The sequence below is a fragment of the Anopheles cruzii genome, chromosome 3 (genome assembly GCF_943734635.1).
Source record: "Anopheles cruzii chromosome 3, idAnoCruzAS_RS32_06, whole genome shotgun sequence".
Classification (NCBI taxonomy): Eukaryota; Metazoa; Arthropoda; class Insecta; order Diptera; family Culicidae; genus Anopheles; species Anopheles cruzii.
The window spans coordinates 32,309,219-32,378,674 of record NC_069145.1 but is presented as its reverse complement, the minus strand read 5'-3'; the positions used below and the strand labels follow the sequence as shown (position 1 = coordinate 32,378,674).

At 49.5% G+C, this 69,456-nt stretch overlaps 7 protein-coding genes across 11 annotated transcripts in view; 3 read left to right on the top strand and 4 right to left on the bottom strand.

The window, feature by feature from the left end:
* The first annotated feature begins 25,262 nt into the window (after positions 1-25,262).
* On the top strand, positions 25,263-31,209 carry LOC128270238 (uncharacterized). Its single transcript, XM_053007640.1, has 3 exons — positions 25,263-25,271; positions 28,583-29,324; positions 30,131-31,209. The coding sequence occupies exons 1-3, from the start codon at positions 25,263-25,265 to the stop codon at positions 31,207-31,209; spliced, it is 1,830 nt and encodes a 609-aa protein (XP_052863600.1).
* Positions 31,210-40,580: 9,371 nt separating this feature from the next.
* Positions 40,581-45,601, bottom strand: LOC128271969 (battenin). The gene is made up of 6 exons (XM_053009667.1): positions 45,064-45,601; positions 42,075-42,241; positions 41,829-41,987; positions 41,357-41,711; positions 40,686-41,282; positions 40,581-40,620 (listed from the first exon to the last, which is right to left on the bottom strand). The coding sequence occupies exons 1-5, from the start codon at positions 45,280-45,282 to the stop codon at positions 40,854-40,856; spliced, it is 1,329 nt and encodes a 442-aa protein (XP_052865627.1). The 5' UTR covers positions 45,283-45,601; the 3' UTR covers positions 40,581-40,620; positions 40,686-40,853.
* Positions 45,602-49,327: 3,726 nt separating this feature from the next.
* LOC128271307 (proteasome subunit alpha type-6-like) lies at positions 49,328-50,367 on the top strand. Its single transcript, XM_053008769.1, has 2 exons — positions 49,328-49,519; positions 49,601-50,367. The coding sequence occupies exons 1-2, from the start codon at positions 49,444-49,446 to the stop codon at positions 50,263-50,265; spliced, it is 741 nt and encodes a 246-aa protein (XP_052864729.1). The 5' UTR covers positions 49,328-49,443; the 3' UTR covers positions 50,266-50,367.
* A 1-nt stretch (position 50,368) lies between these two features.
* On the bottom strand, positions 50,369-50,887 carry LOC128271308 (probable small nuclear ribonucleoprotein Sm D2). The gene is made up of 2 exons (XM_053008770.1): positions 50,825-50,887; positions 50,369-50,766 (listed from the first exon to the last, which is right to left on the bottom strand). Coding segments are annotated over exons 1-2 (360 nt in total). The 5' UTR covers positions 50,827-50,887; the 3' UTR covers positions 50,369-50,408.
* Positions 50,888-52,025: 1,138 nt separating this feature from the next.
* LOC128274437 (membrane-associated guanylate kinase, WW and PDZ domain-containing protein 1-like) lies at positions 52,026-57,975 on the bottom strand. Of its 2 annotated transcripts, XM_053012642.1 has the most exons (6): positions 57,478-57,975; positions 57,354-57,409; positions 55,449-55,567; positions 54,167-54,318; positions 52,808-52,947; positions 52,026-52,730 (listed from the first exon to the last, which is right to left on the bottom strand). In XM_053012642.1, exons 1-6 carry the CDS (start codon positions 57,816-57,818, stop codon positions 52,333-52,335), a joined length of 1,206 nt encoding a protein of 401 aa, XP_052868602.1. In that variant the 5' UTR covers positions 57,819-57,975; the 3' UTR covers positions 52,026-52,332. The 2 variants fall into 2 exon arrangements, with proteins under 2 accessions (XP_052868602.1, XP_052868603.1); XM_053012643.1 differs by lacking the exons at positions 52,026-52,730; positions 52,808-52,947; positions 54,167-54,318; positions 55,449-55,567 and adding exons at positions 56,241-56,755; positions 56,916-56,971; positions 57,032-57,108 and having other exon boundaries at positions 57,478-57,970.
* Positions 57,976-59,368: 1,393 nt separating this feature from the next.
* Positions 59,369-64,925, bottom strand: LOC128275437 (uncharacterized). 4 transcript variants are annotated; one of them, XM_053013931.1, is made up of 9 exons: positions 64,661-64,925; positions 63,985-64,136; positions 63,671-63,907; positions 63,302-63,563; positions 62,770-63,208; positions 62,289-62,518; positions 61,045-61,295; positions 60,054-60,204; positions 59,369-59,736 (listed from the first exon to the last, which is right to left on the bottom strand). In XM_053013931.1, the coding sequence occupies exons 1-9, from the start codon at positions 64,760-64,762 to the stop codon at positions 59,719-59,721; spliced, it is 1,842 nt and encodes a 613-aa protein (XP_052869891.1). In that variant the 5' UTR covers positions 64,763-64,925; the 3' UTR covers positions 59,369-59,718. The 4 variants fall into 4 exon arrangements, with proteins under 4 accessions (XP_052869891.1, XP_052869890.1, XP_052869892.1 ...); XM_053013930.1 differs by having other exon boundaries at positions 59,369-60,204; XM_053013932.1 differs by lacking the exons at positions 59,369-59,736; positions 60,054-60,204; positions 61,045-61,295 and adding an exon at positions 61,588-61,965 and having other exon boundaries at positions 64,661-64,922.
* A 2,268-nt stretch (positions 64,926-67,193) lies between these two features.
* LOC128270237 (uncharacterized) overlaps positions 67,194-69,456 on the top strand; it is a 16,263-nt gene continuing 14,000 nt past the window's right edge. Inside the window, exon 1 of the mRNA XM_053007639.1 lies at positions 67,194-67,253. Coding sequence (XP_052863599.1) covers positions 67,194-67,253 — 60 coding nt within the window. The remainder of the gene's footprint in view (positions 67,254-69,456) is intronic.

Genomic DNA, 69,456 nt, shown 5'->3' with positions numbered 1-69,456 from the left:
TCGGCATTCGGTTATTGCTATATTATCGATTGGGCCGCGTGTAGCTCGGGCCCCGGTTCCGAGTGCTCCTGCTCCGGCACCGGTTCAGGGAGGCTCCGTGGGAAAACACTGAAGGTGGAGGAGAAGGAAAACGATTCGATTTATGATGGGGACCAACAGCAGGGCAGACGAGGCCCTCCCTCGGCCCTCGGTTCTACCCCGTTCAATTATGGACCTTTTGCCGGAGGTCATTCCAGAGACGGTGGCGCCAGTCCGCCCAGGCGGGTTGGCGGGGGTTGCCCGCTGCCGTTATAAATTGCCTTCAGCGAGTTGCCTTGCAAGGAAGCCCAAGTAGCCTTCGTGATCTATAGTTATTTGCCGGCGCACATCATGCCCGCTGCACTTGGCGCACCTCACCTTCATGACCGGCTTTCCGGCTGTTCCGGCTCGAAGCGTTCGCTCGCGGATGGCGTCCTTGCGTTGCGTGTGAAACACGGAAAGTGGGCTGCATATTCACCCGTTTGCCACCGCGGGTTGCCGTTTGGCGCGCATCAATCAACGTCTATCGAGGCCTCGGGCGGACACTAAATTTCGCATAAAACCCCAAAAACGGCACACGTGCCGTCCGCCCGGCCGCCCGTAAGTTAAGAATCAGGGAAAGGTGTGCGTGATGCGGCCGCGATTCAATCCTGGCCGGGGCGAAAGCGTTCCCTAAACGTATCCTTCAATTTGGGGCCCGTGCTCGGTAGCCTCGTAAATATGGCTCGTAAATGTATCGCAGGTACACCTTTTTTTATTTTGCCCCATTCTACGGCTCGGAAAATTATGATATTCCACTCCCCCGGCGCCGCCCAACGTCCCCTGGTCCGCCCTGTCCCTGGTCTAAGCGCCGTTTTTGCGCTAGGCGAGAGGATAAGCTCATAAATTCATAAAGTTGTGCACTTGAGCCATGAGCGCCGGTCCCTTTTTTATGATTGCCAAACACCACCACCACCGCCCTCTCGGTCCTGACGACCGTCATGCAAATAACAAACCCGTTCCCGCCCCAATTCCTCTCTCTCTCTCTCTCTTTCTCGCTCGCTCCCGTGCAAACACATGGAACAGATTTAACGGTCGCTTGCGGAGCCAAATTCGAGCTCCCGGGGCTCGGGACGGGACCACGCGTATCCCTTTTGGCCCGAAGATGGATGGCGCCCCACGGCGCCCATTGGGTTTGAGTATTATAAAATGATAAATATTACCCACAAAAACCGGGCCCGGCACCCCCGCCGCGCACGGTCTGCCGGACGGGCCAACTTCCTGCGCGTCTGCGTTTGGCGCCATCTGGCGGCGGCGGTGCGCTGGCGGTGAAGCAAATTAAAAATAAATTAATTTCAATCATCGCGAATGGCGAATATTGCGACTGTGCCCGGTGGCCCCTGACAGGGCCCCCGGTGGCCCACCACCACCACCACCACCCCGGGTGTCTGCGGAGGAAGATTGACGACCGGAAATTGTGGTGAATCATCGCGCCCGGAGTGTTGCGAACGCGTGTCAAGCTTACATGCCAACCGATTGCCACGCTTAGCCTCCGGCGCCGGTGCAAGTGGCGACAAGCCTTGGGACAGCGCTGAACGTGTAAGCAATTAGGGACAATTGAAGAAAAAGGATTAGAATTGTTTTCACACCGTTCGTGCGGAATGTGAATCCGGCGTCCCGTCGACTCGCTAAAGGAACGCGCTAAAGTGGCTGAATAAGATGCCCCGGGGCCCCGGGAACTGATCCGGGTGGGCGAGAGGGGCAAATTAGGTTTCCACGCCAGAAGCGCCCTACTGGCAGCTGCGCAAAAGCGCACGGGAACAGCACGGGAATCATCAATCACTCCCGGGGTGCCGGGTCCGGTCCTTGGCCGGTTTGGATAGTTTGCTCCACCGACATTCTCCGTGAAGCTTCCTCGGGGGAACCGGTGTTTCATTCGGTGTTCTTTTAAATTAAACCTTCCGAAGGTTTTTCATGCATTCGGCCGTATCTGTTCCGGCGCCGTAAGGCTGTGTTGCCGCTGTACACTGCACGGCACGGTTTGTGATGGAATCATGGGCCATTTGTGTGCTATGCTCCTGAATTGACGACAAAACGACAATTTAACAACGGAACAATATTTTACATGATTAGCTTAAGCATGCTGCCATCAGCGTGAGACTAACCAATTTGTTCATATTTTGTTTCTTATTCTGGTTTTTTATACTATAAAAATCTTATTTTTTAAACAAACCAAGCATTTCGGAGGAGATTGGTATTTTAAGATATTTCATGCCAAACTCTATAATCATTGACTCAGTTGTTTAGTTTTTAAAATACTATTTATTTACTTATAATTGGTCGATTCTCCTTTCACCATTTCAATTATTTCAAAACAAAAGACACCAGGCGCCTCCATTCGACTTCAAAGTTTTATTTACAGGATGAGCCTTTATTTTGAATAATAAAATATTTCAGCCACTAACCACTGGCAATTGTACTCAGGTTGTACATCAATGTCCCAAGGCTTTTCTCTTTTGAATCTAACTCAAGAATTGATATTGATTTATCGGTACATCAATACAATTAGTATCACAATAACCAGGCGCCTCCATCGTAAACTTAAGTAGCGCTATGCAACATAAAATACACTTGAAGAAATTAAAGAAATGTAAATCCTATCGTGTTTAAAACTGCCCCACAAAGCAATACTGTGCCAGCATTTTCCTGACATCGTTTCGCTTCGTTTGCCAGCGAAAGAGAATGCTTAAATCGTTCCACGTTCTAATGATGGCAGCCATGCCGTTAGTCAACACTCTGGCCAGTGGCGCCACAACGGAAAAACAGCCATCGGACGGATGAGTGTGCCGAAATGTGTGAAACGGAAGAGCTGTTGTAGCAGCCGTAAGCAGACCGACGATAATTGCAACCCATAATCCTCTAATAGGATTTGGCTGGATTTGGTCGGGCGCACCGGCACACACTCTTGGCTGAACTTTGCCGAATCAATATTGACCGCGCGTAAATGGAGGATCCGCAAACACCAGTTTGCCGAGTTTCGCCGAATTTTGTCGCCACCACTCCGACACCGAATTGCATAATGGTACGGCATGGCAGCCGACGAACGATTTTCGGCGGAGATCGGAGATCAATAATCCCAACGGCATCGCAATAAAACAAATCCGTAAGCATTGCGGAGCCCTGTCCTTGGCAAAGTTCTCTGTTTTGTTTTGTTTTGTTGATTTCAAATTTTATGTTTCGACAAATACGCTACCACAGGCCACCAGCAGAATGTCAAACGTGCGACGCGATGGTCGGTTGCGACCGCATTCCATCAAAAGCGACCAGAGCTCCAACGACGAACGTTTGCCAAGTTTGCGCCGAGGGGCCGAGCAACTCTCCGGGATGACGCACGGACCGACACTTAAGCAGTGCCTGAAAACTTGTCGACATTTGCTGAAGATTAATTATTTTTACTCTCCGCCACGACGGGCAAAGTGAGTTCTCCGTGTTCGCGCCGTGCCGCGCCGTAGAAAGTATTTTTAATGCGCCCTGCATTTGGCGCATGGCGTACGGTGGGGCACACAAAAAATGATCATCCCTCGACGTCACCGGGCAGCGGGAAAAAAGAAATGTACAAAATAAACGTGGACGCGAAGATCGTGATGTGCTTAACGCCACATTCCTTTCTCTGCCGGGCGAAGGGCGTTCATTAGGAAAACCTCATCCTCCCTGTCGCTCGCTCTCTCTCTCATGTTTTTCTTTGGCCGACTCAAGAGTGCTTAACTTTGTCGCCCCCTTTTTTTAGGTGGATGGAAAATGAAAGCTCGAAGCACTTTCCACCCACACGCGTCATCGAATTAAAAGTTTGCAAAATGAATCAAGACATTTTCCATTCCATAAGTTATTGAATCGTGTTATGGCCCGTGGGTGGAAACCGGGAGTGGGTGTTTACCGTTTGTGGTACGTTCAAACCCCGACAACATCTTTAACCAGCTAGGCTGGCTGGCTACAAGACAAGACACAAGGGATTGTTTTTAAAATCCTTTCGCTGCTGATGGTGAAATTCTCACGAGAGGTGTGCTCTTTTCAGTGCATAACGCCATGTTAAGGTGCTGAAAGCTTATGCTAGACACTACCGGCGGATGTCGGGGCGAGATTCGTGTTGTAGGCGGACGTGAAGCGTACCTAATGGGGGCCGATTTCTTCTTTTAGTTTCCCTACTACATCCCCACGGTGTTTATCTTCACTCCATTGCACGGAACGGATCTGTGGCGGTATGCTAATTAAATAAGCAAATACCGTGATTAATATCGAGCGCTTCTTCTGAATGCGTGTGTGCGAAATTAGCGTGAATTATTGGCGCTGCGAAGACAGCAGATTGCGCGAACGTAGCGTTAATTAAATTATATCCTTCGCACTCCCAGCTCGGTGCGAAAGGGCAATGATTCATGGAAACGAAACGCGGATTGTTGATTATTCATAACGTGTGGGCTGTGAATCGGAAGCCTCTTAGTCAACCTTTTTTTAATAATAATATTAATAAAGTTTACAAATATTAATCATTCAATTTATACGACGAAGTAAATTAATATTTTTGAACACTGAAATACAGAGGTCTTTTGGTAGGTTGCAGTTTTATGACCCGTTTTCCGCTTCAAGAGCGCAATATTATTTCATAGGTTTTTCGGCGTGTCTTTCGAACGGTCCTTCCGATGCTCTTGGGTCATTCAGGACGGTCGGTAGTTTAAATTTTGTCAATCACAGTCTCTGTAAATCCCAAACACTGGTTCATTACACTTATTAGGTACGATTTGGCGCATGTCCCACGGTGGGCCAGGATGCTCATTTTCTCTCAACCAACAGCCCATCCGTCGTCGTTGACTGCATTCTTCTGCCGTTTCTAAGTATTCGGATCCGCAGATCCGATCCCAAAATCACATCGAGTTCTCCGAAGGAAAGATGTTTCTACGCACCACATGAAGCGGAGGAAATAATTGACGAAAAAGAGGAGAAAAACACCACAATATGAATAATCCCTCCCGGGGTTTGTGACCTCGGCGTCTCTGTGTAGCGCCATGTCTGCCACACCAATGCGTCTGCCAATGGGAATTCATCACGGCATTTTTTTTGGCCTGATGTTTGGAGGCATTTTTCTCTCTCACTCTCCTTGAAAAGGCCGATGGATAGATGGATCCCTACCATTCTGATCGTCGCTCCGGCTTCCGGTGGTCCAACAAAACTTGTCGAACGAATCTCACTCTCTCTCTCTCGAGGTACCATCGGACCGCAGGCCGCGGACCGACAGAAAGGTAAACTTCCTTCACAACCCAGGCGACCGTCCTTTTGGGGCGTACCAGCCACAGCAGACCGAGCCGGTTCGAAATACGCTTTGCTTCCGTTCCGTGTCGGCCAGGAGAATGTGATTTCTGCTTTGATGTTACGCGCGTTCAACACGACGACTACATCGACCGGCAACCAAAAAGCGCCGTCATCGTTAGAGGCGGTTTTCGAAGCTCCAGACCACGTGACGTTACGGTGGCCAACTTCCGGAGATACTTCAGTTCAGTGTGCCGGTAGAACTCATACATGTTTGATGCGTCCATCGAACGGCGAGTGGAGGAGCCTGAAAGAAAACAAATCCAGAACTTTAATTTTCCTTCTCCCCGTCGTACGGAAGTGGTCCATTTTTTTTGGCGTCCCAGCCATCCAATATGCGCAGAGACCTCACACGTTGACGTTGAGAAACGCTCTGCTGTCACTCAGCGCCCGTGCAGTGTGTCCAATTTCGATTGCTTTCCTTCGGGGCTCGTCCCGAACCATGGGTGTGGTGCGATTTTTGCACAAACATCGGCCGACCCAAATCTCGCACCATTAATCATACGCTGCCCTGTCACGATGCATATCAGTCTCTTTTCCGGTGAGCGTTTCACTATCTCGCCCTATCAGCGATAACAGACTGAGCCAATCAAAACAACAAGCGCGTCACAAAGTACGGCGGCGGCTAGCACATGGAGCCGATCAGCAATAACAAGCGCGGTCTAGGTGCGAACGTAAACAACAGTGACAGCGCCCCCCGGAAAGTTTGACAAGCGCGCGTGCGTTTGGCGGAAAATAAACGGTCCGTGCGCTGTTAGTGCCAGGTCACGGACCTGGTGCCGAAAGCATGAGCTGCTTTTGTTTATCTCCCACAACTAGGTCCGGAACTTTGACACTCCATCGCACGGATGGATGGCGCTGATTTTGTGTCTACGTTGGCGGCCATAATAATGGCCTATATTAAACCAGACTCGTGAGACCTTTGATGTTAGGGAGGGTTGTTTCTGTTTGCCTGTGCCGGATTCCGCCGGGATTAGCGTCAAGGTTGGCTCTCTGATCGTGTCGATAACACACTTCACGCTCGTCAGCTGCCACGGAGACATCACGCTTTCTAAGACGGAATATGATTAAACACTCTGGGCCCTATTATGAAACTCGAACGGAAACTCAAACGTTCACTGGAGCGTCATTTTGCTATCGGCGCACCCGTTCGAGTTCCCGTTTGGAAAGCTTTCAACTGGAAAGCTTTCTCTCGATCAATCGAGTTCTCACCGCATTATGGTTTTCAAACGGATACTCGAATTCGACAAACCGGCTTCCGTCAACTTGTTGCAACGAAAAGAGCCGTTCTGTTAGGATGTCTTTGATTTTATCAATTAGTTTGTATTGCTTATGCTGCGCTGTGCAAAGATAGTGTTTTTTTTTTCAAAGATAGTTTATATTTTGGTGATGAAAAATACAGTGGGTCGGATTTACATCGCAATATTTTGCGACGAATCTTTGTATTGTCAGTTCCTTCACTGTCACTGCCGCTATCGGAAACGTAGTACGAAGAAATCATATTAAAATTCCAGGAATATATAATTAGCAAGAATCGCACGCATATCTGAATTGCTATCTGTTTACCATTTCAATGTTTACAAAAATGCACCACAATGACAGTTCGTACTCAAAGAGCTTGACAAGCTTTCACATTTAAGCGTTTTTAGCACATTTTAGCAAATTAGGCACTCGGAGCTTCCCTAATTGAAAACCGCGATCCCGGCACTTGAGTTCGTCATTCGAGTTCGAGAAGTCGAGTCGATTCGAGTGTTCGAGTTTCATAATAGGGAGGTATATCTACAAATTAAAAACGATGATGCTTCCACCACCGGAAGAAAACCGAAACCGGCGTCCATCTTGCTATTTATCCGGAGCGAACTTATGAACTTAATTAGCACACACTCTGTTTGTTTTTACCGTTCGCTATCGCTCGATCACCGCGCGGGATTCGGTGCATATTTACTTCTCTAAACGTCTTCATTTTGTCGCACCTAATTCGGACCGACCGGGGACTTGTTTGTCATTTGTGGACGATGCCTTCATTTGGCTGGTTCCGCGTATCTCCGGTTCCGGTCACGGCGGTCCATTTTTCATCGGTCCACGGTGGGCGAGACCGCTGGCAGCGGACCAGTCTTTGGGGGCAGTTAATTAAATTTAGAAAGAACTTAAATTGGATTATCTTTTAATTATTATCCTTTGTGTTTGTTCGTCCGACTGAGACAGTGGCACAGTGTGTGTGAGTTTTTTTTTCGTAAGATCTCCGCGGCACACTACTGGCACGTACTGACCCGCGCCGGCTCGGCTCGCAATCCTTGCCGCCCATGCGTCTTGCGCCGTCCCATGGGATGAAAATTATAAGAAAAAGAATAATTGGAATAAATTGCCAAGCCAAGCGCAGAGCTGGCTGCCCGTGCCACAAGAAGTGCCAACGATGATGGAGCACATCATCACGAACGTGCTCGTCGGGCGACAGTGCTGGCGAATCTTTCATCTGCGGACTGCGGATGCCACAGCCGTGACTCGGTTCGGACGGCAGGTTTTTAGAGATTCAATTAATTTGCCATGGTCGTCACGTTCGGTTATTAAAAAAAAGAGGAAACGTCAAAAACACTGAACTGAAGCGCACACAAAATACAGCCCTTCGTCTCGGAGTTTATCGCAATGCGTGACTATTTGGGATAAAAGCCGAGCTCGCCTTGTCGGCGGACGTCGGCTGTCAGCGAATGGGGCAAACATTTACACTGATAATATGATTAATTCAATAACGGGGTTCTTATCGATCCTGTGCCGTGTGCTGGTTTGCCAAAAAGTGGCAATGCCCTGTCAAGCGGCTACCAACCAGACTGTGGTATCGAACCGGCTAATGAATGACTTTAATCAATTACATACTTTAAGTGTAACTTCATATTTACTTTTAAAACTCTCATAAGTTGTTGGTTTTCCCCCTAAAGGCCATTGCGCCTTATTTTTACGTCTTTTATCACAAATTATGGTACACCCGATGGAGGCGCCCGGAAACCGAACTCACCTGGCACACGGGCTACCTGGCGCCTCCATTTGGTGCGCTCCGCAGTGAAGCAGTAAAGTTGCGGAATTTATCTAACGGCAAGTTAATTGTGATGCTCGATCATGCAGATTTGGGCGTAAAATGTAAATAAACTGATCGTATTGTGCGAAATTTGTGTGCTTTGGTCGCGCGCTCGAACCCGAACCGCAATCCGCTCGGCGAGAAACTCTTGCAACGCACGCGGAACGCGAAGCAACAAAAACTGTTGCTGGCGTATCCTTGTTAACGGCGAGCGAAAAGGGTTCGAAAGAGAGTAGGGCAACAAGGGTTTTGCAAAATTGGCTTTTCATCCCCGCGGACCGCCGAAAACCAGGCCCGTGCCGTGCGATAGTTGCGCCAGCGTTTCATAGTGTGTCTTTTTCTCGCTGTTGGTGTTGTGCGCTGGAAATGTTGCCACAAACCGCCACCATCGCCACCACATACGGCCGTAAGGATAAAGCCCGGCGAATTAGGGCCGCCGGGCTTTACGCATAAAGCTCCCATCAGACACTAAACCGAAACACGCGTTTTCACCGTTCCGCAACGTGTCGCGGTTGAGTTGAGGCCCGACCGACAGCAAAAAATTTAATCTAAATTCATTTAACACCACGAAGCGTTATCAAATATGATGGAGAGATAATTTATGGCCACTCTCGACGAAGGACTCCGCTCTGTCGATGTCGACGTTTCGCGGCGGCTTTGGGTTCTGCTTCGGGCGCTCGTTACCGGAGTTTTAGAGGCATGCCCGAAATAACAGGAAAAAAAAAGCGAGAGACATAATTTATGAAGGAATGGTGTTGGGAAAACTTTGTCCTGGTGCAATCCTTCGCCACGACCGTTTAACGGGCGAGCGCAAGGCCTGATCGCCGCGGCGCTTGTTTAATAAACGCGAAATTCATTGCGTTCGGCCCGCAACTTTTAGTACGCAACAATGAGGTGCACGTTCGTTACGATTGCCACGCGTCAAGGTGCGTCCTTTTTTTCGGTCGTATTTGTCTGTCCCCTTCCGCTCGGAAGCCCGAGTGTTGACAGTTTACGAGAAAACGGGAGTCAAAGTTATTGTTTCGACCCAGAAGTACCATTTAATAGCCTTCCTAAAGGGCAAATGAAAAGATTATGATGATTTACTGTGTGTTTGCCCGGGCGCACAGGAACAAGAGAGTCAAAGTTGGAGACAACGGACCTCGTGGCTCGTGGAAATAAAAAGAGGGGCAGAAAATAAAACAACAACCCGCCAACGCGCGCGTCCGTGTGTCGCGTAAAGACCTCCGCGAGCGGGAACGCCCGACGTGACGACTGCACGGGCAATATAACCACCAAGCCCGGGCCGTCGGCAGCATCTTGATGCATATCGAGAGCCGCCGTTCCAAGGACATACCGTACGCCTACGCCTTCGCGTGTCGTCTCCTTGCGAGTGGGCGGATAAATGGGAGTTAATGAAATTACTCATAACACTCCCGGCACGTCCCGGCCCCGCTGTGTCACAGAAAATGCCACAGGGTGCTTCGTTCCTGTCGTAAGAAAGTTGGCCACCGCCACACCCTGCCACCGGCTGGCTGTAAAATTGATTGCATAATGGGAAAGAAAGTTGTAACATTTTACGATTATTTTTATATTACTCCCCTAAGCTGCTCAAGCCGGCTTAGCGGCGGCGATCGGCAACGGACATGCAACAGCCCTCGCGCCGTGACACACGTGTGGGCGCGCTCGTTCCCGTTCCGGCGGTCCCGACACAATATATGTACTTGTTTTATGGCGTTGTAACAAACCGATTTTACGCGTAGGCGGAATGGGCCGTCCGAGAGTGCCGATTCGACCACACTCCAGCGTAACGGCACTGGGCGTTCTGACACTGCACTCTGAAGTGATTTTAATGGGTCCGTCCCGGTAAGGTCCGCCCGAAACGTCGATCTTGATCCGCTTTTGCGCTTTTCTTGATGACACCCGTAAGAAAGCGGAGAACGGGGGTTTGATAGGGTTTTTATCCCGGGAAGAGGGCCCGATGGAAGATTTCACTTTAATTCTCCGATCCGGCGACTCCGGAGATTGACGAGGGTACCGAATGTGCTACCAACGTGAGTACCGGAGTTTTACCGGAAGCGAACCGTTTGCGCTTCGCAAACACACATGTCTCCCATTCTGCCGGTGTCGACGCCGAGGTCCGGACCCGGCGACACGTGGTCCAAGTCAAACAATACACTGCAAGACTACCTTCGGGATTGGCCACCAATCTGATGCCGGTCGTAAGACGATCCTTGGACGCTCTGTTGCGCCCGTGCGGTTTAGCACCAGTCGGTAGACGTCGGCTGTCTGTGCCGACCTGATCCGACCGAGACCGGGTTCGGATGAAATTTGGGAAAAGCAAATTAGCATATGTATGAATAAAATTCACTCATCCGATTCAAAGGGACGGGACGTGCGCCTCGACGTACGTAGTGTAAAAGAAACCACTCACACCGTAGGTCTCGTAGGTCACGTCTTGGCGCCTCGGCTTCTTCTAGACACGTGTGTGTGTGTGCAGATGCACACTCATCGCAAACACTTCAAGTAGCACAACGCCCGCCACACATTGCTCGTGAATGCTGTGTGTTGCGGGATTGCATAACTCGTAGGCGCAAAAGTTGTTGCCTTCGTGGCGGCGTTCCATGCGTGCGGTGGCCGCGTGGCCAAACCTCTTTCCCGTGTCATGAAGTAAGTGATTTCTTGCCTCATCCGTCATGAAGACGCTGCAGAGAGCTCCGCTATGGTACCGCTCATCGCGCTGGTTTATGAGCGCAATGGAAGACGAATTTATTGCAGCCCGAATGCTTAGAAAGCACCAGACGATGATGGCACCGAGCCGTTGCCACACAACGCACCGCACCCGTATGCTGTCACCCCTTTCGGTGGCAAAACAAATGGGCGGGAGCCATCACACGGCACTGCTGCTGGCTGGCTAGCAAGCGAGCTTCCTGCCGGGCCGTGCCGTGCCGCCAACGGTGGAGGTTGTGAAGGATGAAAAATGGTTTTTGATGAAATGACTTACTATCGCGTTACATGCTCCGCGGTTCGCTCTACGTGTGCCGGCAGCCCACGCAGCGGCAGCCACCGTTCGCCACTTTCAAACGATAAATCGTCTCAAGTGGTTGTTCCACGGAAAATCACGCGAACCGGGAACCAGAATCGATGTTTTTCTTTTTGGCTCCTTTGCTTTTTTTTCTGTGTCCCAGCCAACGAGGATGCAAAGGAATTTTCCTGCGGCGCACACCGGGCGGGAAGCATCATCCGGTGTCTGGTGCCAGCGAGTCCTTTTCGAGACCGAACGGTGCCGGTAACGAACGGAAGAATGGTGAAATGATTGAATGGTTTCCTAGCAACGGGCGGCGCACCTCGAGGGCAGCTGACGATGGAGAATGTTAACCGTTTCATAAACTATTCACCCGGCTCTCTGTTGGTTTTCCTTTGCTCGGTTCGGTGCTTTTTATTTAAACCACACTCTCCGTTCCCCCGCGCCCCCCGTGCAACACCGAACCCCTTGGGAGGGCCCGCGGTGGGGTTCTTTCGCTGAGTTTTCCAACATGAAATAGGCTGCGCTGCGCCACACTATGCACGGTGCACTCCAGTTTCTTCACCTCACTAGCTCGGCTTTTCTCACCAGCCGCTGAGCTATGGAAAGTGACTCGATGCTAACCTATTTCCCTCGTGGCGTACCCGCTGAGTCAACTGAAGCAGAATTCAAAAGAAAAACAAAACTCCTTTTCACTCGCTTTCGCACTCCGCGTACCAGTCATTAATCTTTCCACGCGTCCGCATACGAGGACGACGTACGCCCCTCGTCTCGGCGAACGGAGCATAAATTGGAGCGCGAGAAAAATCGGCTTTGTAAAAAGTTCCACCCCTTTACGAAAACTCAGTTCATTGACGCTCGACAATGAAAGGAACACGGAGAAAAATCAGCTTCGTCACTCGACTTACGCTTCACACGTGTTTCCATCGACTTGGTGCACATTTTATCGATGCCATTCCTTCGTCTTGTTTACGGGCGTCACCTACATCTTGGTGTGATGGGTAATTATTCAACCACTTTCCGGTGGACTTGGTGCGTTCATCGCACACACTTTGCGCTGGATAAGAAGTACGTAGGTGGGATTATTTTCCTCTCATTAACTGTGCCGAAGAATCGGTGGTAACGCTGATATTATAACTCCGGATACACTGACTGTCTGGTAGAACTGCAAGGATGTCCGTTGTGTGCTTCATTTTAAACACGATTTCGCCTTTACTCAAAAGTTGGAGTTCAATTAGCTACTGATACCTTGTTTACTAATTAACCTTTCTTAACGAGGATGGTGTGAAAACTTTTCGACAAATAAAGCCCCAAGATTAGCAACTAATATAATATTAGTTGCTAATCAAATAAACCAAATAATATTAAAAAGCGTATCGCGTATAATAAATCATAGCTTTGTTTCTCAATTAAGACCAACTGTTAATCTATTACTATTGCTATTACTATTATTATTACTATCAATATTTAGTACACAGAGTTTTACCCTTTTACTTTCCTCTCTTGTCAAAAATCTAGTCAAAAATGAATAATAAGCAGCATACATCTAAACTGTGGTTGATCGTTGTTGTTGAAACAATCAGCTCCTCGAGTAAATAAAATGGTATTCGTTCAGTTTTCGAAGTAAATAGAAACAATGTTCTTGATCATATTCATACTTTTATCATAGTTGAAAGCACTTGAGTACCATCCCAACCGCAATCTCGCTTCGCCGAAGGCGCCACTTACCATAGGAAAGGCCTTACCAACCTCTACTTTGGCAGGAAATATGATCCTAATTATGTTTACAATTTTCCAATCGCTCGTTCGGGTCGGAAGCAACCCAATAACATATTCGTGCCTCGTACCATGGCGCACATCGGTACGGGGCGCCCAGTGATGGCTTCGATCGATGATCTTCCGTGCCATCAGTTAACAGGCCGATACAGGTACGACACACGACAGGACGTGAAATCAAGTTACCCAGCAATCCGATTAACCGTGGCGACCGCATGCGTATTTGCCTTCCGTTTAGTGCGGCTATGCCAAAACGGACATCCTCCGCCGGCGCGCAGAATGTAAGCCAACCATAACTCATTTACATCGTTAGGTTCCGGTCCGACGGAACGAGACGGAATTTCATTTCTTTCTTTCGGTCGCCCTTCTCGAGGCAACCGCCGGTGTGCCGGTAAAGCGTCGCCCAATTTCACCGTTAATTAAAGTGAATTAAAACGCTCATTACAATTTTATTCAATTACCACACGCCAAGTCAGCGCTCTGGGTGCTGCAGGACCTGGCCGTCGCCGTCGCCCCCGGACTACTAAATATTAGTCAAGTCTTCAGCCGCAGGAGCCGAGCAGTGGCGACGGGCATCGGACTAATGCGCGCCACAAGACGCCAGCCGAGCGTGGCCGGCGACGGTGGCGCAGTGATTAAAATTAATTATACTAAACCACCAACCAGCCGTGCGTTTCGTGCAGAAAAGCGTGCACCACCGCGAGCCACCGTAGCGTTTGTTAAGTGGCTGGAGCGCGAAAAAGTCACAGGTACCAGCGAGCACCGCCAGCAGACTGACTAATGCCGTTCCGTGCAGGACTCCGAGACTAGCCGTTCTGGGCGCCCGACACGTGCGGCCTCACCAGAGCAAAATGGCCGCCCGCCACACGCAATCAGTTGATCGATTTTTCAGCGCAGCGTTTAATCGATGACTGGTTTGCCGTAGTGCTGTAAGCACATCAATCATAAAGTCAATGCACTGCAGCTGTTCTGTCACGCAGCACTTTAATCACGCATCGTTCAGTGTTTCAAACAAATGGCAATCATTTTTTTTTGAAAAATACCTTCTGGCCACGTCACCACGAAACTGTTTCTGTTATGTTTTGCGCTGGCTGTTGTCCATTCTGCCAACTTCTGATGGCAGAGAACGAAATCACCGTCAGCCTGTGGTTTTCCCATCGGCAAAGAAGGTTGATAAAGCATTCACGTAGTTTCGAACACATTTGCGTATGTGCTAGAAACTACTCGATTGGCGGATCATTAAGGTAATGTTTTGAAGTAAAAACCAAACGGCAAACTTTACGAATTAAACGTGCCATCCAACTGTGCTAAGGGATAGTTTACTCCGCCGCCTTCGATACAGAACCGTCCGTTGGCGCAAGTTATTTGAGGATCTAATGCGCGGCACGGACGGCAGTCCCCGACAGGCCGATTCGTAGCAAATTAGATCCACGGTAAACCAGACCCCCGAAACCAGATCCGTGGAACACTTTAGCGACCGTAGCTGATGGCTTGTCTCACTTTCCGACCACAGGCGCCCAATTCAGATTACGATTTGGTTTCACTGCCAAAGCCCCAGCGCCATGGACTGCAGCCGAGTGCCCCGAAGCACTGCGCTTCATTAGCTTCAAGTTGAGATTGTTCTAGAACCGATTCATCACCCCATCCTCCGGACCGGGACGTGAGGATCCTGTTGCTGACGGGGTAGCAAAGCGACAAACGCAGTGGCAGTGCCACCTCGGCCAGTGCGACCTCGGGAGGCCTACTTGGCACGAAACTCAATTAACGGCCGAAAAACTTTCAACCGGCCTTCCATCTGCCGCAAAGTTTTCGCCATGAAAGAGGTAAATTATGCCCGGACCGAATCGTCCCGTTGTCCGCCGTCCGTGTCGCCTCCACCACTGGAGGGAAAGTTTCCATTTGTTTCGAGAACCGGCGGTGTCCCAGTGGTCGGGCTATCGAACGGGTCGCTATGTGCTGCGGTAATCATTCCGCCTCGGCCTCGGGTGGATATTTATTTTGACGGGCAATCGTTTTGCTATCCCGGCGTTGGGCGAAATAAAACCATAATTTTCGAGGTCACAATGGTACGATTACGATTGCTGGGTGACTGTTTTCCCCGTTGCGATAACAAATAATCGGTGGTACCGCTGGTAAACCGTGAGTTGCTCACAGTGCCTTGGGCTGGCACTTCGGGAATCAATCATCTTGCGCGACGCCTGCGGAGGGCAGTTGTGATCTCATTAAAAGTTACTTTTCTATCATTAGCGAACCCGGCCACACCGCCGGGTGGGGAGTGGAAAGCAATTTTCTTTGGTGCCACTGGCGGGTAGATAAATGGCCAACTGTCGGTGGTTCCACGGCCACGTTCGCCATTAGTCCGTCCGCCACCGGCTCCCTCAGGCACGTCCGTGGGCGTCGCGTTTGTCGACTCACTTATGGGCTTTTGACTGAAGTTCGAGTAGTTGTTCAAGCAGTTGTTCAAGCAGTTGTTCGAGCACCGTCTTGGGACGGAGCAGGATGGTAATTGTTTTGTAATGCTCCTACCGGTTGTAATACGTCGAAGACAATGAAGATTTCATTCTAGAGATTAACCAAAACACTATTGACAGTATTTGACAGCATTCATTCAAGATTTGGAATAAATGGCTGTCAGTCGACGAACGATTTTCTTCGGTCCTTAGATGAATTGAGAATGGAGCAAAATTAAAGCAAAATAATGTTAAATGCGTGACGGTATGTCCGTATCTCAACATGGTTCTGTTGAACTCTGGTGAAAGCTTCAAAATCCATTAAAGCTCTACTGTGCCGGTCTTCAGTTTGTAGCTGAAAGGAATAATTGAGAAAATCACATTGGTTTCACCTCGTTCCGGTGTGGCGGTGTTGCTCTCCTGTGGAGGGACACTTGGATCGTTCGACACGGGGCTTTGGTGAACTATTTTCGCAACTCAAGCAGACCAAAGCCCGGTACCTTCTGGAAGATCACCGTGGCCAGCACAGATTATAGAAGTAGCCAGCCGTACACGGTGCGTAGTGGCCAATACCGGATCCAACCGTTCCCTCGGCTGCTTTATGTCAAAGACTTGTGCGCATCAAGATTACTCCAAGAGAAGCGCATTTCCCGGACAAGCAACGGTTCGTTGTTGCAAAGTCAATCCGTTTAAAGGCCGTACCAACGGAACGGATGGTCCATGTTTTCTTGGACCGTCAGCCCACTTCCTGCCGCCCAGCAACACCGCTCAGTCAACAAACTCACGTCATTAAATCAAAACCGTCATCTCATCGCACGCGGCGGTCCGTATCTCCAAGTCACGCTCGATGAAGCACGAACTCCGTGAATGGAATGGGGTGTCCATCGCTGGGACGGCCCTTCACTCCGTTCGATCTCCCTGCCGGCCTTCGCTTGCCTTCGGGGGCTTGAGTCAACAAATTTCATACGGACAACTTTTGCCCCACCGCCACTTTTCTGTCCGCCCTTGCCCGAGCCCCCCTGGCCCCACGGACCGTGGACAATCTGCTACGTCCTGCAGCGCTACTGATGGCACATAATTTCGATCCGCCCGGAACTATCCGTCATCTTAGTGCAGTGCCGACTCCTTCGGCTTCGCTTGCGCCATCCCAGCTCAGGAGCTCAGGATGGGAGCAAAACGGTTTAGCTTTCCTTCTCCTGCTCCTCCGCTTTTTTCCGCTGCGGTATGCAAAACGGGACGGACCTTCGGACAGCGCCAGTGGACACCCGGGGCGCAACAGAGTGTAGTCCACCTGCGTGGCAAGCGAAAGAAATCCCCACCACTTGGGCGTAACTTTCTGCCCAGCCCTACCTCGCGCCCTGCGAGGCGAGTCCTTGGCCTCGGCCTCGGGAAGGAAAAGTGTTTCCATATCAAAGCAGCGGAACGTGATTTGAAATTTTTATTAGTCTCCACTCGACTTGCAGCGGCACGTCGCGGGACTGAGCGCCCGGAGGCCGAACGCGGGGCCGCGGGGCGAGACCTTCGGCGGGACGGTAATAACCAAAGGAATAAAAGGCTATAAAGTACATCCTTTCCCAGTACAGCACCCACCCCAGGTCGGTCCGTCGCTGGAACGGATTGAAATCGTGAGGCACCATCGGTGGGGCGGTTATCCTTGGCCTGCCCGAGATAGTGCGGAGCGCGCCACGTCCGAGTCCACCGTCAAAAGTTCCGTAACTGCCCCGCCGTTCGAAGCCTCGATTGTGGCCCGAAAATTCTGGGGGTTCCTGTTGGGAGTGGAGGCGACTGACGCAAAATTATCCCACCCACCGATCAGCGGTCGATCCCTTTCGCAAACGGTTCAATCTGTCCGACGACGCTCATCACGTTCATTAGCTGTCGAATTTACGTAGCAAAAGTTTACGGTCCCCGGACCACCCGGGGATTGGATCGATTTCCCAGGATCCCCAGCCGAGAGAGCCAGCCGAGTGAAAATGTGAAAAGTTTTCCTTTTTGGCCACCGGCACCGGGTAATGGCGTCCATTTTGGATGCCCAATATTTTGCCACCATCATCGAACCGAACCGTTCCCATTTTGACGTGAGTGTACCCGCTCGCGCATGTGTGTGTTCGCGAAGTGTCAAAAAGCCAAAGTTCCACCCTCAACAGCGCCCGGGTTGGAGTTGATGGTTGTTGATTTTAGGCCAATGACTTTCCCGAGCCGTCCCAAGTCACTCCGAACTAACATCAACACACTGAGCCATCGTTGTCGTTCGGAAATTTAAAATTAGTTTGTTAATTAACATTCACAAGCGTCGTCCGGGGGCTCAGAGCCGTACCACTACGGGGCCAGGAAGGTCAACAGAGGCAACAGCAACCGACTGTTGACCGAATGATGTTTTAATCGAGTGCGGTGGAAGGAAATTGAAAAATGGAAAATCGAGCGATCGATCGAACGGGCCCGAGGATTACAGCCAATGATTGACAGCCCTCAGGGCGCTCGGGCGCTCCAGTCATTTCGGTACTTCCGGCCAGGCCTGATTGTAAATCGAATTGCGAGTTGACCCAGTTTCGCTCCGAATAGGTAGTCCTTCGGTCGAGTCCTGCGAATGTACGGCCCGAACCGGCCGATGCATTCTCAGGCCCACATCCTGGTGGTAATCATCCGAACAACATTATTCCGGACGCTTCGCTTCGGAACATAATCAAATGTTAATCTCTTTTCTCTCACTCTCTCACTCACCCACTCACTCACTCTTTGTTTCACTCTCTCTTTATCCCTCTCTTTCCTTTCATTTGGTGGCATCCCTCGTCATCGGTGCTGTCGTCATCGGCTGCGGTGGCCTCAAATCGACCTCAAATCCGGCAGATGGTCCCAAGTCCTCGCAAACAAGCTTAGCGGAGCACGACACCAATCCGAAGGTAAGTCTGCGGTCGGCGGCAACCGTAAGAAAATAATTCCCTTCCGGATGCGCTCACACAATACGCGCTCCCGGAGTGCAATCGAATCTGACGTCAGCGGTTCCGGTGGCCCACTTCTGGAGGGCTCTGTTTTATCACACACACACAAACGAGTCCTTTCGCTTCCGGCGCCAAATCCGATTACATCACCATCAGCCGCCCTTCCCCAGCAGCGCCCACACGGTGTCATCGCGATCATTACCGTCATCATCACGCTCGACCGGAAATGGTCGCCTTTCTGGCAAATCGACCTTTGACCGTTTGTGTGTGTGTGTGTGTTTTTTTTTTCGCTCCCGCAAACCGTGCTCGTGCTAAAAATAATGATTCGGTCCGGGTTAAACCCACGAACTTCAAGTAAAGGCGATCGGCACTGTGGACCTGCAGTCCACACGCTGTGGAAGCAGCGGACGAAAGCAATATTTCCCCGTACCGAACGAGCCTTGGCCAGTGACTGCTTCGGTGGCTGCTTCGGTGAACGGCCCAGATCGTAACCACCAACTGAACCCGGAGCCCGGAACCGTTCTAAGGGGCACGGATTTACCCACACGGCCTCTGCTAAGCCCCCGAAAACGCCGAAACCAACGACGCTAAGCCGCCGGAACAATGCATCAAACATTAAAGTCGACGCAGCCCGCACCGAGAACTGGCTCGTGATCCCTGAAGTCAGCGTTGCCAGCCTCGTGCCGCGGGGGTTTCGCGGGTTTCGAGTAATTATTAATAGTTTTGATACATTTATTGAGCGCAGTTCGGACCGTTACTCGCTCATATGGAGTTTTCCCACCGTGCTTTCCACACAACCGGTTTCCGGTTTTAGTGGTGCCGTGTTTTAGGCTTCAAAACATGTTTTAAACACGTTTTCGGCCGACTTTAACTTGTAGTCATACTACTGTGCCCAGAAAAGATTGGGAATTCGCTTACAACTCGAGAATTCTTTGATGTATTCAAAATAAAATTTATGTCATCACCATTAAAGCAATCTCTACTCTATCCAATATACCTTTGTCCAACTATCAAAAAGGTCCAAAAAGTCCTTCTTTGAAATAGCCTTCGACACCTGGTGCACATTGTAGCGAAATGCTCACGAAATCACGAAGAAGTTAAACCAAGAATTGAACCTCTCCACAAATCCGGTCTTTTTTTACGCATAGCATTACACAAACCACGCCTAACACCCGCATCGTAATTTTTTTTGACAGATTGTCCAGTTGGATAGAATTTAGAATGCACCAAACCACGATAATCAAAGAAAACTGTTTCCGGTTTGTTTTAGGCCGCAGTAGTTAACAATTCTGTTTTCAATTGGACTGACTTTGGTCGGCCCAAAGCATGGATCAATGGTAAACAGGTTCTAAACATCAATTTTATAAATATAAAATTAAAGTTGGTCAACTTACGTTATTAAAACGATCTTGAGCTCCGAGAAAAGAACATTGCCTAGCATCTTGCTTCATTCAAAGTTCGTTTATTGTTCAGTAGTTCATTGTTCATGTTGTTCAGTAGTGCATTATTTCATTGTTATTCCTTCACATTCCTTCTGAGATAAAAAGAATGCATTTACTTGTGTTATGGAAAAACGGATATACGGATGTACGTACTAGCCACCGGCACCAGCGCACCTGGTGGACTTACCAGAAACTGTGGCTAGAGCGATAGATCGCAACGCATCTAGTAGTCCCAGAGTAGATGTAAAAACGAATAGAGAAGAAAAGAATCGGGTAGGAAGAACTTATTATTTCTCAGCTCCACCCGTCACGATACAATAGAATAAAAGAAGTTCTACAAAAAAGGTTTTTTAGTTTGTCGCTGACTCAAGAGTGAATAAATTTAACAACTTGCCTTCAGCGCCCGTTACACAGCTCCCAAACATTGGAGACCCAGAATTGTAAAATGCACCGACCACAATGAACGGCGGGTAAAGTAAACTCATTTTATGGACGCGCCGTCCGGAGTTCGTGAAGGATAAAGTGTACTATGCGGTTTTTTCTTCTTTTATCCCGTTAGATCTTCTCTTTCCCACAAACGACCAGTTCATCATGATAGATTATGAAAAATGGGAAAACCCGACCGTGCCCCGTTCGGGTCACCACGGCAATTCACGGCACGGGAATGAGATTGAGCCCTGCCCTGCACGTTCCCCACCCGGATACTTTGACGCACTAGGCCGCAGGATCGAAAGACGAATCGATAAGGATATTTGATGCCGACGAAAGCAACCGACCAACCGACCGAGCGACCAGTTGATTGAATTTTTCTCCAAAACCAACACTCTCCATGCTCCGCCAGTGGGCGATGCTTCGAGAATGTTGCCAGCCCCGTCACCCCGAGACCTTGCTGAGCCTGCGCCTGGATCTGGGCCCAGCCTTTTGGGAAACGAAAGCCCTCCGAAAATTGGAAAATACCATAAAAGTCTGGTAATCAATGACTACAACAGAGCATTGATTCCAAGATCTCCACCCGGGGAAGGTGGGCGGCGCCGGGGAAGGGGGATCGGGAAACGCGGCCGCCTTGGCCGAGTACTGATTGGGTGGCGCACGGTTCTTATCCGTTTTGCTGGGAAGCGATCCAATTTGTCCGATTAGGGCTTTCATTAGGTGGATTGTGTAGAAACTTCGGCGTCACTTCGTCCCCCTGGACCGCCCGGACCGTCCGGACCGTGGTCTGGGAAATTAGGCGACGATAAGTTGGGTACCGGTTGCCGTACCGGAAGCGTCGCTTCGCACCACGCAACAGGCGCGCTTTAAGAAGCTTGTAATTTCCGGCGCGGACTCGGCAGACGGTAAAAGTGCCAACTTGAGACAGTGGACTTGAGCGTAAAGCCTTCGAATTTACAACTTTGGAATTTACATATCATTTCAGTATCTTAATCTTTCTTCAACCGGAAGCTGGTCTCCCCGCTAACTGTATTACGGGAGCTCCAAGAGCTCCAAGGCATTCAAATCGCTTAATTATCGTCTTGGACTGTCATCCGTGAGGTCGTGTGACTGACGCAATCTAACCACAAACCAGCGCCTAATTATGCGACAAGCGCCCACCCGCCCGACGACCCCCGTCGCCCCGTAGGAAGTTGCCAAAGTTCAAACGTCTTCGTCCACCGTCCATTAAGTCCACTGTTCCGTGCCATGGGGCGGAAGATAGCGCAAAACTATCGACCGCCGGCAAACGACCGCTGAAAGACAGGCTCATTAACGTGCTGTCGGAACCTCTAAGGGCAGGCAAACTGTTTCAGGATTTTCCCCGTCGGTCGCGGGGTAAACTGACAGCCCAATCCTGACCCCGCCCTAGATCGTTGCAACTAACCTCCGCTTGTCGGTTTGGGAAAATGGGCATTAGCGTCATATCTGGCGCTACGAATCGATAGCTGGCCTGGGTGTCTGGAAACGGGACTGGAAATAATAAAGCGTGTGGAGCTTGAAACGAAAACAGTGTCGACACCATTGTGAGCCACACCGCCTTACAGAACGAATGGTCCACAGGACAGGACTTTTATTAGTGATTGTTTTATATCAACATACGTGTCAGGAACCACTAACAGCGATTTATGCAACTTACGATTATTTACCAAGAGAGACATATCAGTTGTCATTCTTGACAGAGAGTTCCCGTTGGGCAGGACCGTTTTCGTCACTCGCCGCCAACTGCAACAACGTAGCCGGATGGAGACGGGTTGAGGTACCGAACCGGCCAATGTTCTGCGACATTAAACATGGACCGCGTGGTCGGCCGACATGGCATTTCGCAGCGTGCGACTCAATTTACCGATAATCTGATTACGGCCGGAGTCAATAAAATTACCATAATCCACCGTTCGACCGGATCATGTCAAGGGTACCGGCCGGCCAGCCGGATTCCGGCGGTAGCCAATCGCCCCGAACGAACATAATTATTCCCCGGAGAGTCCATCGGAGACCACTCCGTGCGCTGGACGCTGGAAACATTGCAACACACGGCGACCATCGACATCCCGGGTTGATGGGTAAGATGCAAATGTCTGACTGACGGCCGCAGAAGGAGCCGGAAAACGTCGAGAGCCTAATTGAATTTCCATTGTGCGACGGCTGAAACCGTAATTGATTTATATTGGCCCTTTGGCCCAATCGGGGCGGAGCCAAGCCACCGGAGAAGGAAGACGGATCAACGGCACATGCCGAAATGGCGGCCGCCCGGTGCGATGTTTGCGATGTTTTTGCGGGGTTCTCCACCCCACCGCCCCCCGGGTCGGTGATAAATTTTTCCACGAAATGAGCCCGAAAATCGACTCGATTCCGACCGAAAACGAATGCAACAAATAGCTGGGCCCGGTTGGGCTCGGATGAAGTTGTTTGCCTGGGCAAAAGTTCGGCAAGCCCTACAGGCTACTTCAGCCGAGGAGCAGGCACGAAGAAGAATGAAGCCATTAACACTCCGGTGCTTGGGACTCCCCTAGGCCCGGGGCTGGGGCTTGAATCAAAGAGCGAACATTGCAAAAGGACAACAGGTTTCCGGTAGCCCCGAGCGACAAACGTCCCGGGTAATGGACGCAATTTTTCGACCACCAGCCTCAACCCCGGAGCAGCCTCCGGAAGTGGCTCCTTCGCCGAGTCTCGACCCGCCCCCCCCACCATTGGCTGCCACGTCTGCGATTGATGAATCGAGCTAAATTCGTCGAAGTACGGTTTCGGTTCAAACAGAAAAAAACAAATGGCGAAAGCCACCTTTCCCGAGGCGCACTCAAGGCAGCCTGGCGGCTCAATCAGTCAACCCGAGTGCACAAGTCGTAAAACGCAAACCCTGGAGAAATGGGAAATGTGTGTTCGGAAGGTGTACCCCGATGCCAATGCCCCGTGGACGGTCCAACAGATTGCAGGAAAATGATTTTAGCCGGAACTGGTGATTGCTTCATTTGGCCATAAAATTAGGACGAGTGTGTCCTGCAGCATTACGCAAAGGCCCCGGCACATGGCCCCGCACTTTGTTTTGATCCAAATGTAAAAGGTTTTACGGTTTCGCTTTCGCGTCTTTTTATAACCTTTTAGCCATTGTGTATTATTTGACGCAAGCGATCAGAAGCAGCTCTGAAACACGGAACACGGTGGCCAGCGTCACTGCGTTGCTAAAGCGGAACTGAAAGTACAGCAATTAAATATACAACTCCCGCAGCAGCATCGCTCAGGCGGAACATACGCCGGTTCCGGATGGAGGCGCCTGGTGCCTGGTTCCACCGAACCGAGCCACCTAGTTAATGTGCACAGGCAAACAAATTTATCGTCCCATTTGAGGTTCACTCTGGCGCTGTACACTAATTAGTAATTTCCTCACGCGAGTCCCGCGAAAATGTCTCCGTCGGCGAAAAGTTCCGGCCCGACAGGAGATCGGCCTGATCGGACTGATTCATTAAATATGCGTGTTCGAATGGGTTTTGGTCCCGCCAGCGGTGGGAAATGTTTCGACGCATTCCAACGTTGGTGCTGAACCCACGGACCTGCCCGATGGTCGCTTCACTAGGCCCGCTTTGACGACCCTCCATCAAAACGGTCGGTGTAAATTAATTCACTCCCATTTCCGCGATCCGATTGAGAGCTTTCCTCGCGCCCACAAACGGTCACAATTGATTAATTACTCGCCCGTACGTTGCCGAAGGGCTTCGAATCGTGTCGAATGGAAGTAACATATTCAAAGTGCCGCATATCGAACCGGGTCACACAGCGGTGTCACAGCGGTGCCCTTTTTTCAGGCTCCGCGCGTGGGCTGCCGTGCCTTAGGAGGAGGGTCGGCTTCTCCGGCGGAACGGCACCAGCGTGGGATGGAATTGTGAATTTATGACCTTTTCTGTCAGCGTTGTCCCGCACTCCGATTTCCGGGCGCCACTCGGTTGGCTTCCAATCCTCGATTCCAGGCAATCGAACGTTCGATTGGTGGCACCGTCGGTTATCTATTTTCAAAGTTCGCTCCCAGCGTGCGGCGGCGACATGCGACTGGAAAAACAACCATCTGCCGTAACAACCATCGGTCGTAGTGAGCGAAACCCGATCCTGGTTCCTGCGGAAGGAATGAATGGCGAAACATGGCCCGCCATTCATTCGACTGTGATATCACAATTGGCACACGCTAGGCACGGTAAGGAAAATGTTTCTTTAAATTTGCTCCGAGCGCCACGTGTTTTGTGAGCAACCATGCGCCTCCATTTCTCCGTTTTATTCTTGGCAAGACTATTCAACGGAATAACCCTGGAAAATTGAGGATATACAAAGAGGTATCGAAACGCAAGGTTCTCGTTTTTGACACTTTTTTTCCACTGCGTTCATGAAGGGTTACGATAATGGTTTGGTCATTGTCCTGAACAATAAATAAATGGCCACGTTGGTCTTTCACCGATTTGTCGCGTCAAACAGTTCCCGTCATTTTTGGTCCGGTCAGTCCAACAAGAAGACAGGTGACAGAAAGCGGGTAAAGATTTTCACCCAACAAATGAACCACTTTCGACACTTCAAACAATGCCCTTCGGCACGGCCCCATACAGACCGTGGCCACCAAAAAAGCAAACCTTTCCCGGGGCCAGGCGAAGTTGACTGTTAATGCCTCCATCAACCGAGTGCCACCACATTTAAATCCTCTTAGCGGAAGCCGAATCCGTCCGACCGACGCGAATCCGGAAAGCGACCGTCTTCAGGCCATCGACTCGAACGCGCACAATGCTGACGGTGCGTAAAGTTCGCCGAAAACTTTTTCATAAAACAGCCACCTTCGTTCCCAGCCGCAGCCAGCGTGGTTCCGGTTTGCAGCCAAACATTCTTCCAGCGACGTCAGCTCAGCCCAGTGCCAGAAGATGGTACTTTATGCGATGGTACAAGAGAGGTCCGTGGGCCAGAATTTATGCGCCCCAAAAACGTTCCGATTCCGTGCTCCGGGCAACCTTCGTTCGGCGAAAATATGAAAATGATGCAAAATAATGCCTTCGCTTTTAAGGCGGATGCAAAACATCGATGAAAAGTATGCGCACCGCGCGGTGCGGTGCGTCACCGCAGCATCATCCCGAGATCCTAGCGATAGGGAAAATTGGAAGCAGATCGCTCGTACCCGATAGCGGTGAATAAAACCCGATGGACGTAAACCACAAAACGAAACACCAAAGGCCCGGCAGGAGCTTCGAAGCCTCCACCAGCCCCCACCGGTGTCGCTTCCCAAGGGGCCTCTCGCGGAGCTTTATGATAATGGTGATCATTGCAAATGAAATCGGAACCCCACTTCATCTGCCTCCGGTGGCTCGCAGCATCGAATTATGTACCGCGGCGTGGGAGGTTGTGGCATTGGTTGTCGATGTGAAACAAGCGAAAGAAAGAAATAAAAGTCCGCCTGTCCCGTTGGTGGCTGTGTTCTCCGTGTTCCCCGCTCCACTCACTGCTGTTGGTGGTCGGCGAAAATTCAAAGTGGAAGAGAAGTGAAAGAATTTACTGATTGTTCCCGGGTAATGACGTTGTGATTTTTATTCGTATCATGAAATGCTGGCGGGTTGCGTCGAACGGTCGAGTAAATCAGCAGTTTCGCTTCGCTGTTGCTGCTGGTGGATTGAGTTTTGTTGCCTAATGTATCGTAACGTGTGCCGGCAGATTTGAGGGTCACCTAACACGCTTCGAGTAGCTTCCGGAAAAGTTTTGTGTCTCACAATAACGAATCACCTTCTTTGATTGTGGAAGTAAAATTGTTTATTGCTTTCGGTAAATCGTTGCAAACTGAAAAGTTCGTAATATTTGTTCGCAACGCCAAAAGGCACCCCATGTTATGACTGCTGGGAAGCGATCTTTACCCAATAACTGGTATCGGTCGACAATGGCACGATGTTGTCCATGTGCAGGCTGAACAGGGCCTAACACATCCGTCCAGAAATAACAATCACTAGATAACAAATGCAAATGTAAGCAACGAAGCGCGCGGAAATATACAACGCATCGATCGTTGAGATGCAGGATACGTGGACCAATAAATGTGTTCTTAAGGTTATGAATTCTGAAACCAACCAGCCATAAAGTGTCAGGATCGAAACCGGTATGGGTTCACAATGATAAACGAAAAGGGCACAATGCGTCCCTCATACTGACCAGAAATGTATCGTAAATGGTTCGATCGAGAGAAAGGCGAATATGGAGAATGAAAACAACGTACACAAAACGACTCATGCAAGAATTGCGTTACTCACTCAGGAGAGGTTCTCAAAATGAGGATCCTTCCTAATTTCTGAACACTAAAGAACTTTCCTGCACTGCTACAGCAGGATTTGAATTAGTTGGTTTGATCAAGTCGCGGAATCGACTATGAGTAAGAAATTGAAACTAAACTTAAGTTATTCTATTCTATGGTCCTTCAGCCCGGCTGGAACAGCGTAGCTTAACTTTCGGAGCCTCTGCGCAAGCTATCTTTTACTAAAAGCATCTGTGTTTTTCACTTTCCATATTTAGAACGTTGATTGGTATATCCATAAGATGGTTAGAAATAAATAATAGATGAATATTATTTGCTGATGCATATGATTCCAACATATGAAAACCATCATCATCATCATCATTTTGGGCGCTACAACCGCTGCGCGGTCATGGCCTGCACCAGAGACAATGTTAATCTCTGGTGCTCTCTCTAACATTTCATTTTTACGGGCGGGATTGTTAGCCCCGCGCCAACCCCCCTATCACGCCGGTATCGGGAAACGAATCCATGGCCGGTTGAGTTACAACCGGTCCCGGGATTCGAAACCCAGGCCAGCTGCGTGACAGCGAAGAGCACTACCGACTGCTCTATCAGCGGGGGTAACATATGAAAACCATTCTCTCTCAAATCTAGAGAGTGATCTGATCGTCTCTGGAACGTACGGGTAGATCTAATAGTCGACCATTTTTACATACCAACGCCTAAACCTGCTTTTCATTTCCCATAAACTGCACGAAAGTCCTTTCTCTATCGATAATTTATTGTTTTGAATAGATTATTAACAAACGAAGCCACTTCTGGTCTTGTCTTGACAAGTTATGAATCATTATAGTCAATTATTCATCATTGGAATTTATTGACACATGTGTTTAAACGCTGCAACTAGAACTGGAATAATAATGTTAGTTAGTTATGCAGCAATTATGTTTTCCCAAATGAGCCCAAAATAACACGAACACATTGCAAATATTTTGGTTCGCTGTTTTTCATAAACGTCTGACGTATGTATTACCAAAACTAAGCAAAATCCGGTACCAATCATTGTGCTATCTTTCATCACTCCATCACTAGGTCAATACATTATTTCGGTTCAGCTTACCAAACAAAACTCCAATTTGCCGAAGGCCGCCCGAAGCGCGCCACAATTGCCCAAACACTGCGAATGCAATCAGACGGGATATTCGCCCCGTCTGTCAACAGATATCAGCTATGTCATGATTTCAATACAACGGCACCGTGGCACCAATTTGTGTGGTGTTTCACCTCATACCACACACACACATACACACACACACAGACCCGGTGGCCAGCTATCGGAATCCTGCGTGGCCCGGCGAACCTCGGACGCTCCGGGGCAAGCCTCAAATTAAATTAATTAAAACTAACTTAGCAGCGTCAGCGGGCGCAACCCGCGGCCACAAATTAATAGCGCCATCAGGCCACGTTTTTCACCACCGCACACCGGAAGTTCCGCCGAAAATGGCCCGGTCAGAGTGCCGCAAAATTTCCTAATCATGATGCCCGCCGAATCCGAAACCAAAATCCGGACCGTTGCGAGGCGTATTGACCAAGCAAATGCGCCGTGATTGATTGGGCTCGGCGTTGGTTCCGATCTTTTTACTTTATTTTAAAGTTCAAAATTATTTTCCAACCCTGTCCCACCAGTGCATAATTAATTGTGGAACTCCTGCGACCGTCGCCTGCCGACGGGGCCGATCAGCAACTCGAACTTTGCCTTAGCCCCTCTCGCTCTCACTCTCTCTTTCTCGGTGATTGTTCTAATCCAGCGACTTTATTTGGTTGTTTCTTCCAGGCCCCGCAGCAACCGAAGCATCGCCACCGACGGGAAAATGGCGCCGTCGGGGACGAGGGGGCGGAGGAAAATTTCATCGCCCTCGCGCCAGATGAGGCCGATATTTATAACTTTCCAAACATGATGAGCATGACCATGGCGAACGGCCCCGGCGCCGGCGACGACGGTGGCGGCGGCGCTAGAGGCGATCGCAATGTAAATGAAGCGAATCCATTTAATGAATTTCGCCATCCGCCGGCCGGGCGACCGCCAGCCGCGGACGTGGACGACCAGCTGGCGCGGCCAACGGGCGAGAAGGAGTTGCCGGAACTGACGCTCGATGACGACGACGCCGACCACGGAGGAAACGATGGGTTCGGCGAGGCGGATACTGGCGCCAGGGCTGGTGGTGGTGGTGATGGTGGTGCGCTCCGGCGAAGCTTCGTCGACGCCGCAGACGCCACCGACGACGAGGACGGCGGCAATGGGGGCGAGGTCGAGGAAGAATCCGAAGATGATAACGCCATCGACGGGAGTCGCTTTTTGCGGCCGATACCGAGCGACCGAGGTGGCGACGGCAAGGAAGAGCCGGGCGCGTCGGTGTCGCGGACCGAGTCGGATGCGGCGCTGCTGAGCAAAAGCATCGACTTCCTGAACTCCATCGACGGGGCGTACTTGCTGGCGAACGCGGTCGGGTCGGAAAATCGAGCGAAACCCGGCGACGGTCGCTCCACCGGACACCGGACGCGGAGCCAGGAGGATGGTAAGCCGGTGGGGTGTCGGTTATGAAATTACTGTTATTATTGATATTGTGAGGGGCTAGATGAAGCATGGCTCTGCGGGCGCGGTTTACTTCCTTCTCTGCCAAACATTAAATTGAAGTTTCCATTGAAACATTGGAAGGATGCTACCGGGAACTGTGGACAACTATGGTTGCATAACGTGAGCCGTCGCGATTCGCCCCAATCGAGCAGCTTCGAGCAGTTTGGAGAAATGGTTGACTCAAGCTGGCCACCAGCTTCCGGTGCTGTAATTATGATAAATTCGTGCAATTTTAATGTTGACATCTACCATTACACGGGGTGTTATAAAATGTGTTGCACACTCTCGGCCGCTGCTCGAAAGCTAAAATAAGTGCTCACATCCACAGGCAGGCAAGGCTAAATTTTATGGTGGATTACATTAATGGAATAGGCATAGGAATCCTGAATTTTAAAATAAGTGTAATCAACAGTTCCAATTGTGCGTTTCCGTTTTCTGGTTGACTAGATTGAGTCTGGGTTAATAGCGCCTATAAAACCTATCAACGTAGACTTCTAATAATTAACGATTCAGTTCACTCCCAATCCAATCACCATTGTGACATTCAGGAAGCATTGCGCTTTCTGCTCGAAACTGCTCGAAAAGGAAGAAAATCTTGCGAGTGGAGACTGACAGTGACAGACTTCTTAGTACTATTAGAAATACTCGAAGACGCCGTTCTGTGGCAAATTCTAGAGAAAGTTCTAGACCCTGTTTGAACCCCGTAATTCACTTCACCTATTGCTCTGGCGTGTTTCTCGTTCGCAGACAATAAGATTTCCACACACAAACCGACGCCGACACCCGACACCGGCGAGAATGACGTGTTCGAGCAGATGGAAAAGAAGGCCAAGTCGTACCGGCTGAAGCTGTACAAGAAGCACAAGAACTTCAAGCACACGCACCATCACCGGGGCGGACTGTACCACCAGCCGTACCACACGTTCCACCACGATTACTACCGGCGCAAGATGCTGGAGCGGGAGCGGGAGCGCTGGAAGAAGATGCAGGACCTGAAGCCGGACTACCAGGGCCAGATCAACTACTACGAGAACTCGAACAAGCTCGAGACGAACGAGGACATTATGGCGCACCTGAACGGCCGCAGCAGCAGCAGCAGCAGCCAGGAGAAGTGGCCCAACTTCGACAAGGTCATGAGCTCGCTGAAGACGGAAGCCAAACCGGACAACGTGCCGCCGTACATCAAGAAGTACAACCGCCGCAACAAGCAGCTGATCGACCTGCTCGAGGGCACCATCGCGCCACTGTCCGACTACAGTGCGCACAAGCACCGAGAGCGCAAGTACCATCGCAGGAAAAATCCGCACTGGATGGAGGAGGACCTGTTCGAGGAGCAGCGGCCGAGCCAGCCGAAGACCCAGGGCATGCAGCGCGACTACATCCAGGAAGCGATCCAGTCGTCCACGATCCACTCGAACGCGCTGCCCGGCGAGGGCATCCACATCATCTACGACAAGAAGCACGCACTGGACGGGCACGATGACCTCGACGACGGCCTCGGAGCGTCCCACGTGATGTACGGGCGGCCTACGATGTCCAGCGGCCACGGTGGAGACGGCGGACATCCCAACTACAAGCTGTCGTCGCGGGCCGGCCAGTTCGTCTACCACCGGGTCGCGTCACCGCAGTCACCGATGGGCGGCGGCGGGTACGGGCGCCTCAAGCGCCAGCGTCTCCCGTTCGTGGCCATCACCGACCGGCGTCTCAGCGCACCGCCCAAACGGCGCCCCAGCGGCCCCAACGGGCAACCGAGCATCAGCAACAGCAACAACGGCGGCAACCACATCAGCAGCAACAACCTACTGAATCACCAGCCGATGCCTTAAGAGTCGAGATTCACCACCCTCCCCCATGTCCTTTCGCTCTGCCCTCCCTGTCCCCACCCAAAACCTTCTCTTGCGCCGGCGAATTATGCGCCACCAACTCCGGCTTTTTTATTGCTTCTTCACAGGATCGCACTCCACAACGCAACGGTTTCGATACTGTCCGAAACGAAGACGGCTTCTCCGGCCGAAGAAGGTCCTCTGGCCGAAGGTCTTTGTTTTCATTCGGCGCCCAGACCAGATAACCCCCCGCGATAAATCACCCTTGATTTATCGCCAGTTGTGGGCGGAATTTAGCAACATTTGTGGCTCCCGAGACGGGGCTCGGGTCGTCAATGTTTTCGATTTTTTTCCCCGCCCCCCCGAAAGACGCCCGTATCGATCCTAGGGCACCGAGTGGGGCTCACTATCGAAATCAGCCACGGATCGCGGAGCAAATGGAACGTTTGGGGGTTCCGCAGTTCCAACATAAACAGAACCGGAGATTGGCACGAACACGGCACCCCAGAACGAAGCACACCCACGGTGGTGGTGTACGGAGAAGACGGCGACGATGACGACGACGACAATATATATTTACTGAATAAAGAAAACAGAACGGCAAGATGATGGACGACAGATTATGCGGCAGAGTGGCCGCTGTCGGTGATGCCCGTTTGATGATGGTTGATGTTGAGGATGGCGAGAAAAAGTAAAAGTATCATTCGCATAGGCCCACAGTCGGGCCACACAAACTCTACAACTCTGGCGAGCGCACCTTCAGGTGCGGAACACCGGAACACTTAGCGATGGAGACAAATAAGAACACCCACACACACACACACGCGCACACATAAACACCCGGTTTGACATCGATTTATAGAGCTGCTCCGCCACCTGGTCCGGAGCCTGTTTGGAGTCCCGATCCCGAGAACCGACCGAGCGGCCGAAGCACACTCTACCGACATATCAATCAGAAGAGTCCAAGTTCATCCATTCTCGCCCTGATCCGGGCCACCCTGTGACCTGTGTCCGCCGCCGTGCTCGGTTCGTGGATCACTCAACGCAGGCTCCAACGATGGGCGGCTGCTGAACACCGGAACACCGCAGGAGGCGCTCAGCTCAGAGCCCGCCCTGCTCGAATTGGCACACCAAAGCGCCAAGCGGCCGAGAAGAGAAAACAAACAAAATCATGACAATAATAGACATTTTAAAGTACGTTTAAAGAAAATGGCCAAGCCCAAGAGGTGGGGGGGAACAAGGAACGAGTCGAAGCCCCGCAAGGGTCCTGTTTCGGCTTCGATCGCCAAGCCAAGGCTCACGCGCCTTAGCATCCATCGGCGTGTGGCTCTCAATAAGTGTGTGTGTGTGTGTGTTGCGGTGCGCCGCGAAACGGTTAGCGTAAGTTTTCTATGAAAACGCATAAGCAATAGAAAATGACAATATCTTATATGGTGTGCGCGCTGCCCCACACAGAGAAGTACAGAAATTAAACACCACCCACCCGAGTCGGTGCCCGATTTTTTACCAACACGCACACACACGCACACGCGCGAAAGGGCCCGGCAGAGGCAGCAGAGTGAGTGAGGGATGCACAAGGATGCACCCAGCAGCAGCAGCATCAGCTCTGCAACTGCTGGGCTGGGATATCATTTGATCCATCCAGCATCATGCAGTAGTACCACTCGGACCCCATGAGGGCGAAAGGAGCAAAGGGAACACACGCTGGCGTCGGCTGGCCTGATGCTGGTTGTTGCGGCTGGCGACCTGTGCACAATTCGAGCCGGCGGCCGAGCCAAACCCATAAATGGATGTCAAACGGAAGCGCATCGAACAGCCCGGATTGGGCAGACACAACCACACACACGCGCGCACACACACGCACGGCACGACGGCACGACGGCACCCGCTTGTACTGCACCCGTTACGCAACTTGGCCGTGGATTGAACTCGCACACGACGGGGTATTGCAGCACGATCGCAACGCAATCCACAGCTGAACACCCTTAACCCGCGTTCGTACGTGCCCAAAAAGAAGCAAAAGGAAACTAAATATGAAGGAGAAACGAGAAACACAACAAGTTATAGTCAATTTTCTAACGAAAAACCAAGTCGAAGAAAACCACAAAACCCAAGAGTGACGGAGCAGCGCGTGACGCAAGAGTTGCGAAGACGAACGAACATAAACGCGTCGCGAAACGCGAAGACAAACGGCTCACACCGAGAAACACAGAGAGAGACAGAAAGAGAGCGAGAGAGAGAGAGAGAGAGAGGTAGAGGAGGCTATGTTTTAGATAAGAAGGTAGAGAAACAAAAGAGAAACCGATAGAGTAGAGTAAGAAAACAAATCAATGAAATGTAAAAGAAGAACAAACAAAAACACAAAACAAATAACTGCTAAACCCTTAAAACCAAACAGACAAGTATCTTAGCCGGTAAGTACCTACCTTCCCCCATTACATAAGTGTGTGTGTGTGTATAAAACATAAACATGAAGCAAGTAACAAACCCAGGCAAGTCTTATCGATCGCCTAACGATCGCTGATCGCTACTGAGCACCCGCAGCCGGAAGGTCGCCTATGGGGAAGGAATCGAAATCCGGGCGACAGATTGGGCGCCCAGGGGAAAGGTGGACATTTTTTACACTTTCCCTCCTACTTCCTCCTGGGCGCCGGTGCACCACGCGGGAAACGCTTTGACCGGCGTGGACCTAGCACATCGCCAACGAGAATTACCGGTTCTTACGGAAAATAGAAGCCCACTATCATCGTGCTTTCACTCTAAAAGCCACACACACACACACACACAACCACACGGTCAAACCGGCCCACCGGCGGTTTTCCGACGATATCATCGGCAGCTACTAGCGTGTAAACAGTTAAAAAGCCCCATTTTAGTAACCCCCCCGAACCGAAGAAGCCGATGCCGAAGAAGTAGAGCACGCGATACACACCGACTATCTAGGTTTTTCCCGATCCCCGGATTCCCGTCAAATGTTTCGATCCGCTAAAGTCAAACTTACTTGTTGCAGTGCAAAACCACTTGCCACAAACTAGACACGTTAAGGTGATGAGGCATTTAAAGAGTGTACGAGGACGGTAGGAGGACAAAAAGCTATCAACTGTACGATGAACCGGACTGCCGTTTGAAGCATTGGTCGTTCGGGGATGAGATCTATGATTTACGTTATCGCTACGCGTAGCGTACAAAAAAAAGTTTAATATGGAAAACTCTCCAACAAAACATCCAAGAGGGTAAGTGACGGATCGGGACTGAAAGATTGTTCGACAGAGCACGCAACATTATTATAACACTTAGTGCAGGATCAGCTTCTCAATGAGGCGAGCAGCAGGGCTAACATCACGTTCGCGTTCCGCATAGGCAAACACGTCACGTCACGCCACGAACCTAAACACGTGTACACACTGCAAACACGGTATTTTACCAGGAATTATAAATACATAAACACGCTCACAAAGGAAAGGAAACAAGTGAAAGATTTACATCTACTATAGCTCTAACTGAGTGCTGCAATTGTTATATTTTTCAAAAAGATCACTGCAAAATAAGTCTTCGGAGGAGTGGATGCGTGAACCTGTGACAAACATTGGTGAAACAACAAACGGCAAAGGAACAATACGATCAAAATAAAAACAGAAAGTATGGAAAAGCTCCGCCTCCGGTGTGTGTCGTTTTCTTCGCTCACAGTGCGGCACCGAAAGTGAAACTCGCCCCAAACGGGCGAGCTTCAGCGAGGTCCTCGAGCCCCGGACTATCGACAGGTCCCGTGCGTTGGCTTCATCTGCCGTTGCGGCGGTGATTTCGACGCCACCTGCTCGCCCTGCGTTTGCCCGGTATCTATGAATACTTTTCTGTTCTTTCTTTTTAATAAACCCCAAAAGGGCTCCGATTTTATTCACTTTAGTAAACTGACCCCCTTTGCGAAGATCGCTTCGTTCCAGCGCTGCCGCTTGCTAACGGGAACCAACCGTCGTAACCGTATCCAACGCATAAGTTATTCCACATAGGTTATCGCAAGCCACACTCTGGAAAACTGGGACAGGATGCTGCAAAATGTGGCCCAAACGAAACCCAACTCTTCCAAAGGCGCTGGAAAATGGCCTCATTCATACGGAACGGCACAAGATACCCACGGTCGATGCCGCAACACGCAAAAAAGGCCTCGTTGGGGAGCGTTTTTAAATAAGGTTTCCGTTCCCTGGAAAAAGATCATCTCTAGAATGGGTGCAGCAGAAAAAAAAACTGGAAACCCACAAAAGCGGCAACCGGAGTTGGTGAAAAGTTTAATCTCACTGACAACCCTCTTAGCCCGTCAGAACCCGGTGTCAGTCTCCCGTCTCCTGTCTCTCTCTCTCTCTCGCCCTCACTTTGCCTCTTGTCGTTCTAATCTCACATCGACAGGAGAAGCGAACAAATTTTCCATCGAGCTTGCCTTTCCCGGGGCAAACAGATCCCCGATCCGGCGCCTATCTTCGAAACGTGTGCTCAATCGATGCGTGGGCTCGGAACTCGACGCCCAATCTCGAGCAGCTTAATCGATTCCGACAGTCCGCTGCCAGCGATGCTGACCAGCTTTGTTTTACGGCTTTGCCCGAACGTCCACTGACCGGTCTAGGGCCCGGCCTAGGCCGGTGTCTCGAAGAGGTCAGAGCATCGCAGGGGATCACATCGGTTCACTCGTTGAAGGTCCTGACCGCACCGGCTCGGTATCGATTTTGTACTCCGGATCGGAAAAGAAAACTTCATTTCGGACCAAACGCAATGTCCCTATCCTTAATCTGTTTCTCCATCGAAAAAAAAAACACAACAAAAGGCTTAGAAAGACAAGCCGTGCGGTGGTACGATGGCTTACCGTGGTCCGACTAAGCCCAGCATAAGCTCCTTTCGGTGTTGGAATTGTTGAAATTTGTCGCGTTTCACAGCGTTCATCCCATCCCAGTGAATCAGTATTCTCATGATGGCCTTTTCCAATCTGAAATGAAATGCACCTCTAAAACTCGAAAGTTGGGCGGTGTTGGCGACTGTTGATTGAAACAACCCTGGACATGGGAATTGGAAATGTGCCACGTCAATTTCAATTAATTTTATGGGAATGCCGTGAGTGTGTGGTGCAGTTAAAATCTTACGTAGAAACTAAAATACCTAGAAGATGTCGTTTGACGAGCTGCTTAGCTAATCTTAAAGTTTAACTGAACTCTCTTCCTCTTCACTATCAAGTGAGCACAAAACAAGCACCGTAAGCTCACACACTGATAGTTTGGCAAGATAAACAGGTCCAGACAGCTTCGGGACCGCTTTCAACAAGCTGCAGGTCGGATTCCTGGAACGGCCATGATTTATTTACTCGGCCAAAACAAACAGGAGGCCCTCCGCCCAAACATTAAGACATTCGGCTGCTGACCTTTAGGTCCTATCGTAACAATCGTACTGTGCGGGTAGATACCTTCCAAAAAGCGGCTTGCTTTAAGCGAGTGATAGTGTCCAGTGGATTTTTGAGTCGCCCAAATCTAGCAGAAGGGCCAGAGACCATTCCTTGTATGCGGCGCTGGCATCCGGTTCACTGTGGTTTATAAGAGCATGGGCTATAAACCCTCACACACCGCAACTTACTCCTGAAAACATTTACTCAAGTTGCACATGAGTTTACCAAAAACAACTCAATTAAACAAGAATACTATTTAAGGGCTGTGCGTCGTTTGCACAGTATCAGCATAAAAAAGACCAGATATTGCATAGAACAGGGATTATTTTAATGGTGAACTTTTGAGTTATAAGCGAATTTCCGATATTTTACGGTCTTCCTCATTGTAGACACAAAATGCAATTCGATGCAATGCAATATTGCAACATTTTCTAGTTGACCAGATGTTGACGGAATCTCGAAGCTGAACCTGTGGGATTTACTCAATTACCAGCTATACGCTGTCTTGGCATGTTTCGGGGTTCATTAATAAAGTTCCTTCACGGTAGCGATCCAAGACGCTTGTATCCGGCAAGGCGTGTAGTTGAGAGAGAACTTGGCGCCATCCTTGGCGCTTATCGGAGGGGCTTAACTCTTATTTGTCTCTCCGTTCCGGAGTCGCCGGACGGCAGCTCCCCGAGTTAAGATGGTTCCGCATCCTTCCAGTCGGGCAGTCGCTAATCCTTATGCGCCACTAAAACAAACGACCGGCGGGGTCCTTGTCGTCCACGGCGACGCGATGCCACTTGCCACGGCTCGGCCAAGAGCTCTCGGCCGAACCGGAACCATCTCCTACGTTACTTTGCATAATGGGTCGCGTGCAGGAATCGGCCAGTGGGCGACGTCCTACTAATGGGCATTACGTGCCTCCACCGTGCCCCTGCTGCCCGCAAACCGGACCCGTACTTTGACCGGCCGGATGTGAATTAAACCCCTACTCACGGCGCGCACGGCGTGGCAGTCGGCCGAGCACTGGCTCGGTCGGCGGTCGGCAGGGCACAGGTGGGCCGGCAAATAATTATCTTCTATATTAATCGGCAAATTTATGACCCCCTGGGCCTTGCGGGGAACCCCAACCCCAAAAGCGTCGGCGTTTTTGTCACTTTAAGGCCCGGGTTTAGATTTTTTCCCGAAACTCCAAAACGGGACGCTTCAAGGACCCACGCCACGGCCAGCGCTGGCTGGACCCGACTCGTGGGGTCGTGTTGTTGATTTATCTCCTCCACACGGCCACCTCAAGGTTAGGCAATAAACACCGGTACAGCACGTGGTCCACGTGGCCCGTGGGCTGCCGGCCTGCTGGCTGGCTGGTTGACTGGCCGTCCTTAAGGCCACCAGGACTAATGGCTTTCCGGGGGATAATTTCGAAATTATTTTCTTATTTCCTGCCGCTTCCCCGGATCCCCGGGCGCCCTGGAACAGTGGTACGTGTGGCTAATGTCTAAACAAATGGTGAAAATACCTTCTCGCTTGCGCCGGCGCCCGATGGCGGGAGTTGGGGAGGGCACCGCCACCGGCAGCCACCGATTTATGCTTCACGTGTCCGTGAGGGCCATCATAGTACGCCCCCTCAGTAGACGCCTCGAACATAGCGCGGAGGCGAAACCTCCAGAAGGAAGGCGATTTTCATAAAAATTCAAATTCGTTTTCAGCCCAGCTCGCCCCCGCAAACCGGAAGTGGCCTCGTCCTGCTCTCGCTCCCGCTTCGTTCGGTTTCCGGTTGCCAGTCGTCGGCCCACATGTGCTCCGCTCGTCTGACGTTTTTTATGCCAACCGATGAACCGCGCCCAAACTCTGTGGCGCCCTTTTGCGCCTGCAGGGTATGCAATCGCGTGTTCGTTACGGCGTATTGGTGAAAAACAAGCGACCGATCACCTGGCCGTCTTCGGCGTGTGTTACAACAGTTTGACAATTCGCAGGGCCATCGAATCAGGAACGGGCATGGAAAAACAGTTCGTTTCCGCTCGGAATGAATCGAAATGTTGGTACCGCTTTCAGGGGCCACTTCCCACCGGGCCCCGACTGGGGCTTCCGCCTGCGCTCTGGTATGGCGGGCTCCCTGAAGCCAAATAATGCTAATTTCGGCCCCCACTTGGCAACAGCCACGGGCCGGCTTCAGCCGGGCAAAGTTGGCGAACGGCTTTCACCAGCGAGCAGCACTCACGACGAAAGGATGTAATTTATTTTCCCCGAAGCTTTCTTATTTTCGTGTGCTCGGGTTGGAAATGTTCCGTTGCGTCGCGAAGGACATTTGTCGCTGTTGGCGCGACCCGGCAGGCCCGGCGGGCATTATTCCACGGTATATGCTTCGTAAAGTATTTTGCCGGTCGCCGGTTACATTTCTATTGAGTGCCGCGAACCACTTTCTTTTGCCACTGCCCTTCTCGCCTTCAGCCTCCGACAACTGTTCGCTGAAAGTCAAGCCAACGGGGCCGGCCAAATTGATTGGCACCTCGTGATTGACGGCGCGCACATGGGCGCCCGGGTTCGCGATGTGATTATTGATGACAGGCGCGTGGATTAAATGCGTGAACAATCGACTGTGGCCCCGCACGCAAACACAAAACCCCACGAGCATGTGTGTCACCCAACAAAGTCTCCCACATGTCAATTAGCGTAGCGTTTGGAAAGTAAACTCAATTTACAATAACTCGTTCGGTCGCGCACGTGGCGCGAATCAGCGTGAAAATTTGAAACTTTTCCAAGAAACAATAGCCTCCACTTTGAAATGGGTGACAATTTATTTCGCTCTCTGCTGCGCTGTGGGTCCAAGCTTTCGATGGAGCAAATTCAATTCAGTGCCACAAGAAGCATGTGTTGACGTTATTATCGGGCCCGGGGAAAAGCGTCGTCACGCTTCGTGGCCCGCCCGTTGAAGCCACGGTGTTTTCGAGGTGCGCGATACGGTCGTTTGAGGTAAATATAGATTCAATAAAAAGCCAGAAGGCAAACGAGTCGTAACAGTAACGGTCTAGACTGTGGGCAAAAGCAAAGATTGAGCCGGGCCGGCCATAACCATTTTGCCGATGTGCTGATGGCCACCACAGATGAAGGTGTTAATCTTCCGGCCTACCGACTTCATAGAGGTTCTACACGAGAACCACCGGAAGACCAAAGTCCTTTCGCAAACAGCTTACTGCTCAAGCGCCTTGGCTGCACCAGATGTGCTTGGCGAGGCCATACATGCTTGCGGTCGAAAATATGCAAATGGTAAACATGAAACTATGTAAATTGCATTACATCCGGTGACAACGGCCATCGCCGGAAGGGCCCCGAACTAGGTTCTGAAGCACCGGATGCGGGCCACGGCACAAGGCCAGCATCCGACACGGTGTGTGTACCCGGCGAACTCGGGGTCCATTTTGCAACGCCCTCTGGGCAGACACATTTGGAGAATAAAGGCAGAATTGTTTTTTCTCTTCTCCACCGCGATTCGGATTCTGGCGATCCCCTTTTTGGCCGCCCCTATGCTCATCCGTCGATAAACTCCTCGCTCGAACTTGCAGGTGAGTGTGACCGCATCGCATCCGACCGGTTCTTGTCCGTCTCTGGGACGATAGTTGGGAGCGATAGTTTATAAAACTGATAAAAACATGTTTGCATAATTTAGCTCGCTTAACTCACCACACACACACACACACACTCTGGCAGTCCCGGAACTATCAAACGGTCAAATCAATGACGGCTCCTGCACGGGACTGGTGTGTGATTGGTTTTTGTGGGGTGATAAAAGTTTGCTACCTTGGTCGGCCGGCGGGCCCGAAGGATGTTACCGGTTCATTTGCCACGGCCGGGCCTCGAGTTGCCTCGAAGCCCTACGGTGCGGTTTCGGTGGTACACCTCAAACAGTGTGTTGATGGTTGCCCCTAAAATTTTCGGTTGTGTAATCGAAAGAGCAAGGATGTAGGATAAACCCTGCGGGCCTGTCAATAGCAAGGGGGTTTGCATTTCATCTGGAAAATTGAAATGTAATTAAAATTCATCACATGCCGTCAGAAAGTTCACTTACATTGCTTACCCGTTTGTTTTACTTTGTGGAGAGTTTCGGAGCTCGGAATGAGGAGTAACGGGAAAACAATAATTTAGATTAGTTTAATCACTTTTCAATAACATTTGGATCGTGTAAATCTGTGAAATCGGTTCAGATTTACTCTTGATTCATTCAGTAGTTCCGACTACGTAACGACTACAGTAACCGATCGGGCACCGGCAGATCACAGATTGCGTTGTGTGACGGTATGGCAGCAACACCGGCCAGCGCAATACCGACCGAGTCCGAGATGGACGTCACCATCATGGCGTACTCGCGGCGCGCAGCGGGCACCTCCGTCTGCAGGCGATAGAAGGTGTTCACGTAGCCGCCACCGCCGAGCAGTCCCTCCCAGAGAATCAGCACGAAGATGATCCAGATCGACGGTGTGAAGAAGTAAACCGCCTCAAAGGTGAAGTAAACTACGTTGACGAACTGCAGCACAGCCATGATCCACACGTGCCGGAACTGGATGAGGTTGACCGACGATCGCGATATGAACACACCGATCTGGTAGATCACCTGATACCAACGGTACTGTCCCGATTGCGACAGCCAGATGCCGGGGAAGTAGAGCAGCTCGAACTATGATGGGCAAAGCAGAGAATCAGTTCGAATCAGTTCTACCGAAAGTTTTCCTCGGTACGGCCGTTTCTTACCAAGCCCTGATTGATAAAGTACTCCAGAAGGTACACCAAAATCAGCGGGATCATGTAGATGAACAGCGATGGAATGTATCGCAATCGCTGGTTCCAGTTCTCCAGCGGACGTTCCTCCTCTGGCAGCGTGCTGTAGTCAATTTCCTTGCCCTGCGCTTCCTCCGGTAGGGCCGGTTTGCTTGTGTCTTTGTGGCGCAGCAGCACCCAAAAGGCCACCGCTTCGAGGGCCGGCACGACCAGCATAATGAGAATGGTAGTCTTTGGCGTCAGACCGAGCTCGGTGAGCCCGGTGTACGAGAGTGATCCGGCAATTCCCGCGCCACCCGTACCGGAGGACCACGTTGAAATGACGTTCCTATGCAGGCAAAAGAAAACCACAGCCGCCAGTCAGGCGGACGGACGGGGTCACACACATTACATGGACTCATTAAAACCTAATAAAAGGGCCGCCATCGGGGCCCGGAGTACTGACTTGTTGAAGTACGTTGCATACGCCAGGAATGTGGCTTCGCCGAGCCCGGAGGAGAACGATGTCGATATCACGCCCAGAAACAGGACCCACTGGACGGTGGCAAATGCCGTTAGCAGGAACCCGGCCGCCGCGGCAACAACACACAGGAAGATCCGTATACTGTGGATGGAGGAAAAAAAGCGTTACGCCACCACGATGGCTGCTTTAGCCAGGGCACCGACGGTATGCCCCGAACGTAGCGCTTACTGCTTGGCCAGCGGGAAGAACGATGCAATTGATTTGACAGCCAACGCTGGCAGGATGTCCGCCAGCAGGATGGCGCCGGTCGATAGCTTGTTGCAGGGCCGCGCTTCATATCCGTACGTGACGTCGTCCGAGCGGGCCGTCGTCGTGTTGTGTACACTGAATGCATTCTATGGCGAAAAAGCAAAGCGTAAGGCGGGTTAAAGTGTGCTGCCTTTATATTGAAACACAAATTAAGCCGTAATTTTACTCGACAATAGCTCCATTACTGGAGGAATCTGCTGCACAGCATTCCGGGTCCGAAATTCAAGAGCCCCAAACTCTCGACGAAACAAATATATATTTATTCTGCTTGAAAATTCTCCGTATTTTACAGTTTTTAAGTATTTAAAACCTTACCGGAGGGTTAAAGCGCCCGCACACAGAAAGGTTTAGACCACAAAAAGTAAAGCCGCAACTTACGAGTTGTGGGAAAGTTGGAGAGACCCAAGCTCACAACGTTCGAAAGGGAAAACGGCTACTAATATAAAATGCAGCCAGAGCATACCCATCACATACACTCGAAATTGCGCTATTTTAATATTCATTTCCGTTACCAGCACCGGTACCGGGCACTTTAGTTCGTGGAGAGTGCCATTATTTGGACACTTAGAACAGTTTGCGAGGGGCGTCATCTAACGAACCTAGCCGAGCGCTAGGACTCGGTCGGTGCTATTCATTACTGGTTATGCCGGGTTAGCTTTTTGCGATGTAAAATATGCTTACGGGCTCGGACGGTGGCAAGTAGTGCATCAAGTGCAGTTCATAAGTGGCGCCCAACTAGCGAGTGAGAAAAATAGCGCCACGGGCCGTACCAGTACCAGGTACCGGCGATTCGCTTTCCACGGTCCGTATATTGTTCTTTCGCTTTTTGGTATGCCAACGCTACTGACCACCGGCGCCAACTGCCATCGCAATATTCCGAGCATAGCTTTGCCATAACAAATGGTCTGGCCGGTGTGCTTTACATTACTTTTCCGCAAACTGCCGAACGGTGGCGTCCAATGCGGGATCACAGCAGCCTCAACCTCACACTGCTATTCAACAAGCTCCATTCAAAGGGAGCCCTTTTTTACAATGGTCCAGATTTGGCCGAAACAAAAGGGAAGCGTTTATTTTGTCAGCTGTAAAGGGCAGAAGTGGGTTTTAGTTTAATAATATAACTATGTGCAACTCAAGTCTACTGCTCTATGCTACTGGCCATGTTTTGTTCTATAACGGTAGCAAAATAGTATTTAAAAGTTAAGAAATTAGTATAATTAATGGACAAACGGCCTACCAGGAGCACAATGTCGTCCAATAGTTAGATCCTAGAGATCCTAGAGAACTATTTATTTATTCATCCATTGCATAAATAGAGTCAACGGGTAATGTAGCCGGATCGACAGCCTGATTAGCCTGATTACAAGAGTAACTTAGAACTAAGAACATAAAAATGTTTGATAAAACTTCTCAGAATGATCTCAGATTCGTTGTGGCAATTGATATGCAATCGCTTATTTTCCACCCAAGATAAAGCTTTATTTCGTTTCAGCGGAAGTTTAAATAAACGGAACATGCGTCTCTGCGCTGATAGCAACAGGTGAGACAGTGACGAAGGCATTTGAATCCCCATAAAGAAACTGAAGCTGGTAGCCGATTTCCTCAGTTCAGATTGTTTGTTCTTGTTTTGTTTTTCTTGGAGAAAATCAATTCATAAATGTGAATTGAAATGTGCAAAGTGAAAACTTTGATTATATCTTTCAACAAATCGTTGTATAGATGGATCCAGGTGATTTCGAGGTGTGCTTCCCGAAAAAAGCGTGACAACCACCTTCATCTAATAGCTTGAGTGATTAGTTTGAAAATTTAAGAAATAAGGTGTATGTATCTATGAAACCGGATATCGAAAAGTGGTAAACCGACCCGTCAATAAGATGACATCCGAGCCGAATTTGCAATCACACCCGCTGCTACGCTGGAATGCTTTTAACAAACATCGAATGTGTGGAGAGTCTTTGTGTGACATGGGCATTCCTTTTTAATGACGAACCTCTAACTCGACCCAACTTTTGAGCTTTGTATTGTAATTAAAATATGATAGCATATTAACGTGGCTACATTTTATCTTAACGTTCATTTGTGTCAACTTGCAACCAAAGAGGTGACACTATAGGGAGTTGCTCCCCTCCCTGGGGCCTGGTAACCAGGCATTTAAAGCCTATTCAACCGCCACTTTTATAGCGCCCTTCTGTTGTTGAATTACCGGGAAGCGATAAATTACTTTGAAGCAATCTCATCAATTTCGAACAACACAATCGTCTAACCATAACGGAAAGGCTGGATTGTTTAGATAGTTGCCGTTCATTGATTGCTGACAGTCTTACGATAACGCGGATCACTTTGAGTTCACATCCCTCTAGCGTTTTATCTTGTACGACTCGGGGGCTGATAAACTCCATCAACGGTCCAGGTCTGGCGCTATCCCGCCCGGGGCAGACAGAGCAGATCACGCGAGCCCCTTCCGAAGCGAAGGTCTGTGTATTGTTATGGTCCGTGCAAAGCTTATCGGGTTCCCAAGGTCCACGACATTGGCCGCCAAGAGTGGCCCTAATCAATCATTCAAAGGCTTGTCCACGGTGTCATAAATGGCCGCGCCAAGGCAGAAGAGCTACCACGTGACGCGCCAGCTTTAGCCACTGGTACAAATCAGTGTTTTGCTATGCGATTGGCCCTCAAGTGATGTACTTCACGAGCGAGTGATGGAATCCCCCGTCTTCGCTGATCGATCCACAACAAAGCAGATCGCACCACTACACGCACTCGTGATCGCCGCGACGCGCAACAAATGGCGAGAAATCCCAAACAAAGCTACTTTTTCAAAAACAACAACACCACTACGATCGCAGCGCTACGCGTCAGCACGTGCAGCGTGCTAAAAGTGTATTTGACCGTTCGCTTTCACTCCACTCACCAGTGCACTTTTGGCGTGATCGTCACCCTCCTCCAGGTCCTTCAGAATGTCGTGCGCGGCCGTCAGCATCACGACGTAGCCGTAATTGTTGCACAAACCCAATATCCAGTAGGCAACCAGATCACGCCACAGGCCTTTGTCTTTCGGTGGTGCATCTTCGGTATCGCCGTCGGTCAGTGGAACCACCGAAGGTGAGGCACTCTCGCCCGTGTCACCCATTTTGCAGTATACTCTGGATACTCTAAGCTGATGTGCTGCTCTCGCCGCCGTACACTGTTGGCTTTTCGGTGCACACTATCAGCTGCTGCGTAGTGCGCCACGTAGTCGTCTTTCGCTATATTCTAGACTTGCAGCAACTTCCACGCAAACCACACATTCCTCGGTGCCAACGTGCTCTATGGATGTGTATTTTATCAACATACCCCCAGCCACACAACACTGACCTCGGAGTGGCGATCGTTCAAACACGGTGGCACTCCGAAGATCGACAGTACGTAGCGAGTTCGCGAGGAGGAGGTTCGAGTAGGGCGATCCTCTCGCTCCGAACGCACTGAACTGACTAACGCACTTGCGGAGCAGCTCTCCGCGATCGGCGCTATCAACTCGCATGGGCTCGCGCCGCCGGCAACGGGTCAGTGGACGAGATGGTCCGATAGCCACTCGAGTGGCGCTACTGATTGGCCAACAACGCAGAGCGCAGCTGTTTGGCACGGTCGTAGAGTCGGCCAATTGCAGTGGCCCGGTTTGGAAGTTATCGAAATATGCTCAAGATGCCCGAGGCACCCATGATTATAGGTTACGTTTACCGACTCATGGCGCGCTTCCGAAACAACCCTATTAAATGGACGATCCGAAGGAATCGCTCGAAAGTATTAGAAAGCTGCAGCTGCAAGTCAGACAATGCTTGGCATGGAATTGGGACGGAAAGATGAGAATTGTGCAGTAAATCACTTAGAATAATCCAAAATCAAATATAACTGTTCTTCTGAAGTTCTTGTAATCAAAGACATGAAGAAGCCTCTACATCCATCTCGGAAGAGTACAGAGCACATCAGCAGATTTGAAACTTTAGTTCAGAAGCAATGCCCTGAAAGATAAAAAAAAATCAATATTATCCTGTAAGGCATTTAATAATTGGTACTTTCGTGCTTATTCATCCATTTACTTTCAAAGCAACGTCCAGAATGGCAATCTTGTTTGTAACGTATCTGTATGATGACAGATTCATTCAATTCGTTTCAGGGATCCGATGTTTTTGTATTAAACTGTAGGATATTCCAATTCTCGGAAAAGTTGCGGATTGAAACGTACATTTCATAAGTCAAGATTGCTTCATAAGTCACCTTTAATTTCAATATGCGTTTACGAATAACGAGGTTTCGTGGTCGTATACAGGAACGATGTAGAAAATATTTCCATCCCCCTGATGTATTGTATTAGTGTCCCATTGAGTTCCACAGGCAAAAGTGGTACAAAAGTACTAAATAGAGCCTGCATCCAGGTGCGTAGTTGTTCAACACGTTACTACCACAACAGATGCTGGTGATCGATCATAAAGAAACAGCCAACACTTGTTTATCAACGTAAGCAGTGTTGATTTGTTCGTAAGTATTGTGCGTCCTTAAAGTGGCCGGCAAGATGGCAATTAATTAATTTGATCGTCTTCTTCGTTCGCCGGCGTTCGCGGCTACAACAGTCCCCGCCAGCGGAAGCGTTCGGTGAGCCGTTGACGCAAGGAAACGATAATGTTCCACAAGTTCCATTTCGCAGGATCGGTGGCTTCGAGGGAACTCTCGGCAGTCCACGTCCTGTCACGTCGGAAACGGACCGCGTACGTGCGAGCGTTCTCCTGCAGGGGCTTCGCACCGTCTTACCAACATGTACAGAAAAAGTATGCAAAACTTTCCTCACTCTCCTACAGCAGGACCCATGCCTCGGTTGGCCATAGCGCCACGTAAGAACGGAACGGCCGTCTGTACGGCGATGCATCTTTCTGTTGTTCACATTCCACCCATTTTGTGCTGTTTTGCACTCGTTTGCTTCGCGGGATCCGGTGAGGCATAAGTTTTTTGTTCGTCGTCACTTTCGCAAACCAACGCTCTCCCGTTCATTCAAATGCCACATGATGTGCCGTGCCTACGAGGTCCATTGAAGGACGTCTACAGCGAAGGCTCCTCCAGACGCTTGGGTTGCAACTGCATCAGCTGCAATCTTCTTAACAAGAATATTGTTTTCTGATTGGAGGGCAGGGCCTTCCGCTGCGGAGTTTCTCCCATTTTCAATACTCAACTACGCTGCTACTGGATCGGCACGAGTGTGTGGCCGATTACTGGCAGCGGTCGACTCCTTCGAAACGGTCCAACTATGGTGGTACTAAAAACTTTTTATGCTATTTTTCCTGCCTCTCGTTGCTCCGACCTGAGCCGGCTCTCACCGGTTGGCCGCTTCCGCCTCGTTACAACTGAGTGGTGCAAACTTTGTGTGGCGTGTATATTTTTAGCACACCGTGGCCTTCCGGGTTTATTTGCGTGGGAGAAAAGTTGGAAAAAACGTCCCTTGACAGAACGAACCAGTCGCATCACTCATTCCATCCCAAGTGTCTCTTGTCGGCCATGTTCATAGCAATCCCAGCTGCTGTACGTCATAGTCAGCCAGGAGACAAATAACACTTTTCCAGGATTTTCCTCTTCCATTTCCGGGTGAATGTCCACGCTCGTGCCATATCACGAATGTTAGTATCATTTTTCCGGATTTCTGGATATCAGCCCTTCGGTATCGCAGAGAGCGATTGGTTTGTTGGTCTCTTGTTGTAATTATGCTAGTGGCACGGTTATTCGCAAAGTGTAGGATACACGCAAGGTCCTGTGTTCAGTGCAAAATGAGTCTACTCCGGATAACGTATGCAGAATCCAATCGCAAAAATTCACCCCAGGTCGCTGAGCTTCCATCTAATGGTAATTGAAAATGAATCATATTTTCCCTGAGGGCCTATTCACCCCAAAGCCTCACGAAGTTCTGCCACTGCCACTTCTCGCACAGACCAGGGAGATAAATAATTTAGCAACTCTTACATGAAACTCTATTATGTTATGTGCCGTGTGTCTGCGTACCGCCATAAAATAGATGATATTTGGTTCGTCTAATAACCTGGGCGGCGACGCAGACCTTAAAAGTAATATCCGGGTGTGAATGTTAAATATGGATGGTTTTAGTCGAAATTCATAACACTCGAGGTGGCCGGTTTTTTCGGGGCCCAGAGGTTTGTTCAGATCGGCTGTGGCACGTGCAACGGGACCAAAGGAGATGCTGTGGCAATGCCATTCGCCATGACGCTTACCATGCATTTTTAATGGTGAGATATAGACAGCGCTAGGATGCACCTTCAATGAACTCTACCCAATCAAGCAGGAACGTGGGCTCCTCGATAATGGTCTAGGCTCAGTTTTGTACCGAAAACCCTTTAATACCGCAATGCCGATATAGGCAGTTTGAAGTAATCCAATTAGGCAGAAGTATATGCCTCCGGAGTAAGCATGGAGTTCAGTGGTTACTGTAGGAATCTTTTCCAATCGAAAGCCTGGAGTAATAACTACCTTTCCACCTAGTCTATATTTCTACGAATGTTATTATTCCATTTAGGCAATTGAAGAAATATCTGCACAGCAATTGTTTATATAGTTTAACGTATTACCTTGTATAATCTCATTAAAGTCGCTGTAAATACAGACGAGGCAATGTTAAAATTTGTAACAAAAACCTTCTGTTTTCAGATAAAAAAAAATAAAAGAAATAATAAGAAACATCTTGTTAAAATCCTCATTCTCAGGTGCCATGCAAAAAAACCTAGTTGTTATTTCAAAACTAATTTGAGGCTAAAATGACAGAAATAATAAAAATTGTTGTCTCATTTTTCGAATAGAATTTTTTTTTCTAAAACAATTCCAGTGCAAAATAACTATAGTTAAATGTTTATGGGTCACAAATAATTTATAGTATAAATGTTGTCTACATTGTGCATTACAACATAAGTTTGTGCTCGATGCTCGATAGCAATCGAAAGTGTAACGTTTTAAATCAGTCGATCTGCCACATCGACCGTTTTGAATTTGAATGAACTTGACAAGATGAAATGAAAGTTGGAAGAAATGAACTCGACACTATAGCCAATCGTTTCGGATAGTCAAAGTCGCAGCCGTTGTCAAAATGACTTTCACCTTTCGGTGACAGCTCGAGCCGCTGAAAACAACAAAATCATCGCCTTCTAACCCCACATATCCGTGTGTACCGTCGGTGGCCAATTGCATTTGTGTAACCACTCCGTCGACTAAAAACAGGGGAGTTTTCCGATTGTTCTTTTGCAGCAACTGCACGCTAATCGAAATGTCGCGCGGAAGTAGTGCCGGATTCGATCGTCACATTACGATCTTCTCGCCGGAGGGACGTCTTTACCAAGTCGGTGCGTAAGGGAATACTGCACCCCAAACAGGATTGAGATTGTTAATCTAATTTTCCAATTTCGTCCAATCACACACAATAGAATATGCTTTCAAAGCAATCAATCAGGAGGGCCTGACTTCGATCGCACTGAAGGGTAAAGATGTTGCTGTGGTGGCCACGCAAAAGAAGATCCCGGACAAGCTGATCGATCCCACCACGGTTACCCATCTCTACCGTATTACTCGTGAGATTGGTTGTGTTATGACCGGACGCATAGCAGACAGCAAGTCCCAGGTCCAGCGTGCCCGGTATGAAGCGGCCAACTGGCTGTACAAGTACGGATACGAGATTCCGGTCGATGTACTGTGCCGTCGAATGGCGGACATATCGCAGGTGTACACCCAAAATGCCGAAATGCGTCCGCTCGGTTGCAGCATTGTGATGATTGCTTACGATCCGGAGAACGGACCCGTCGTCTACAAGACCGATCCGGCCGGATACTACTGCGGATACCGAGCGATCTCCGTTGGTGTGAAGCAGACTGAGGCCAACAGCTATCTGGAGAAGAAACTCAAACGGAAGGCCGACTACGGCGAGGAAGAATCGATTCAACTCGCAATCACCTGCCTGTCGACGGTACTGGCCGTCGATTTTAAGCCCACGGAAATAGAAATTGGCCTGGTGACGAAGGACAAGCCGGAATTCCGCACCCTAACCGAGGAGGAAATCGAAGTACACCTGACGGCGATCGCCGAGAAGGACTAAGCCACGCACTGCCTTTTCCGTGGGCTTTCTTTGGTCGGTTGCAGGGTTTCTTTCACTTCACAAGCATTATTACACATTCGAAAAATAAACAAGAATTGTACGAAGTTCCTTACGCTAGTTTATTAGGACGCCGAACTCTGCTTTCACTTGCCGGTGGCAGTGGCCTGAGGGTTACGCAGAACAAGGATAACCGAATCACCGCGCAGGAACATCTTCGAGATAAAGCGGTCCTTGTTGACGGGCTTCACTTTCTTCTTTCCTTTGCCGGTGCGTGGTATCTCGGTCCACATTTCCTTCACGTTTTCCAACACCATGTTGCAGTGTCGATCGAAAGCCTTCACGCGTCCTAACAGTTTCTTATTGTTACGGCAGTTGATCAGCACCTGGGTATTGTTTTTAACCGATTGGGTTAGTACGGATAGCGGGCCGGTATTGAACTCTTCTTCTTCTTGTCTGGCCAGCTCCTCCGGCGTCAGTTCAGACTTAGGTTTCGCCATAGCCCTGTTAAAGGAATGAAATGTTAATACTAAAGAAAGCATAATATGCGGACAGTATTTACATTTTGTAAAGAGAGGAAAAATATGCGAATAAAAGCAAAACGATGCTTCACAAAACGATGCTGGACGCTAAGCGAAAAATGACATTTGTCCTTCCGAATGACGGCTGCGAAATAGAACCTTACAAGTGCTGATATTTCAAACTCACCAGCCTTGGTGGTGATTATAGTGGTGGTGTTATTCAATATGGCCGTTAGACAAAAGGCATTATGATTAAGCTTCATTTTGTGCAATTACATTACATAAATTAGTATCTTTTTCATATTAACTTGAGGGTACAGAGAGTTATTTAAAAAATAATTCATTAGAGTTAATTTAATTCAAAATTTATTTCATCAAAGTAAAACTGATTTTTTAAATATAGAAACAAGTGTATCAATTCTTTTTCGAATTGGTGCTGTATCAATGTCCAGCAGGTTGCAGAACGCCGTGCTTGTAGAACGGTAACACTTCCCTGTCCGGGAATTGTTTGATTTTTGACCGTTCCAGAGCGATGCTGGGTACCAAGTGGCAGTTGGATCGTCTAGAAAAAAAATTATGTCTCATTAGACTAGTTTTGTCTCTCGTCCAATACAGTGCGCTTTACTTATGAATGGGTTTCTCCGTCTGACTCCAAGGCCAGGATTTTTGTAGTTTGATGACACGCTCCAATTTCTCAATTCGCAATCGCTCCTCGTCACTAATTTCTGGCTCATCCTCCTCCTGTTCGGATCGGTTGTCGTCCTCAACCGGCAATGATTCCAAGACCTCGGATTCGTCAAACAAGCTTTCCAGCGTGATCGCAAACTCTTCGTCGGGGTCATTCTGAGTCGAATCATCCGCTTCGTCGGGTCGCTGTAGGTTGATTGGGTCATTGGTTTCCCGAACTTCATCGTTCGATAGTGTCGTCGAGGATCGTAGAGCCTCCGGGAGTTCCATTTGTAACTCGGGCGGAGCAAACTTTGAAAGAGTTTTGGTTAGGAAACTGAGTGTGGCATGAATTTGCATCGGAATCACACTAATTTCGTTCAACTGCTGCTGCATTTGGCGAAGCTGTTTTTCCACGGCCTGGACACTGATGCTCGACTCGCACGACTCACACGACACCGACCGATGATCGCACGAGGATACCGAATCGAAGCTCGTTCGCCGACTGTTAAGCGGGACTGGCAATGAGAAAACAACAGGTAAATACTCAAACCACCCCTCCATACACCCCAAATCTTCCAAATATAAAAAAGAAACGATTTTATTCAACGATGGAACATTTCGAGGTTAAGTACATTGAGCAAAGAAACAACAGGATTTAACAATTCATTTTCGTTTCATTCAATACACTAACTACGTCAGCTGTCGCATTGCGCATGCGATCCTGTCAAAATAAAAACTGATTTGGTCGGTTATTTACGTCTAAAATCATCAGTGGCCGCTATGTAAAGCGGGTCACATGATTTAAACAAAAGTCACAATGTTTAGCCTACAACATTGGGTTGGCCGCTTCCTGAGCTTCTGGGCTCCGAGTGCGCTGCACTCAGGCGTCAGCAGTCACTTCCGCCGGAATTGCAGACGACGCTTCCGATACGGAGCCATCCTCCGACCCTTCGCTATCCAGGCGCGGTCGAGGTGCAGTGGCCCCTTTGCGGGCCGTCTTTGCCTTCTTCTTCTTCTTTGGCTTTGGAACCGGCTTAGGTTCTTCCTCTTCATCCTCCTCTCGCCGCGAGCCCGTCGGCAGCGAGAGCATCATGCGTTCGATGTGTCTTAGCTGTTCCTGCGGTTTGGAGCGCGTTTCTGTGAGCAGCCGGCGAATGTTGGCGATCAGCTGCTGGTGAGGAGCATCCTTTCCGTACAGGTCCGGCGGGATCGGCGGCGGTGGTTGCTGCCAAACGATTGGATGCCACACTTTACGCTCCGGCGGTTGGGTCCAGTTCTCTGGATGCGTTGAAGCAATTCACATTAGTTAGAGACAATCGGGCGCCCGGGACTGAGGGAACCACATTAGCACATACCACGATCGTCGGTTTTGGGTTTTGGGGCAGGTTTGTTAGTGACATCGGCTTCTGGCTGCTCCTCGTTACCTATGAACTTAACCTCCGTCGTTTCCTTCGGCTTTCCCTGTTCTTCGGCTTTGCGATTTTCTTCGTTGTCTCTGAAAGTACGTACACAGTTATATGCAGCTACCATATTTCATATCAACCTTAATTGTTTTGTCTATTACTTGTTTTGTTTTCCAAAACAAAGTTCAGATGTTTTTTTTTTAATCTTAAAGCAACGGACTGGGCTGTATTTATGTTAGACATGCTTTTCATCGAAATTGCACACACAGACAGCATTACGTAAACATATTAGCATAACAATGCATGCATTACACCAGCGTGTGGACACATTTTGCGTCGCAGTTACCAATCCCGTATGCAACCCGTTGGATAAAATAAAAAAAAAACGGCACGCTCAATGGCGGCGATCGTCGTGGTTTGGCAGAGAAAAAAACGTGATCAAAATAGAACTACAAGAAGCAGGCCCATCAGCACAACGTCAACACGGGTCAGAAATACAAGCTTGACCGACGAACACCGATAAGACACCGAGTCTGTGCCGATTCTTAATGTAAATCTTCTAGTTCGTTCCCCGAGCGATGATATTTGTAAACGAAAGTAAAAAACAAAGAGTTATTTCGGTTGGAAAGATATCCGTTCAAGACAAGTTCACCGAACGAATCGACCTGCAATGGGTTTCTAAGAAGCTACGTTCGATTCGGTAAAAGGACGTATAACGGTCCATTATGCCAACAGATGACATGTGACGGACAGAAAGCGTCCAACCTGTTGAGAGCTAAAAAGCGCCATTAAGGAGTGCACAAAGCCACAAACATGGTTTTTACGCTAAGCTTCCGGTCCAAACCCACTATCATTTGATTGAGGTAGAATGAACAACTAATCATGTGCCGGATATCCTTGCAATTATAATCCAAGACACGAGTTTGGTGACCCAATTATAACAACGATATTGCCGGTGATAAGTAGGGCATTTAGGGCAAAATTTTGAAATCGACCCTGATTGCCACCACCGAGGTAGGTAGTTGGCAACGCCCGTGGGGCTTTACACGAGATTTGCCGTGCGCACACAAACACATTCGGCGATCGGACTGATCTCGAGATTTTCACGAAAATTTCCGGTTATTTTTATCAGCCTAGACTGATTACTCTAGCCGTCACTGGCGGCACGGGCCATCTTGAAACGCCAGATTGACGACCAGATGGGCTCCGCTGGGGTAAATTTTCACCCCGGATAGTACGGTAGTGTTGGTACTGTGCTGTGGATTAGGATTTCAAGAATAATAAAGGGAACACATATCGCGAAATGCTTACTTTGCGACGATCATCTGCAGCTGTTCGCCGGCCTGCTTGATGACGGATTGGGCCGTGGCGAGGCGCATGGCCGACGCATCGGCCCCGTTGATCTTCAGGACCTGGTCACCGAGCTGGAGGCCGGCTTTCTGTGCCGGGCTGCCCTCAGACACCTGATCCGGGATGAGAAAACGTTCTCGGATTACTCGCACCGACAGATCGTCCGTTTCGAACGGGATGATGTTTCGCTTGAACTTTGGTCGTTTGTAGTAGTCGGGAGCATCGTCACGCTTAGTTTCGCCATTTTGGACCGGCTGTTGGTCGCCTTCGACGGCCAGCTTCGGTTCGTCCAGTGCCATCCTGAGGCTCTGATTGTTTCAATCACTCGCGACTGGTAAGCGATCTTCTAGTAGCTAGTCGGTTTAGTCTTTCGGGTTTAAAATATGAAATAATTGTTGGGCACGGTAGCTCCCGAAACCGTTGTTTCCAACAGGATACTCAACGCAACACTGACCCAATGGCCATGTCTACATCACCGACGGCCACTAACTTCTCGATTTCTCTCGTTTTTCGGTTTCGTGAACCAAGGTACCAAAAGTTTTTGTTCTACGCGTGTAGAGATTTTCGTCGTATAGTCTCGATTTTCTCATATACTTCACAACGAATGCTTGTCTTAGTTCTGTATGACTCTCTAGAATTGCGAGAGATCCCAGTGCTACATATAGTAAAACACGGAGAGCGGCATTGTCGAGCGCCGTGGATCATATTTCGAGAGATTCAGCCAAATTTCGAAACGTCTTCACCCTGTGACGTCGATAATTCCGGCGAACCAACAGGGTGTATAGAACAACGAGCACACTATCTGCTGCACAACAAAGTTACGGTTGGTCAGATGCGCATGACCCGATCGACGGCGGATCCGTCGTCAGTGCGCAGGTCGTAGCGGCGCGTCACGCCGACCATAAGCCAATTCGTCTGCCCGAAAGCTAGGTTATGTTTGCGGCCGCAGTGGCACAGGTCGCACAGTGAACGGACCGCAACAATCGCGACGAGCCGAGCGCACTGGTCGGTAAGCCGTGTTCGAGTTCAGCGAACGAGGTGCTGTTAACATAGATTCGACGCATCTCTAGATCTATTTTAGATCCGGGGCGCCACACCACCGCCACATCTCAACGCATCTCGTCTTTGGTGGACGAGTGAAGTCTTCACTACATACTTTTGAACGGTACGGCCGCCGCGACCTGCTACTCCCGACTACAGCATCGCTAACCTGGATTTTCGTCTTATGATCGTCCATCCTCACCTGGAACACCGTGATCGGCATTTCGAAGTCAGCGCCTCCGGTGATGCGGAATCCCAGCGGGTTGTCGCCATTCTCGGGCCCCGTGCCGACGGTACCGTCCCTCGACGAAACGGTCAGCACTGGAATATTGCGTTTCTCAATCACAAACTCCGGCATACTAGCGATCGATTATGACTGGCGATGATGCTGTGTTTCTGTGGATAGCGTTCAATGGCGGCAAAACGTATCAGCCCAAGTAGTCGTAGTCCGTAGTCGCCTCGGTCTGTCCGTACTACTCACACAAATGATTACGTATTCGTGGCCTACTTTCGAGCAATTGATCACCTCACAATCAGCCTGTGTTTTACAGTTCTGGAATTTCACACAAAGGCACACTACACTGCGAGTGTTCCAGAGGGATGCACCGAAATCAGGGCTTTTGGCGTGGCTGCTTTGGCACTGTGTTTGGATCCATAAAATGATCAATCACTCACCGCGATGCTACCGAAACTGCACCTACAGCACGGACTCATGAGAGCTCCACTCCGGTAAGACAGCAGAGTCTGTCTGCCTATGAGATAATTTTAGTGAGTCTGACTCGTCAGATGCAGCACACTGCCGAAGCACTAGTATTGACTCGTACCGTCCTCGGCGATTCGTACCGAACGATACGGCCGAATCGGGTGCGGAGTCGGTGCTGGGTTTGCCGTTGGAATGCACTACAAATATCGTGAGACCAATGCACTCGGGGAGTCCTGCATCGTATGTTTTCTTTCTGGCCGCCAGAACGGAAGAAACGTTTTTTAGTGGAAAAAGTTTGAAGTTTTATTGCGATTGGAGCGCATTTATAAAATATGCCAGTAAACGACTCTTAAGACTTATTTTATCACCTCACAACATTGCGGCACGACATTACTACTCACACCTCACCTGTGCCACTGTCGTCCGGTTCAATCATATCTGTACTGACTTCGCCGAGGTCCTTTTCCTGTTCCATCAGTTCATCGATGTACCGGTCTGCATCGGCATCCTGCGCCGGCACCTGCTCTGGTTCGATTGCTTCGCTCTGCAGCCTTGCCACAGCCTCTTGCTCCTGGCGTTTCTTCTGTTCCTCCTCAAACGCCGTAAGGAAACGATCCTCTTCAGCCCGGCGTTCCTCTTCCTCACGGCGTGCCTCATCGATTTTGCGCTGCTCTTCGGCCTTCTTTTCCGCTTCCTCGCGTTCACGCTGCAAATGCTTCTCGTACTGGTCCTCGGTTGCCCTCAGTTTGAGCTCTCGTTCGCGCTTTTCTTCCGTTACGCTCGGAACCATGTAGCAGTTGGACTCCCTAGAAGCATAAACAAAAAAACAAAAACACACTTGCTACAGATGACGATCCGATGATCTTTCCAATTAAAACGCCTAAATGAACGCAACCCGCTTGTCACTGCAACACCAGGAAGATGGCTTGCGTTACAGAGAAGCCAGGATCGACGCTTTGCACTTACTTGTAGACCACCTTTCTGCGATCGTTCCACGGCCACAAACCATTCCATTTGCCCGGCTGCAAGGAAAAGCGATTGTTATTCGATGGCGCCTTCGGGTTTCCCTCGCGAAAACTTACGTTTCGGTTGGCACGCAACCGAGCTTCCCAATCTAGCATGGCCCGATCGGCATCACCCACTGAGAAAAAGAAACCATCTTGATCAACGGGGGGCGTAGTGACTATTCCTCAGCCGCGCATGGGGAAACGGGATGGGATAGGACATTGACGGGATGATTGTTCGTGGATGGACAGAGTATTGGCAGGAGAAGGTGCAAATTTGTTCCGGTCCGGTTTTGGCCTCGGTCCCGTCGCCCTGATCGTGTGCTAGATGCTTGATGCTATGCAGGTGCGATCGTTATGGTGCCGGTGACCGGAGTGGCCGAAAGATGCCAGTACTTACAAGGTTTGAACCAAAAGTCGACCGTCATCTCGTCTTCGCTGTCCTCCTCTACATCCCTGCGAATGGAAGCCAGCTCAAAGGATCAGTATTATTCTAAAAAACACTGAGTTCCTAACAAACTTACCCGCTGACGAATATTTTCACCGTTCGCCCAGACTCAGCAATCAGCTCCTGTGCCTGCGCTAGGGTCATCTTGTCGGCGTACGTTTCATTGATCTTGGTGATGATATCGTTCACTCGAATCCCGGCCCGTCGGGCTAAACCTTCGCGTTTCACCGAAATCACTGTCAACGGCTCGAACTGATCCACGCCGCCGGTTACCTCGAATCCCCACAGGTTATCCACAAATGACATAACACGGCGATCGAGCTCCGTCGTGCCCGAAACACGCACATGATATTCGCAGTTCTTGAACGACTCTATCGGTGGCAGCGCCATTTCCATAGCATCTACTGGAACATCCATGTTGTTGCTGTTTGGCTGTAGTTAGACCGGACGGCCAGTGGCAATAGTGCACACCACACACGAAAACACTAGAAAACGCAAACGAGAATGCTGCACTCGGGTACCGCTGTTCGAGTGGCTGTGCTTCAAACAAATTCGTAGTTCTGCATTAAATTGCCTGCCTCTCAATGTCATCGAACACGATCCTCGACCGTCGGTTCGGGTATCCGACGATTCCTTACGAAATCCATTTCCGATGAGTCGTTTGCCAAGCCATTGTCATTATCTAACCGAAAGCGGATCCGATCTGAACGGTTCGGTCCGAGGAACGAATATCATTGCGATAAGAGTCGTGGCTAGTGCCGCTGACATGTCATCAAAGTATTTTTAATTCATTTCCGATTCATCAATCGCGCCCACGATCGGTTGGCGATTTCGCTGCCATCGGTTTAGCTATTATTAGCGGGCTTCCGATGTCATCTACAAGCGTACGTTTGACTACTGGTCGTAGTCTTTCCGGTACCGGTTCCATTCTATCACTTTACGGGTGCCTCAGCTACCGCTAGCACGCTTCCTTCTCATGCCAATGACCGGCAGAGTCCTTTGACAAGGTCTGCAATCTGCGATGCTGACTTCGTGTTAATACAAAGTGCAATCGTGGCGCCAGTATTTCGTAAGCGATCCTTCAATCGAACATTTGGAGTAAGGTTAACGCGTCATTTGAAGTAGAGTGGTGTAGTCGGCAAGACAGCTTTGAGCTTCAAGAGACTAGATCGAAAGGTTAACTGAAGATTTATGGCATTAATTAGGATTGCATCTAATTTTTCACTGCATACGCTGCTTGCAGGACTCTTTCTGTCAATCTCTTTATGTTTCTTCCTTTCTATCTTTTCTTTCTTTAGGTTTAGGTTTCATTCAAGATTGTCATAAGAATTGTTGTAGTTCTGAAACAAAAGTAATGTCGGCCATTCGAGTTCGATTAAAAATTCAAAATTGCATTAACAGAATGACCATATTTTGGCTCAATAAAGTTCAGTAATTTATCTAATCAAAACTAATCTGAGAACACCAGGCCAGGGGTATTGTGTTTTGCCATAATGTAACCATGATTCCACTTCCAAAGATACCAGCAAACATTAGACTAGTGTGCATTCTGTCGAATTATTAAATTATTAAATTTTATTAAACTTCTCATTTCAACGTCAAACTCTGTAAAAATCTGATAAACATATGGTAAATAATGCAAGGCCTTTCCGGTTTAAAATACATTTCAGGAACCGTATTGAAACAAGAGCTTACGGTAAACATAGATCAGGGATCAAGGAGTGCAGTGCACTTTGCATTGTGCATTCGATCAACAACAGTTGTACAATGTTCCACAAAGGTTATCAAAAAGAATGCTCTTGATACGTCTATTTCTTTGTTTTAATCTGGCCACCTGCCAGCGCCAATTGGTTCCTCTTCCGATGACCAACGCAAAGATCACACCACCAGCTTCAGACAAAAGCCGAACGACCCAATAGATCCCTTCTTAACAGATTCGGTTAATATTAAGTCGACACCAACAACCGTCCGTAGTTTTATTTTTATTTCACTTATTTACACAACAGTACCAGTCTATTATAGTTACTCGCTAACGAAGGATAACTAAGCGATGATCGATACAGTAACAAAAGACGATGAAAACAGAGAAAACTTATGATCTTGATAGCCGGATGAGCAGAAGCGTATAACTCGCAAACTGTTAAATGATTATAGGTGTGCCCTCAGCATTTGTCCTTTCTCACAAATGAGTTTAAGAAGTAATAGTAAAGAAAAGTAGTAATGTCCTTCATAGAAGCGTCGGAAACTTAACCAATACGAAATTGCTCTTTGGGAGAAGGAAATCGGGAACGGGAAGGTCTAGGGCCTGGGAACCTCTTCAGCACGGTGATGCACACTACAGTGACCGGCCCGGAATTGCAGCCATTTGTGGAATTAGTATCGTTGATGAGGTGCCAATACCCGGTTAGATGATGATGGGGCGACAACAACGACCGGAACGGCGAAGGAAAATTTATCGACGAGGGGTCCCAGTTGTTGCACGACGTCGCAGGGAAGAAACGAAGGCCGGTGAAAAAACGAGGAGAAAGGCGAAATTGAACCAATCGGCAACGCAGGAATCGCAAAAAAAGTCCAAAAGCTCAGGGTATACTAATTTTGGTAGAGGAAAACCTTCGCCTTGCGAGGCTGGAAAATGGTTTCGTCCTTCATTACCTTTCGCACATCTTCTTCGGCCACCACCATCTCCGGGCGCAGCTCGATACCGCTTTTCGGGGGATCCATATCGTGTACCAGCTTGTAGACGTCGCTGTTCCGAATAAAGCTTAGGTCTTTTTCCGGTTTCTGGTACTTAAGAAAATTCACCCTGTGAGGTTGGAAGAGAAAAACGGAAACTGTAGCAAGGTATGGCAGAGTGCAGTCCAACCCAGCAGTAACAGAAATAAAATGCCACAGAAGTACAAACATTGATGTCGGAACACTTTGAAATCTGTTTTACTTACGCCCGCGAACATGTGGTGCGTTACTTGAAAAGCTCACTTTCAAACTTTTCCACCAACAGTTCACAGTTGGAGTATTTCTTCGCTTTGTTCGATGTTCTTTGAACGAAACATGCAGAGATAGAGAGAGAATATGCACAAAATGAAGATGAGATGATGGTGCAGTTCCCTGCCGTGATCTACCGGAGTCGTAACATGGATGATGATGTGCTACGTACCTATAGACGTGCGGTGATTTGTCCTTGCCATCCGACCAGTAGTAGTTCCAGAACTTTACCTAAAACATAGAAGGTGCTGTTAGACAAGATGATAGATGCATAGATGATTTGATTATTAGTGCATTGCGAATGGCTCTGAACTTTCTCGGCTCTATCTGAACTGCAGTGACATTCAAAAAGCGTGTAACGAATCGAATCAAAATTAGTAACAATTGTATGGGATAATAACAGTTTAGCGAACAGTTGTCAAGGCACAGTGCAACACCTAGCGACATGAATCAAGTGACATGAAACAGTAACCGGTTACCTGTCGTCGTAACCCAGATGAGGACTTTCGTAGGAGATACTACAAAAGAAGAAGAAAACAATGATCGACGAATGAACGTCACCGATGAGAATGCGCGGTGTGAAACGATCGGGCGACAGATCTGGCGATGATGTTGACGCTGAGGACAAGCTAGAAAATGGTGCATAAAAAACGACAATTACCCCAACGTTGTGCCTTGGATCAATTCCGCCTGAGAGCTGATCACTTCGGCAATGAACTGCTCGTTAAACGCATCCTTGGCCGTGCGCCATTTGCGCCCTCCGGGCAAGTAGATGGGCCGCTCCTGCGGTGTCAATGGGCCGAAGGCACTCGTGGCCTTCTTCTTCTTTTTCACCACTTGCAGCTTTAGCTCGTCTTGAACAGCGGTTCTAATGTCTCCGCTCGGATGGTTCTGGCTGGAGCTATCAGAATCCTGTGGAGATCAAGACCGCCAACCGAGTAAGGGACCGCCAGATATGCCAGATCAACCAATCAATCGATCAAAAAGTTCCCACGGTACGGCAGATGCAGTCGGATCAACGAAAGTTTATATTGGAAAAGAAGACAATTAGGTCGGTTAAAAAGAGTTACATCACACTCGTCTAATAAACTCCTCATCCTTTACGCGATGATTGAGTCCTTGAAGCGGTGGATCCATAAAATGACAGAAAACATGGAAGCTCCTTCGAGCCTGCCGAAAGCTTAGAGACTACAACCAGGCATCAGAAGGTTCGATAGCGTAAGGCACGTTTATTGCACTTCTATTGGGCTACGTTCGATGAGCACTAGTGTTAGCACACAGTTGCATGTCTTCGTGGAGAGTTTGGCTCTGGAATGCAGCATATAGCGCTGGTACTGTTTCGTATTTCGTGTTCGGGTGTAAAGTGCTGCCAAGTCGGCCTGTTTTAAGCCGGTCCCGACAGCAGTGCGGTTTCATCTGCTTGTGGTGGCTGCGGAAGTTGCTCTACCGTTTCCTCCCCACCGTCAATCGTGAGCGAGATGCGCAATGGCAGTGTAATGTATTCAACTTCCTCCTCTTCGGCAACGTACAATCGATAGCGCTGGGACACGATCGCCCAATCGATCGTCTGGTATTTTGGCTTCTTTCGTGTGGTTCCCGTGATGTGCGGTAGCAAGGTGTCCGGTGTGTGGTGTGCGTGTACGGCAGGTTAGCAATAGTATTATTCGCCAGTTCCCATTCCATCAAGGATATGCATAGGCACGGTTGGTAAGAAGAGATGAAATCGAGAAAAAAGGGGTTCGAAACACTTCGATCAAACACATTGGACAGTATTGGCAGGTACACAGCGGGAGCAGAATTGGGGGCACCACTGGGTCAACGATTAGCGATAGAGCCGTCCCTATTTGTGCAGTTCCGGCCAGGCAGCAGCAGCGCATTCGGCAAAAGGCACGGGCACTAACTAACCTTATCGTTGTTATTGGTCCACTCGATATCGTGTTCCTTCATCCTTTTCTGTAGCTGCTCAAGCTCTTCCGCCGTATACTGGATGTGCTCGCCTTCGTCGACCGATGAGGACTGCTCAGCGTTGCTGCTGTCCGCCCTGGTGAACTCGGTCACCTCGAACGTTTCGGACACTTCGGGCACTATGGCCTCCGCCGACTGCTCGCCATCATCGGCCGCTGTTGGCTCTGCTTCTGTAAGAATGTAAACACTTTCACTGCATTATGCACTCGGTGTCGGGGTGTTGGTGTACTGTGTGCTGTTTATGGGTTTCGGGGCCTTCGCACAAAGGACACGCGTCCTTGGCCTTGTGCTCTTCGGTCCGCCGGGTCAATGTGCATGTCGTTTTCACGTTTTCAATGGTAGGTGATACGGTACGTGGCACCGAACAGCCGAGCACCAAGGTGGGGGATGATCCTAGAGAGTCAAACACAACATAGTATACCTTCCGGGCGAGGTGAAATGGACTTGGACTTCCTTTTCGGAGTGGCCAGCATGGCCAGCTGTTCGGTCAGCGCGGCTATCGTAGCCTGAATCGTGTTCGGGAGCGCAGACAGCGCCTCCAGTTGTTTTTGCACATTCTGTAGCTGCTCGCGGAACTCTTCCGACGGTTCTTCTTCGCTGGGGCTTGCGGAGGTGGGCTCTCCGTCACCTGGATTGGAAGTGGCGTTAGCATTCTCGTCTTCTTCACCACAGTGGACACCATCGGAGCAGACGTAGTAGAGGGAAGGGCTGGAACCGGGGTTATCGAGGTTACCTGTTTTCGGTTCACCCAGAACGATCGTTTCTTCGACGAACGTCTTGATCGTCTCGACTTCGACCTCCTGGCGTTCGTACAGATACTCGTCGTACATCGGTATCGGTTCCGGTTCCGGTTCGGGTTCCTGCATCGGATTTGCATAGGCAAACTCTCAACCGGAATTCTCTTTGCGCACCGTGTAGCCTTGCAATATCGCACCTTGCACTATCGAACTTACCGGCGATTGGGGTGGCTTGTAGTCTGGAGCAATTTTCGGTTTCGGTTGCTTTACGATTCGTACCTGGTAGCGCTCGGTCGGCGGGTTCCGTTCGAGATGCTTCTCGTCCGGCGTCTTCGGTGCCGGGCGCTGTGGCTTCTGCAGGAAGGTGGTCCACTTCTTGTCCTCCTCGTCGGTCTGAACCAGCTCGCTGTTGAGCGTTTTGAAGACTTCGCTCTGCTTGAAAACTCCCGACGTTGGGATCATTTTGTTGAAGTTCACTCTGACGGATGGAAATTACGGTAAAGAGAGAGAGAGGGAGAGTGATCAGCAACTGCCTAACCGGCTGATGTTGAACAGTAAATGCCGCCCACCTGGCCTGCCACCTACCCGATAATGTTGTGCTGCTTCAGCACTTCGGCTTCACCCGACAGAATTTCGGCAATCTGCTCGTCGGTTATCGGTACGTCGGGGATCTGCTCGTCGATCTCGCGCTCCTCCTGCGATTGGCCCAACAACGGTGCGTTCGGCGTCCAGAACGGTTTCGGCGAGGTATTGATGTACTCCACCTCACCCGTCGGGGTCTTCTCCTTGATCAATCGCTGAGACGACGATACCTCACGTGCCCTAGCGAAACCGATACCGAGTTGATTGAAAGGGACACTTGCCATGCTCACGTTGCCAGGACCTTGCTGGGTACTAACCTTAAGATGCCGAGCACGAATTGGTTGCCGGCGCAGGCCAACAGCTGGTGCGCGTCGTAGTAGGACATGTTGCCCGTCGGTATGTCATTGATACGCATCACAACGTCCCCGATACGCATGCCAACGGCTTCGGCAATGCTTCCGGGTAGGATCTGCCACAGCCACGGGTAGTGCAAGTGGAAACCGAAGAAAAGAAAGCAGCCAAAACAAATAGAAAGCATTTTCAATGATTGACATTTCGAGTTTGTTCGGTGGCTATTTTTATCGACACTCTCTGTCTCACACACACACTCCCTCTCCTTCTCTTGATCGCTTTAATCGATTAGCGATCTAGTTGATCACAAGTTGGTTTTCGTGTTTTTAGGTTAACGATATCGGTGCAACGGGTCTCGACCACCGCACGAGCTTCAACGGCTCATTAACCACTTTGCTGTTGGTGGCCAATATGTTACTAAACCGTGTCACAATCAGGTCCTGTGTGTCAAACATGGTCATACTAAACACGCTTAAGGGTCGGATATGAAAGTCTGATTCGATTGCGTAACACAACGACACCCGCTGTTACGCAATGTGGAAGGGACTCGAAGGATACAACTTTTCTCGATTTCTCGACAGTCCTTGGAGAAGAGTTGACCAAACACTCGAACGTGTGATTTTATGGAATTTGAAAACTCACTTTAACGACCGTCAGTGGAACGTCGAAATCGGCTCCACCGACCAGCTTGAAACCGAACGGAGTGGTGTTATCGTAACGGGAGAAATTTAGATCCAGCACCATTGTGATCAGTAAAGGTCACGTCTGCCAAATTCAAACTAAAGTTATTCACACTAATTGAAAAAAAAACACTCTTTTCACCACTGGCTCACAGACTAACGAAGATAAGAGAGCGCTTTCGAATGGTGAACCACTTCAACCGATCGCTACTAGGGAATTGAGTTGCAAAGCTGCTGCAAGCTGCCGAAGCTGCTGCACGATTTCGGCGATCACGAATCGGTCCTGCACGTGGTACTCGTGAATCATTCTCACCCTTTTTTTGCGATCATATGATCGCATGGCACCGATCCCGATCCGATGCTTTTTATTTTCATCCAGCCGTTGCAACTGTTTACAAGCTTAGACTGATCGGGACGGAACTATTCTTAACAGGTTCCACGAGACTCGTTGCGCTGGTTAATTTGGGAACCATCAAATAGACGGTAGTGGCAGAGTTAGTTTGTTGTTTCGCTTCTTTGATCCACGAAAATGAAACAAATATGCGCAATTATAAAAGAAGCAATATTGTTCCCAAGTAATGCAACTGATTCCAAGGAAATCAAACCAAAGAAATGTTAAGCCATTCTCCATGTTCGTTGGCGTTTATGTTGGAGAACATTTTCGTTTCGTTGTTTCCATTTGGGGTTGTGCTATGGGCCAGAAAGCTTGGTAGAAGTTAAATCCAACGTCCAGCATGGTTAGTGTGGTTTAGATTGATTTTTCATTATTTACCTAACATATTGTAAATGGTTTAGCAATACAGACGTTTTCCTGCTAATAACGCGTAATGCAGCGTGAATGGGGTAAATATCTTTTAGTCGATAAAAACCCTCTCCGCCCATTCGCACCAAAATCCGTCAGGTACTGTAGCGAGAAAACAATTAAGAAAGAGTTCATTTCAGCCCTACCCGGTTCACGTGTAGAACGCAGTGGCCATCTAGCCTCCCGTTCTAACGCCCGGCACGACACTCACGGCAAAGTGAGATGGAGGAAAAATGTTTTCAAACAAAACGGTCAAGTGGTGGTGCGTTAGACGACTGCTCTCACGCACACACTAACGCCCATGAATTTTATCGGTTCATTTTAGTTTCCCTCGCAATTTGAAACGTGCAGTATTCGACGTCTGACCGCTTCCTAGTCCTGCATCCGCCGGTAGTAAATGTGCCCTCTGGACGGCCCAGTGTCTCGCCTTATCGGTCGATGAATCGGTCTGGCCGCGGTGCAATATTTTCGTTTCGCCGGTTTCCAGCTCGAACACGAACAAAGGCGCCAAAAAGTGACCGACAGTGAGTGACAACCAAATGAATCGGCCATTTTGGATGGTTCACTTCTTTGTTTCCCCCCGGCACATCGGCGAGCGCGATAAGAGTTCGTTGATAATGGAACACGGTGACGGCATAGAAAAAAGACATTTCAAAACAAACTCAACTCTTCTTCAGCCAAGTGCCACGCCGGCTTCGTAACAAAAAAGTGAAGTGAGCTGAAAAATTCCGCCAAAAGTCTCGGTCACGGTGAGTGAACTCGGCCTCAGTCACCAACACTGTTGCAGCTTTTGCGGTTCGACTCGCGTGAACGGGCGGAAGTGAGTGAGCAAGTGTGAGTGAAGGCAAAAAGTACTATTTGTCGTCTTCCGTTGGTTTTTTTCTTTTGTATTATAGAGACTTTAAGCTGTATAGCCTCTGTATTCGTCTCTTTCATATACTAAACTAACTACTATTTTCTCCAATCTATCTTAATTATTGTTAATTTAGGTTTATGCTATCTTACCCGATTCAACCCGAAAAATACCCGACCTCCCGGAATCCCGGATACAAACCTGACTTTGAATGTTCGAACCTGACCACGAATACGAAACGGAGAGCGGGAGAGAAACTTTGTGCGTCACGAGAGAGTGAATCGGAGTCCAGCAGCGCCAGTTCCACGACAAACGCCAAACAACGACTTCTCGAAAAGGTTACTCGCCAAGAGGCGAATGAGTGAGACGTGAAAACGCGTTACGCGGGAACCGCATCGGAACGAACGAAAGGAGACCATTCGCGGGGTCCAATCGCATCTTTATTTTTGCTAACGTTTTTTTTTCTTCACGATCCTCTGTTCTTCCTTTCTTTCCGTGCGTGTGTATGTGTATGTGTCCGTTGGCGCCAATCACGCCAACGAGTAGTGTCCCTGGAGAAATTTAGCTCGCTTTTTTGGCGGCCACACGATTGCCAAACACAGAAAGTGTAAATACTCCACCGGAAAGTGCTAGCCAAATGAGGCTCAGGTCGGATCAGGTGCCCGCTACTACTGACCACCGCCTACCGGAAGCTGCAGGCTGCCGAAAACAGTCAAATAAAATACTTACGGAATAAATACCGACGTCGCTAATCTCGAACCGAGGACGGGTCAACAGTAGAACGGAGTGTGTTTCTAAAGCGCCAACAATTCGCGGCTACACCGCAAACCCAGCACCAACATGTACGAGCTCGACGACATCAGCACCGGATTCCACGACGTTCTGCTGAACAAGTACAACGTAAGTAGGCGAGACGCATATTTCCCAATAAACTGAGCGAAGCAGTTTGTGTGCGCCGTGGTGTGTTGTTACCACAAATGCCCGGTTCCGCCCGGGGGAGGGCATAGGACACGAACGGGAAAGAATGTGTCATCAAGTTCGCAACCCTCGCAACGTTGTGCGATGAAAAGTAAAAAAAAAACAAAAACACGCGAACCCGCCGCCGGCAGATGTTCCGCCGGAACACGCGTGTTCGACGCGGAACCCTCGTTTGCCATTGCTATGGCAACCCGAACCGGTCTTCCCCGGGGCATCTGTTTCGCGTTGCGCTTCCGTCGAATGGCCCCGTACTTTCGTGTTGTCTTTTTAACCCATTTTTGTTTGACTTTATTTTTTTTGGCATTTTACGCGCTACCCAATCGAAAAGAAAAAGAAACTTTACGGTAGCACGTACAATCGAGTGTGACTAACATGCTGCGGAGATCGTGGAAAGTTTTCCGACCCAAAACCGGCGGAAGAGGCCATTGGTTGGATCAACAGAGAAATCTTCCACCGCCATGTGGTGCGCCCGCCGAAGTTCAAGGCCAAAACGCCGGCCGGGATTGGTGGTGGTGTGTTAGTTGCGTGTGTGCTTTGTTTGTGGCCTAAACGCGCGCCCGTCCGGCCCTCCCTGCGCCACGTGGTTTTTCGCAGCCGGTTCGCACCGGCGCGGCTCCGCGTCCATCGCGCGCGCCTTTAATGAACATCATCAAATTCATCATTAGTGAGCTCACGACGGTGAGGAGGATCACCGCGTGATCCTTTTGCCCAAGCAGCCGGCGAGGCCGCGCGCACCCGGTTGCCAATGGCAACAGATGATGTGGTGAGTTGGGTGGGGGGGGGGGGGGGAAACGATCCAACAACACCTCGTCTCACCACTCGGGCGTTTCCTGTGTCCGTGCCCCCTCCACCCCATTGGGAAGTTTCGCGCGCAAATGCGTAGCGAAGACGGAGCGCAAAGAAAACGGATGATGATTATCGCCGGTTGTGGGCCTTTTGCGATACGCCTATCCGCCTGTCGCCAGTTCCTCCTTTCGGTAGTGGTGCAGGTTTCCTGGGTTCGCTGCGGACTTTAAATCGATCACCCACCCTCGGGGAGGCACGGGAAAGCAAGGCTCCGCTGAAGCCGCTGATCTGCTCCACGTCGGGCACATGGTCGTGGTTAAAGTCTTCCAAATCTTCTCGTTGCAAAACACACGGACAGCGAGCCCTTGGGAATGCGGCGTCCGGTGTGCGAAGGCACCGGACTCCGACTCGGCAAAGGGTGCGCACCGTGTGAGCGGAGCACACAATCGGTGTAATTGTTTTCTTCCCGCGCCACAAATTGGCGACCGTGTGGGCAAAAAGCGGAGAACGGCGCTGGGCCACAAGGACATCGGGGTCTCGTTGTGTTCGTCGGGCCTTAACAGCAGCAGTAGCAGTATCCACACGATCCCGAGTCCTATTTGGTGATCGCCTACTTCAAGGATGGATCGTTTTCAGCTCCGAGATTTTCCAAGGCCAGAACACTGTCGTGGCCGATCGTGCACTTACTTTGCACACAGTCCGCGCGAGCGCATTCCCAGGATTCAGTAGGATCGATGGCTTAAAATAGCAGTCGCAATTCCTTCCAAAATGAGCCTGACCTGTAAACAATTCTGTGCGTCAAAAAAAGACCGCCATCAAAATGTTCGACACTTGGTGTGGTTTGGTAAAGTCTTTTTATTTCTCGATGCTTTTGCTATACAAACCGTTGCTCTTAATACGAACCAATCTCAGCCTACTGAGGCCTAGCTCTGTGCGGTAACCCTTTCTGCTAGGCTCAGCATAGCCGCTGTTGATCGTCGTCTGGGTGACCCGCGACTCCGTTTATGCTGAGCTCAGTGTTTACAGCAGCTCTCTGCTTTGCGCGCTTCACTCAGAAGGCGTCGAAGGCAGTGTTTATACCAAAACACATTGTTTAATTTTTGTCTCAGAGCAGAGCTCGCGCCCATAAATGGATCCTCTGTCTCCCTCCTCCACAGATACATTATTGGGTCACTTAGCGGCGCAGAAGAATAAAGAAAGATTTTTCGAGAAAGAATTTCCGATGTTTTTTTCAACAGTAAGGGAATTTTTCAAACATCCACGAATTGACGTACAATTGCCATTCGGACGTAATTAAGGCTTTGTATGTTAGAAGACTTGTTAAATTCATCTTCTTCAT

Coding starts and splice junctions, on each gene's coding strand:
- LOC128270238 (XM_053007640.1), top strand. Junction 29,325..30,130: donor GACGCGGAGCCAGGAGGATG/GTAAGCCGGTGG, acceptor TCTCGTTCGCAG/ACAATAAGATTTCCACACAC.
- LOC128271969 (XM_053009667.1), bottom strand. CDS start 45,282: ATGGGTGACACGGGCGAGAGTGCCTCACCTTCGGTGGTTCCACTGACC. Junction 42,242..45,063: donor ATCACGCCAAAAGTGCACTG/GTGAGTGGAGTG, acceptor TTTTCGCCATAG/AATGCATTCAGTGTACACAA. Junction 41,988..42,074: donor TTCTTCCCGCTGGCCAAGCA/GTAAGCGCTACG, acceptor CTCCATCCACAG/TATACGGATCTTCCTGTGTG.
- LOC128271307 (XM_053008769.1), top strand. CDS start 49,444: ATGTCGCGCGGAAGTAGTGCCGGATTCGATCGTCACATTACGATCTTC. Junction 49,520..49,600: donor GGGACGTCTTTACCAAGTCG/GTGCGTAAGGGA, acceptor CACACACAATAG/AATATGCTTTCAAAGCAATC.
- LOC128274437 (XM_053012642.1), bottom strand. CDS start 57,818: ATGGATGTTCCAGTAGATGCTATGGAAATGGCGCTGCCACCGATAGAG. Junction 52,948..54,166: donor CTGCAGATGATCGTCGCAAA/GTAAGCATTTCG, acceptor ACGTACTTTCAG/AGACAACGAAGAAAATCGCA. Junction 52,731..52,807: donor ACCCAAAACCGACGATCGTG/GTATGTGCTAAT, acceptor CAACGCATCCAG/AGAACTGGACCCAACCGCCG.
- LOC128275437 (XM_053013930.1), bottom strand. CDS start 64,762: ATGGTGCTGGATCTAAATTTCTCCCGTTACGATAACACCACTCCGTTC. Junction 63,564..63,670: donor AAGCAGCACAACATTATCGG/GTAGGTGGCAGG, acceptor TCCATCCGTCAG/AGTGAACTTCAACAAAATGA. Junction 60,205..61,044: donor ATCCAAGGCACAACGTTGGG/GTAATTGTCGTT, acceptor CCAACCTCACAG/GGTGAATTTTCTTAAGTACC.